At 45.3% G+C, this 72,089-nt stretch overlaps 1 protein-coding gene across 1 annotated transcript; it reads left to right on the top strand.

Moving 5' to 3' along the window:
* Window positions 1–45,468: 45,468 nt before the first annotated feature.
* On the top strand, window positions 45,469–69,875 carry PSMF1 (proteasome inhibitor subunit 1; the record flags this gene model as incomplete). Its single annotated transcript, XM_084248051.1, has 7 exons — window positions 45,469–45,597; window positions 51,697–51,849; window positions 53,272–53,354; window positions 55,877–56,062; window positions 67,361–67,414; window positions 68,793–68,951; window positions 69,449–69,875. The coding sequence occupies 7 exons, from the start codon at window positions 45,469–45,471 to the stop codon at window positions 69,498–69,500; spliced, it is 816 nt and encodes a 271-aa protein (XP_084104177.1). The 3' UTR covers window positions 69,501–69,875.
* Between the last annotated feature and the right edge of the window lie 2,214 nt (window positions 69,876–72,089).

Genomic DNA, 72,089 nt, shown 5'->3' with positions numbered 1-72,089 from the left:
ACAGATCTTGGTGGGGTTGTTCTGAAGTGAAATGAGGTAGGTAACATCTACTGAGCACGTTCTTCACCATAGACACTGTTCTGGGGCCTTGATGTGTCTTAACTTGTTTAATCTTTGAGGCAACCTTTGAGGTTGGTACTGTTATTGGTTCCCATTGTTGAATTGTGGGCACTGGGGAGCCATGTGATAGCTGAGAGGAAATGCTTGGGAAGGCTGCTGTTTATTATCATCATCAGCAGAAGGACTTCAGGCCTTGGGTTCTGTGGACCTGTCCAGGATTCCTTTTCCTCATGCACCATTCTAACCATCTCTCCACAACCCCATGTGTACCAAGTCATGGCACCAGCACATTCCATCCCATTTTTTCTCTCCTTTCCTCACACAAAGAAACAAAGGAGATAGTTTGGAAAAGGCCCATGGGACCAGGACCTAGTGACCAGGGGAGAAACTCACTTAGGTGCCAAGAGACTGCAGTGTTCTAGAAAGATTGCTGACTTTGGAGACTATTAGGTCTGAATGCCAGTTCTGATGCTGACACCACAGATTATGATGTGACAGATGCACCCAAGATTCGTGCAGTGCGCAGCCTGCCCAGACTCACATGGCGGCCCAGCAAACGTCAGTGGTTAGAAATCAAGAAGTGGGGCTGTCTTGAAGTGTTGCTGCAAGAACTGAATGGGCCTATATTTGCAAGTGTTTGGCTTGAGGCCTGCAGAAAGCAGGATCTCAAAAACAGATCATTTTAATATTGCCATGAAATTTTTGAAGGTCACAAAGTCAATAAGGAAGAACATAGATTCAAACCTAAGGAGGTATGAACCTAAGGAACAAAGATTCAAACCTAAGGAGGGTGAACACCGTCCGTGTCCTCTTCTGTTTCCCTTGATTTAACGCAAATGGAGCAAAGTACGACTTGTCAGCCGCACTGTTCACTATAATGTTACTCTATCACTATGATAAAGCAAAAGCTAGAGACATGCAATGAATGATTTATTTATTTTGATTTTAGCACAAGGCACAAAATTGGCGCCAGATAGATCTCGGGTAACCCCGTGCTGGAAGAATAGATAGATGAGTGTGTGTGTGGATGGACGAGGGGATGGATGGACAGGGGCGTGAATGGACGAGGAGTAGATGAACCGATCGCTAGAAGGATGACAGGCGGATGGCCGGATGGATGGTGGAGTGGTGGCAGGGTGGCAGGACAACTTGGTAGATGGTGAAGTTGAAGGGTGGATGTGTGGCTAAATGGGAGATGCTTGTTCTTGGGTGGGTGGTGTGTGGGTGGGTAGAAAGAGAAACAGGAGGAGAGACAGAATAATGCTGACAGAAGCACAGGCCAGTGTCTTTGGCCTCCTGGCTACCTCCTCCCAACTGCCTTTTCCAGTGGAAAATTGAAAATCATGGGCCCTGGGAAGACATTTCCCTGTGTGGTCTGTTAATAGAGGTCCGGAAAGGCCAGCACAGGCTGTCAGCTCACCCCCTACCAGGACCCTGTTATTAGCCATGCTCCCCTACCCGTCTTTGGGTGGAAGTATGAGCTGGTGGCCACTGAGGGGCTGGGCCCACCCAGGCCCCTCATTAAGCCTTATTAAGCCTACAGTGTAGAGAGGGGTAAGGAAAGGGAGGGGAATCTTTCTCCCAAAGGTCAGTCATTGGAAAAAGGAAGCATGGACGTACTCTGGGGTGGTCGCCTAACAGTGCATGAAGAATGTCAAAGCTTGCCTGGCCCAGCCTGCTTCACCCCCACCTTGCAGATTGGAAAACAGAGAGCTGTCCAGGAAAGGAGAGAGGCCCCTTTCCTCCATCAGACAGCGAGTGCCATGAGGGCAGGATTCTGTGTGGTTTAGTTCTTGCTTTATCCCCAGAACCTGGGAGGGTGCCTGGCACATGGCAGGTGCTCATTGAATATTCATTGAATAAATGCATTTGTATTCTAATTTTTATTTCCCCCACTGGCACACACAGCACGTGCTCAGTAAATGCCAGTCCACCTCACTCCTACCTAACTCATTTCCACTTGCTCCAAGCAGCCTACTGGTCTGCAGCCCCTGACGGCCCTGTGGCCATAGCTGTCCCAGGCCAGGTTCTCCACCCATCTCTCCCAGGTCTTGCCTGCCTTGTAGAGCAAAAGCCCATTTGTTCCCTTAGCCCTCCTGCCCTGCATGTGTCTTATACCAGAACATGGGGCTAGAAGCGGCCCAGAGAGGAACCCCTGCCTTCCTGCCCACCTCCAATCCCATGCCAGCCGCGCTCTTGCTCCTGGACAGACTGCAGAGATTTTCCAAGTTGCTGGTCGGATGCCACCAGATCCACGCCCCCCACTCCCACCCGCCCCTCCCGGTTGCAAGGGCTGCAGCCCACAGGGCCAGAGCCATCCCCTGTGCGTGATTCCAACATCTGTAATACTTTCCCCTCTCCTGGTAGACCTCCCCCTCCAAATTCCTCCTGTTGCGTTATTAGTATATACAAAAACTAAAAAATTAAGTTGTCTTAATCATTTTCCATATTAGCCGACAGCCGGCACCCATATGCCTGGGAGCGAGACCATTCCTCTCGTGCCCCCTTCTGCTTTTCCAAAATTACCAACCCCAAATAAGGCCCAGTTAGTTGTCATAAACCCTCTGACTTGGAACCTCCACAATCCTGTCTCCATGGGCGCTGTCTGGTTAGTGTGACCTGAGTCAGATGCAAGGAAGGAAGTTCTCTTATGTCCCCAACAAGCACAGACGTCAGGGTGGACAGATCATGGTTCAAATTCCAGTGTTATTCCTCACATTCTGGAAGTCTTCATTTGCTTTGTCTGTTCTATCCAGCTTGGAAAAAGACAAGACATGGATTCGGGAGGAGACAGATGCAGCCTCCTACCTGCATCTCTTCATTTAATATGCACAGATGGAGAAGGGAGGGGTTGAGAGATTTGGAATCTACCCTGAGGACAAGCAGAAGGGAGGCGGAAGAGCTGGGATTCTAACCCAATCACTGTGGCTCCAGCCCTTACATCGTAGGACCCATCCCGGGCTGGTCCTCTGTAGATACTCCATAAGTGCGCCCTCCCACCCAGGTTCACCTTGGTCTTTCCCCTTCTCTTGGCCTTAAATCTGGGCACCAGGGATTGACAGCTCTGCTGTGTCTTGCCCCCATAAACACCATGCCCCCTCTAAGCTGGTCATCAGAGGCCCATGGCCCATGTACAACAGATTCAGCCCAACTCCACAATGCCTGTTCATCACAATCACCTGGGAGCACTTAAAAGCATCGAAATCTGTGTCCATCCCTGGTCTTGATCTTGAAGAGATCAAGATTTAGGATTGAACCAAATGAAAAGTCCCAAGACAGGAGGAGCTATACTTTTTGTCAGTCCTCCAAATTGAAGACTTCGTTTTTGCTCAGTTGTGACCAAAACTGACTTTCTTTACCAAAAAAAAAAAAAAAAAGAGTTCACAATGAAAATCTCCAACATATCTACTAGAATTTAACTAAAATATCCCAAATAGAACTTAGCTAAAATAGCCACACCTCATGAGAGTGCTTGTATTGCTGCGTCATAGAGATGGCTCATATGTCCTGTGCACCCTCCATTCAAACCCCAGTGCCTCTGGTTTCCCTATGTTGAGTGTTTGTTCTGAGCCAGGCCCTTTGCGCATAAAATATCTCAGCCTTTCAACAGCCCTTTGAGGGAAGTGTCATTTAGCTTCATTTTACAGATGAGAAAATTGAAGTTCAAAATGGTTAAAAATGATCTCAAAGAACTAGGTTCTGGATTTGAATCAAGTCCCAGCAGGAGAGCTAACCTTCGCATGATGTTCCAGAAGGCCCCCATGCCACAGGCCTGCCTGCTCCATCATCCATGCACCCCCATCCCTTTGTGCCAGACTGTCCTCTGCCCTGAGAGAGAGCAGCTCGTCCAGCAACCTGGGCTTAAGTCCCACCTCAGTCATTTTCTAATCTTGACCCTTGGGCAAATCTATCACCTCCTCAGCTTCTGTCTTCTCTTATGTTCTATAGAAATACTGTCCCCCAACTTTTAGGGCTTTCTGTGGAAGGAAGCAATATATACCTAAAGAGCTAACATGGTGTAGCTAGAATTCTCATTTTACTTCTAAGTCCCCCAACTCAGCATTAAGTAAGATTTACGGACTAGTCAAGAATTTCTCCTTGATGATAAAAGAAAGACTTGGAACCACAAAATCAAAAGACTAGAAAGAAATGTTACAAAGTATTACTAGTCGATCCCCGCAGGGGATGTGATTTTGGGTGACTTTGTTGTAGTCTTTGTGATTTTAACTCCCAAACTCAGAAGAATATTTTACTGGTTCACAAATTCTATGATGCTATTGATTATGAGATACACCTTCAATTTAACAGAATTTTTTCAGAGAAAAGGAAACCTTGCTACGTGGACTTGTAAGATTTCTTTTGATTTTAGAAGTATAAACTCTGTGGGGGAATCAAGGAAATAGATTTGTAATCAAATGATCAAAGTGGTGGTCTGCAGGGGAAGAGAAGGATAAGGTTTCTTTTTAAAAGGAGGAAGAGGGTACACAGTCCAGGGCAAACATTTTTGCTCCCAGGACCCTGGAACACCAGCTTAACCCTGCCAGTACCTGCCTGGTCATCTGGGGTGCTCAAAAATATAGGTGCCTGAAGTCCATCTGATCCTAGTGCCCTGGCATCTCTGGAGCAAGACCTGGAGATCTATGTTTAAGCTGCCATGGAAGATTCTGGAACCTGTATTGGAAACAAACCTCCCTCACTTTCTGTCTCCATCGTATGGATGAAAAATCTGAGGTCCACAAAGGGGGGGTTCATTAACACTCTCATCCCTGAGTAGTTTGAGCACTCAATCTCCTCCCTCACCCCAAAGCACCCTTTTCACACTCTGCCCCAGCCTCAGATCTTCTCCCCCTCCTTGCTCTGTCAGCCTGGAGAAATTTCTCCCCTCTCTCCCTAAGGGAGTGTTCCCTGTTCTTCATTAAGGAGACTCTGGGTATTTTTGTCTCTTTGAGTACTACGTTCTATTGCCAGCAAATAACTTTAAATAGAAAAAATATGCCCAAAATTAAATCGGAAAACAGAAAATAAATAGGAAGGGGTGGGTTGAGTGTCAGCCTGCTCTTTTGGTGGGGAGAGTGGACTCTGACCTCCTTTCTCTCTCGGGGGCTGTGACAGAGAGACGAGAGGTACACGCAATGCACCTTGCATGGAGCATCTGTGTTCAGACCCATCCAAAGTCACTAGGAACAATTCGCTGCTTTGGATTTTGAGATAATTGTGTGGCGGAAGCCCCCACCCCCACCACCAGTTGACATTTCCCAACCCAAAAGTCATTTTAAAGCACGTTGCCAGATGTCATTTTTTAATAGGTACAACTTTAAAAGCATCTCTCCACTGCCCTCCCTCCTCGGGTCCAACTGTTCACAGCTGAGAGTCACCTTCCAAAAGCCTAACTCAGATCATATGATTCTCTGCTTCTAAAACTTTCCAAAGTTCCCCATTGTCTACAGAACTGAGCTCAACACCCTCAGTGCCCTCCAGGACAGAGGCCATGAAAGGTTTCCATTTCAACTTTCATCTCCCTCAACTGTCCTCTCCATCTGCTAGCCACACAGAGATGTTTTTAAGTCCCCAAACAGGACATCCACTTTCTTTCACGCCCCTAATTGGAAGTCAGAGACAGGGAGTTAGGTTGCTCATACTTGTTACTGGTCAGAGGGAGGCCCCTGCCTTGTTTTATTATTTGTCCCTTTCCTGTCCCAACCATATTCTCTGCTCCCTCTACTTCGGCACCCCCCTCTAACTTGCCTGGCAAAAGTCTTTAAGTATGCATGTGTCCTGGAGACTATGTGTTGTGGTTTTCTGTGTGCATGCTTTCATTTCCATAAGTGCAATTAATATCAGTGTTTACCTTTTTCACTCAACACTGTGTTTTAAGATCTAGCCTCCGTGTGTGGAGCCCTATCTCCTAACTCTGAAATAGTCCTCCACAGTGGGCAACCTCCATGCTTTACCGGCCTGGTCCCCTGGGGGCGAAGGCCTAGGTCACCTCTAACTGCCCCCAATAAACCTCTGGACCACTTGTCTTGCAAGAGAACTGAACAGCTTCTGCTTATTGCATAAGCAGCCATTGGCTAGTGACAAGGAGCAGGTGCCTCATTCAAGCTTGTTTACATACCAAAGACAGTGTAGATTCAGATGTTCAGTGGCAGCCACTAAGTAAATGCCTCCGTCTCTCCCCAGCTTAACTCCAGGCGCCAGCCTCGCACCTTTCGCTGCCCCAGTGGAAGTCCCTCCAGCGTGGCCCGTGACACCCTGACCACAGCTTTCGCCACTTCCTTGATGGGGGGACTGATTTCCGCCCCCCCCCCCCCGGCTTCAGCAACCTCCCAGGTGCACATGTTTCAGAGCAGGTGCACTCCAGTATCGGGGGTCCACCTTGGTCCAAGGCAGTGTTTTGCAATCTTTTTCATTATTGTCTCCCAAAGCAGCCTTTTTAGACATTGTTTCTCCTAAATATGCACCCAGGAAACTTAGCACCATAGACATGTCATATCTGAAGGCATTTTCACAGATTTGATGCTTTCCCACAAGCTCCAGCAAAGGCCCTGGGGCAGAGGCTCACTGGCACTGACGGGCCATGAGCCTATACTCAACCATGTAGCAGACTTGATTCCTGGGCCAGCCCTGGTGGCTTCAGGGTAGAAAGGGGTCAACCTCGCCTGGACTGAGAGCGAGGCCTGTGCCTCACCGGGATACCAGGAGGTATTTCCCAAAGGGGACATGAAAGCTGGGCGGGCAGAAATGGCAGCAGGGTTCCACATTCACACCGCCCTGGCCCCCATCTGCACAAAGCACCTTGCCCACCCCCAGCCCTATGTGCTTGTCTAAGTGCAGCTCACAGCTTCCTCCGCTGGAAGAGCTCCCCAAGTCCCACTTGAACTGTCCCTTCTCCTCTGGTGGTGCTTCATGGGGTGTGGCCATGCAATCCTCTCCCTGCCCCCAGTAATCAATTAGCACTTTCCTTAATCATCCACAGGTCTTGGGGTACCAAGGGAGAGCATCATGAGTCCCATCCTCCAGGATTTTACAGTCCGTGGAGGAAGCAAGAGTCACAAGCAATCATTCAATGTGCACTCACTAGGCCCTCTCCAAGCCAGCTTCTGGGGGAGCAGAGGTAAGTAGACTATTCCCAGTCTCAGGGAAAGATGGAACTCCCCAACTAAGGGCACACAGACTAAGAGTAAATAAGTAAAATATATAATGAGGTGGCAGAAAACACCACCCACTACTCTGACGTAAACAAACAAGGAGAAGCCGTAGACAATCCTAGCTGAGTAGATGCCAGGCAAGTTGGCCCATTCCTGGGGGCCAGGGGGCGGGGGTAGTGGATGCCTGATGGGCTGACACAGGCCACCCTTCACCTCATTTCTGGATTTGCTGAGCTCTGCCTGGGGTCCTGCCTGGGAGATCAGGAGATTATTAGAGATCGGAGTCTCTCAAAGGGAGGGGGATGAAGCAGAACCAACCGAGCAGCATGCCCCCTAGGGCTTGGCCAACCTGGTAAAGTTGGAAACAAGTATTCGGAATGTCCAGCATTTGACCCCAAGGGGCCAAGACACCTGGCTCTTTACCCCCTCCCCTCCACTCACCCCGGGCGCAGCGGGCCCAGGGAAGGCATAACCTCAGGCAAGCTTCACCCCTGAAAGCCTGTCTTCAGCTGCTGGGTCCCTCAGGGGCAGCCTCAACTCTGAGCACCCCTTTCCTCGGGGGTGGCACAACACGGTGACCATCCCCACTAGGCAGACCTGTCCTGGGGGAGTCGGAGTGACCCCAATTAAGGCTTAGAGGGAAAGAAACCCTGAAAAGCAAAACAAAACAAACGTTGTTTTGCATGATTCATTTTTTTGAAATGTGAAGTTACATCTTTTAAGTTTTCTCTTAAAGGTTTCATAGACATTTAGTCCAAAAGGTTTGGGAAGTTACTGCTAGAATTCTTCCCCGAGCAAGTGTAGAGGGGCAGGACTGGGCACAGTGCAGGTTTTCTGATCCCATGCAGACCGGGTAAAGGAGGATTCAGAGTCCTTAGTGGGTTTTTGCAGGTCTTTTATTGGGGTTCACCAGGCATATGGCAGGCAGAGGTGCTGGCTGGGGGGCTGGGAGGCTGGTAGGCCTCCCAGCCCGCAGCAAGTCTTTACTCTATCTGGGCTCTCTGGCGTTCGTTCTGCTGCTTCTCGGCTTCTCTTTCGGCTTCTGCTTCGGTTTCTGCAGCTGCTGCTGGCGTCCCCGTGACGCCGCCCTTAAAAAAGCACAGTCTTAGCTCAGCTGAATCCCATCTACCTATGCCCACACCCTATTCCAGGTGCCCGCCATCAGGCATGCATTCAGGACAAGGATCCATCATCTATCCTGATGGCAGAAGGGCAGAAAAGCCTGACATTTTCTTTACCCTACAGCAAGGAAAGCAGAGGGCACGCCCAGCAATGCTTGGCCCCCTCCTCAGTTCAGAAGAGTGGGGGGAAACCGTGTGTGGCTCAACCTCTTGTCACATGAGCAGGTGTGGGTGCAAGAGAAGGGAAGAAATTCGGGACAAAAGCATAACCTCCTCCCACCACCCCACAGATGTTTCCAGCCTCTCCAGCTTCAGCCCTTCCTCGCCAGCCTACCAGACTCAAACCTCAGTCCTTTGCAGACTTCTGTCTCTCAAACACACTGTACCTTCTGCCTGAAATCCACCACCCCCAGCCCCTACTCAGAGCTCAGCCAACATGTGACTTCCTCAAAGAGCCCCGGGATCCACACCGAGCTCATGGGCCTGGCCTCCAGGAGATGGTGATCTCAGGAACATCATGGAAGGATGGCCCCTCCCTACTTCCAGCCTTCACCCAACCCCCATAAAGCACCCCTCACATCGCAGCCAGAATGATTTCTGAAAATCATAAACCAGACCATGACACACTCCTATTTGAAATCCAGCAAAACTTCCCTTCACCATTGGCATCAAATCACAGCTCCTGCCCATGGCTAATGAGATCCTCCCTTCTCAGTCTGATCTATTCCATTCTCTGCAGCTAATCCTACCAGCCTTCCTCTGTCCCCTGAATATACCTGTTGCTTCAATACTTGCTGTTTCAATTCCATTCACCTGCACTACCGAGGTCTCTGCTTGGCTAGCGGCCTTTCCTCATGCTTCCAAGTCTGTTTCATTGTCACCTTCCCAGAAGGACTAACATTGACCCACCTGCGACTCTTTCTCACCAAGCTTCGGGGCCTTCTGAGTGACTGGGTCTGCGATGATTTAATTTGTAAGTTTATTGGCTCATGACCCACTGGACTGTGAGTGCCGTGAGGACAGGGACCGTGTCTGTCTTATTCACAGCTGGAGCCTCAAAAAAGGGAATGAGACATAGCAGGTGTTCCAAAAATATTTGGGGAAGGAGAAGTGGAGGGAAAAGCTAGGGAGGAAAGAGAGAGGAAGATCTGGCAATACCCAGAGACCTTGAACTGACCACCACCATCCCTGCTTCTGGCCAAACCATAAACCAGAGCTTAGCTATCAGCTCGGTCGCTCAGAACTGCTTCTCCTAGAGATGAAGTATTGAGGCAGCAGAACCAAAATGTGAAAATGCCTTTAAGTTCTTTGAGAGCAATGACATCGCTTGTTTATTTTTCTAGCCCTAGTTTTGCACAGATGCTGGCCCAGAGTGAGTATTCAATGTGTTTCATGAATGGTTTGAATGGTGTTAACCTGAGGAAATCTGTAGTTTTGTTTCAAACGGTGTAAGCAAATCTGATCTCCCCTTGCGGAGAGTGACTGCTAGCCTAAATAACCTATGCTGGAAGAAAGGATCTTCCACCACCTCTGCTTGAGGGGATCCTAGGCTGCCCTCCCCACATCTGCAGCCCTGAACTCCCCAGATGACCCCACTGGACCCGCCTGTCCCACAGCAGGGACATGGTCTTAGTTATGAGCACTCTGCAGGAGGATGTCTAACCGCCTCTGCTAGCACGTACTTAATCCCCCAGAGGGCTTCCTCTAATTAAAACCCAAACTGCAATTATAACTGTGCCAAAGCATATGCACATGGTGCCACTTAAAAGGGACAGATTTACAAGGTGTTAACAACTCCAGAGGCAGCCCTGCGCCAGTACCAGGTGCTACAAATCATCAAAAGTGAAACCAAATGAGTCACAGGGGCTTGAGATACAATATCTAGTGAGGCCTCCTGGGTGGTTCTAAGAAACTTATGAGAATTATTTGCAACACAGTAAATAGGCTTCTGCCACAGGTCCTTTGCACTTGCTGTTCCCTCTACCAGTCCTTCCTTCATTCTATTCAAATTTCTGATCAAATATCACCTCTTCAAAAGTGTCCTTTGTCACACTTTATTTTTCCTCATAGTATTTATTATTATCCAATTTTATATGTTCATTTTGACACCTGCAGTCCAATATGGTTACATTTAAAACACAAACATTTTGTGATTTTCAGAGATACATACTTGTCAAAGGAGACTCAGCATCTACATTAAGGCCAGTGCCCACTTAAGGATTTTTATTATAATTGATACTCAAATTGTCTCAGCTTTGGTCAGTAGGATTCTCATGTGAGTGAGGCATGGGAATAGACATATTGATTCAAAAAAAAGAGAAAGAGGGCACAGGAAATGAGAACATTTTACATCTCAAAGATGATAGTCATGACCTGAGAAGCTGGTTGAGCTCAGATTTTCATTCCTATTGTCAGGGGGAAAGGATGTCCTGAGCTAATTCCATACAGGCTTTGTGGACTCCACCCCCACTCCAGACCAAAGCCATCAAGGCACTGGGAAAGACAAATCCCATCACCACCAAAGGGAAGGTTGCTGGGAACTGAGGGTGGAGTTAAGCAGCCAGGTTTGGTATAAAAACCAGACACGTGGGCCTTGGGGATCTCTCTTCTTGGCTTCACGGCTCTCGGCCAGCTCTCAGAGTGCCATTTGGGATTTCAGATTGGCAGATCGGGTAAGACGCATTTAAAACTCTGTCTCCCATTTTTCTCCCTGAGTTGTACATTTCCTCATTTCCCCTTTCCTTGTAAATAAACCTTTTATTAACCTTTTGTGTGAGCCTACAGTAGAATATTAATAAGTCCTTTTAAGCACGTGGGTGAGGACCCACAGTCAGGCAACCCGTTTTGTATTGGTACTGCCCTGTAACACTATCACTTATTTATTTCCCCACAAAGTTGTGTGCTTTAGGTCCACTTGTTTTGATCCATGAAAATGCTTGGAGAGACCCAGGCTTGGGTTTGAATGTCTTCTGGGGCCTCGAAGGTCTTTGGAGCCCATGCATGTTCCCCAAGAGAAACTAGTGAATCAGTTTTGGGAGCTTAATGCGTTCCTACCCCCCATGCCCTCCAAATTCCTATGTAGAAGTTCTAACTTTAAGTATTTCAGACCTGACTTGGCAATAGGCTCATTGAAGAAGTGATTAATTAAGACAAGATCATACTGGAGTAGAATAGGCCACTGATCAGATATGACTGGTGTCCTTATCAAAAGTACTAATTTAAAGAAAAAAATAAAGAAAAATTTGGTAACAGGCAGTCTTTACATAAAGAAAGACCATTATATATTATCATCAGTTTTTTTGAAAAGCAATGTTTTAGGGTAGAAGAAGATACAGTAAGTCACATATTTAAGATACTGAAGGAAAGAAAATGATAACCATGAATTATATATCCCTCAGAACTGACTTCCAAATACAGAGAACACAAATTGTTACCAACATGTAAGAATTCGGGGAATATTATTTCCATGAGCCCTTCCTTAGGAACCTATCAGAGAATGAGCTTCAAACAACAAAAATGAATAGAGGGTTGCTAGATAAAGACTGGTGTCTTGAGGGGGGAGTGAGGGGCAGGGAAAGGAAGGACTAGAGTCAAAATAAGGGGGGAGGTGCAGTTATATGGGGAATATAACCAAAGTGAAAATGCATACATTGTGCAAAGATGAAAAAGATATAAGAATTATATAAAATATTTAAATAAAAAATAAATTAAAAAATTTTAAAAAAAGACTGGTGTCTTCAATACATTAATACATATTCATTTATAGAACTGAGACTAGGTGATGGTTGAAAGGAAGAGAATATAGTATTAAACTTAAAAATGGTGGAGGGAATGGAACAGCATACGCAAATTTTTTAAAGGTTGATTTATTTATGCATACAAGAGCTGGAGTACTGGCCAGAGGTGTGGGAGGTGAGAGGATTCTCGAGAGACAGAGTGGGGAACAGAACAGGCAGATTGACCAAAGCACACTGCTGAGGGGAGCAGCGGGCGAGTCAGGAGAGGTCTGCTGCACCATGTGGGTTGCTCCCCGGCCAGGGATTGAACTCATGCTGCAGTGGCTGCAAATAGCTTCACAGACTGCATCTTAACTCCTTGCACCACCAGGGAGGCACAACATATGCAAATTTTAACCATTGTTAGTAATTACAATTAACGGTGGTAATATTAGCACTGTTACCTAAAATTGTTGTGTATATAGCAAGAGATTAAGCAAATGACTAATTGTGGACATTGTAATCATTCCCTGTGACATTAAGAACTAGAATTCTCAGCATGAAAGAAGAAAGACAGGGCCTCCCCGGTGGCGCAGCGGTTGAGCGCTGGGTTGCGAAGCTGCCCGCGGCCTCTGCTGCGCCGGTTCGATCCCCGGCTGCTCCCTGGCCACCGGAGGAGGATCCCACATGGTGCGCAGACCTTTCCTGCCACCCGCTGCTCCCCTCAGCAGTGTACTTCAGTCCTTCTGCCTGCTCTGCTCCCCACTCTGGCTCTGGTGAATTCTCTCACCCTCCCGCGCTTCTGACTGTACCCAGTGCATGTATAAACAAAACAAACAAACAAATATAATAAATAAATAAATAAACATGCCTCTAAAAAAAAAAAAAAAAAAAAAAAGAAGAAAGACAAAGATATATTATGAAAGAAGTTAAACAAGTTCTAAGTTAGACTGGAAAGTACCAGTTACTTGTACATCTGAGTTATTTAACTCTGTCCACTGAAAAAGTCTAGAACTAATGGATCAGCCCAGTAGCAACGAACATCCCAAGATTTCAAATTGTGGTCTTGAAATATCATTTCCTATTAAAAGAAAGCTGGCTGATTCTGAGGTGGGAAATGAGGGCAAAAAAAGCCAGTAATAGTTTGTCATACCACAGAGAAAGAAGTTTTACTAGATATAAAGACTAATGGAGATAAGTGAAAAGGACTCAGCAACCAACTTAATGAGATTCCTGTTGACCAAAGCTGAGATAAAAGATAAAAAGACAATGGATAAAAGATAAAAAGATAATGGATAATGGATCAAAGATAAAAAGGCAATGGATTGAAAACCACAAACTGTACTTTAATCTATGATTTAATGATGCCATCATTTAAATGGTGACCTTTGGAGGATGACAGAAATAGATTCATTATCTTGAAATTTGGTAAGAGAATTAATCAAGCAGTTATCTTTGCTTTCCTATATGAATTATACCACTGGGTAAACAGAAGTTAATGAGAGATACACTGCTTTAAAAATTACTTCAGTAGGGCCTCCCTAGTGGCGCAGGGGGTTAAGCACAGCTCTGTGAAACTATCCGCAGCCTCTGCAGCACAAGTTGGATCCCTGGCCAGGGAGCTACCCACATGGTGCAGCAGATCTCTCCTGACTTGCCTGCTGCTCCCCTCAGCAGTGTACTTCAGTCATCTGCCTGTTCTGCTCCCCACTCTGTCTCTGGTGAATCCTCTCACCCCTGCACCACTGGCCTGTATCACAGTTCTTGTATGCATAAATAAATCTAAAAAAAAAAATTACTTCAGTTAAAAAAAAAAGCAAAAGAAAAGATAGAACATTCCCATATTCCCAGTCTTCAATAAATTAATGGACCAAGGCATCAGCCAGGTGGCATATTATCCAGTTTTCTCAAGCCAGTTTTAAGGGTCCCTAATCAGCCTATTGCTAAACCAGATGGGGGTGAAATCTCCAGATGAAACTAGTAAGGGAGTGAGACCAGGCAGATAAGAACAAATTTCTTTTCCAATGAAGTCTGAGCCCAAACCAGCCCACACTACAAATTAATCTCATTTCACTTGCTTTTCTTAGATACAGAGCATGGCCCATTGAGTCAAACCCAGAAAGAACAAGGGATCCAACCAAGGTCACACACAGAAATGGGGAGCGCTGGATCCTTTTGGGTCCAAATCACAGTCCAGAGTCATCACATAATATTAATCAGCCTCCAAGTATGAGGTCTAGAAGGGACCTTTGGCAGGCCCATCCTAGGCAGAATGTGACCTTGGGGATGTTTGTTTCAAACAATCCCCACTCGGCACTCAGTGGAACTGCCCAGCTGCGCTCTCTGCACCTCAGGACACAATCCTGAGGTGCTACATCACCGTGGCCTGGTTTTGGCCAGATCTGCCAACATCTGTACTTTTATTGACTCCATATTTTTTTTTAAATATCTTTAAATGTTTTTATTTAAGTAAATGTACTTTAAAATAAAAATCATTTCACAGCTAGGAGTGTAAAGGCAGTATTTATCCCTTGTTAAGGCTAGAAACTTTTTATAAAAATAAACACTCTAATGGGCCTTCCTGGTGGTGCAAGGAGTTAAGACTCAGCACTTTGAAGCTATCTGCAGCCACTGCAGCATGAGTTTGATCCCCGGCCAGGGAGCTACCCTGTCTCGCCTGCTGTTCCCCTCAACAGTGTATTTCAGTCAGTCTGCCTGTTCTGTTCCCCACTGTCTCTGGTGAATCCTCTCACCCCTCACACCTCTGGCCTGTACCCCAGTTGTTGTATGCACAAATAAATAAATCTTTTTAAAAAAATACTCTTGGGCCTCCCTGGTGACGCAGGGAGTTAATCACCGCACTATGAAGCAATCTCACAATCTGTTGCCTCTGCAGCAGGAGTTTGATCCCTGGCCCACCAGGGAGCGACCCACATGGCGAAGCAGACCTCCCCTGTCTCGCCCGCTGCTCCCCTCAGCAGTGTATTTCTGTCAGTCTGCCTGGTCTGTTCCCCGCTCTGTCTCTGGTGAATTCTCTTACCCCCTGCATCTCTGATCTGTGCCCCAGCTCTTGTATGCATAAATAAATAAATATTTAAAAAAAAAAACACCTCTAAAACTAAGTAATGTTATTTAGTTGTCTACCTGAAAATATGAACCTGAGATACACTATCTCTCAAAAAAGATTAACGTGTTGGAAAGGGTTTTGGAGACCTCTTAGCACCTATCTGAGACTTTCTCCTTAATGTTATCAGAAAGACTAATGACTAATTGGAAACAGAATCACACTACCTGTGTGGGATTCAGTGTCTTTCAGAGTCCTGTGTCAGTCCTGCCCTGGGCTCCATGGATACCCCTTCAGCACTGTATTCTTGTTTGATGAAACACTGACACAATGGAAAGAACTGGAGGAAGAATAGTTGGTGACACTGTCATTTCCCTTGATCAGTCAACGGTTGGTGTGTACTAAACACCCCCAAAATCAGTGGCTCAAAATATTTGTTACTGTAACCCACGCATGTGTGGGTCAGCTGCTACCCTGTTGCTCTTGGCTGGGCTCAATCTTGTGGCCGTGGGTTGGTTGGGGCGGCAGGAGAACCTGGTGTTGGCCAGGGCAAGCTCTGCCCTGGGGCAGCTCTGTCCCTTGTTTCTTCTCACTTGCCTCCTGTGGGAGCCCAGACACACCCCTCTAGCGGAGAGAGCAAAAACACAAGACTACAGATAGGCACAGGAGCCACTTTGCAAGGCCCAGGCATGCTGTCATTTCTGTCTCATTTCATCAGCCAAAACAATTCACACCACTAAGGGCAACATCACCCCGTTTGTGGGAGAATCAGCAAAAGGCATAATTACTAGTGAAGAATTGGGAGCAAAAATACAATCCTCCACCATAAAGCAATCTTGCCATTTGTAAAAAAAAGGACATTCAACTATCTCAGAGCTTTTTAGGCCTTTCACTTAAAGGGCTCTATTTTTCTTGCATAAGTTCCAAATTATGAAAGAGTTTTATGTCTTAAATAAACTACATATATTTAGGTACAATTTTTTCTAGGTTTTCTGAAATAGTATCATCTCCTGGTTTATGAGCTATCATAACTATGTTGTTCTTCCTTCTTCCCTGACCTTCCAAGTTCCCTCCTGTTTCAAAAAAATTCCTTCAACAATTCTGTTAGAGCAGATTTGCTAGCTATGAATTTTCCTAGTTTTCCTTAATCTGAAAATATCTTTATTTTACCTTTATTCTTGAAGATAATGCTAGATATAGATTTGCTAGATACAGAATTCTGAGTTGACATTTCTTTTCTTTCAGCACTTTAAATGTGTCATGCTTCCTTCTCACCTCCATGGCTGCTGGTACAAAATCTATAGCCAAATATACAGGAAAAAATATTATAGTGGATGACAGAGAGTTAATAAACAGAAGGTATTATTTTTCTGGATTTTGCTTGTGGTATTATCTTTTGCACTGGAATGCAAATTAAACTCCATGAGGACAGAAATTTTTATCTGAAGTTCACGATTATGTTCCTACCTCCTAAAAAAAAAGAAAATGCCTGCCACATGGAGGCTCTTGATATACATTTGTTGACTGTATTAACTAATTATTTAAGCCTCCAGTACCTGTCAGAATGGGAGATAATAAATTAAATGTGTATAAGGAAAAAGAAATATATTTATTGGAATTTGTACCTGACTCATCTTTGCTTAGTGCTGAGACTGTTGTTTAAGCCTTGCTGTGTAAAGGCCCTACAACCTGCCATGTATTTGATTACAGGTTTCTAAAATACTGTGCTTCTCTGTGTCTATGTCAAGGATCTTGGAAATCCTGGCCTGGTGGCTCTGGACAACTCACCCTGAAATATAAAGCGAGATCTTAATGACTCCAAGATGTACAGGATAAGCCGAGGGCACCCAGCTTGATTTCACACAGCAGTTCTGGCTTGGAGGGATAATTGAAAAGATTATCACCAGGAAATTGTTTACAGGACAAGCAAACTCCAGACATAGCCGACACCACCCCCAACCCCCACCTGGTTTTTATTTCACATAAGGGGTTTTCTGAGCAGAGAGAAGAATAGAACCCTACTTGGTTTGATGGGTTTATGTAGCTCTGCGGATAAGTAGAGGGTATCCACAGAGATTAGAGCTGTCCAGATCAGTGAGGGAGAGGAAAAGCTGAGACTCTGAGGTGGTGGATGGTTCTGGCCTAGGACCGGCACACCCATATGCCCATGTGGACGAGGAAGGTGACCTAAACAAGCAAAGATAGCCAGATGGGGGCCAAGGCAGACAGGACATCCATATCCCTTTTCCAGAGGGCAACTCTGACCAAGGCCTGCCAAATAGCAATGTCTGTGTGACCAGATTTTCTGGTTTCTCATTAAATGTCAGCAATCCAATTGGGATGCAAAATCTCCCAATTTCAAATGTTGGTGACAGAATCCTGTGCTATTTTCTAGTTCATATTTTTATATAACAAGCTACTCCAAAGGTAGTGACATAAAGCGACCATTTTATTATGTCCACAGATCCTCTGTGTCAGACATTTGGACAGAGCACAGTGGGGACAGGCGATTTGACTCTGCTCCACAGTGTCTGGGACTTCAGCTGGAAAAACTCATATGGCCAGAGCTAGAATCATCTGGAGGCTTCTCCACTCACGTATCTGGTGCCTGGACAGGGATGAGTCAAAGGCTGGGCCCAGCTGGGACGGTCCACTAGAGCGTCTACACGTGGCTTCTCCATGTGGCCTGGGCTTGTCACAGCATGTGGCTAGGTTCTGAAACGGAGTATTCTGAGAGTGTGCACTGCCAGAGAGCCAGGCAGAAGCCACATGGACTTTTATGATCTCACCTCTTGGCCCACAGGGTCATTTCCACCACACTCTACTGGTCAAAGCAGCCATGGACCCCCTAGATTCAGGGGAAGGGTTACCTAAATTCCACCTCTTGATGGGAGGAGAGTCAAAGAAACTGCAGCCATTTCTAAAAACACCAGGTACCATGTGACCATGACAAGTGGGCCTCTAGGCTGGATTTGCCAGCAGCATCTCAGAAGGGCAGAGTGGGCGAAGAACAGCTCACGGTTGGTGAAGACTAGTAGGGACTTCCCCAGAGCAGATATTGGTGCAGAGGCAAGAGCAGAGGGCGCCTTTGTGGTCAGCCACAGCCTCGCACCAGAACATATCCTCAGAACATATCCAAACCAAGAGCTCCATCCATTTTCCCTTCCTCTCTAAGAGGTTACCCACTAAGAGGATCTTCCTTTAAGTTCTTGGGCATAAAAAGCTGCTTCCACCCATTTTCTAGACAATCTGACATAAGTGTCTCTGCCAGCCTGTAAAGGGCAGGAAGACCAGTGCAGGTTTTCTAGGATCCAGCAGACTGGGTAAAGGAGGAGTCGGAGTCCTCAGTGGTTTTTTGCAGGTCTTTTATTGGGATTACCAGGTACACGACAGGCAGGGGTGCTGGGGGGCCGGGAGGCTGGCAGGCCTCCCAGCCCCCAGCAAGTCTTCACTCTGGGCTCTCCCGCCTTCTCTGCTTCTCTCACCACTTCTGTTTGTTCTCAGCTTCTTGGCTTCTGCTGGCGTCCCTGTGACGCCGCCCTTAAAAGCCCAGTCTCAGCCCAGGTGAATCCCATCGACCTATGCCCACCTCCTACTCCAGGTGCCCGCCATCAGGCATGCATTCAGGCCCACAAGGATCCATCATCTATCCTGATGGCGGGAGGGCAGAAAAGCCTGACATTTTTCCTTACCCTACACGGCCCCAGCGCTCCTAAAGGGGAGACCCCTTCCTCACTGTTCACCTCTCCAGGACCCTCTCCAGGGCACTGCTTGAAAACCACTGTGTGAGGGAGCAGCGTGGACTCCCCCCCCCCCCCCCCAGCACCCTTCCTGTCATGGAATATTCATAATGTCCTCACAAAGCGAGTATTCCCATTTCGCAGAGGCGCAAACTGAATTTCTCAGAATGTACTTAACTTGCCCAGTCACCCAGGGAAGCGGGAGGGTCCACGGCAGGTGAAACCGTGGATTGACGCTCGCCCAGGTGTGCAGGATGAGAGAAGCCCAGCCCACTGAGGGCGGGGCAGGTGGTTTAGGGAGGTTGTGGTGGGCAGGTGGGCCAGGCTATGAAGAGTGTTGCAGGCTCCACAAAGAATCCTCAGCTTCATGAGTCAGGCTGTAGGGAGCCATTCGAGGTCCTTGAGCAGAGAGGTGAGTCTAAGCGAGACCTGTAATTACCCAGGCAGCTCCTTACAGAGTGTTTAATTTGACAGATGCTCTTTTCCCTGTGTTTCCTCATTTGACACCCCCCCAACACACACATAGTTAGGCTCCCCGCTTACTATATGAGCAAAGCAAGAGTCCTAGAAATCGCAGCAGGCCAAAGCCAGGGCCGAATGCATGCTCTTTGACTCCACACCCTGGTCCGTGAGGGGTAGTGGGGATGGCATAACACGGGGCGCCACTCTGGTCCCCTAGGACCTCCCCCCTTACTTCTTTTTTCCCTTTTGGAAGCACATCCTCCCACCTCTGACTCCCAGAAATCCTAGTGGGGAGGGGGAGGGGTGGGCCCAAGGCCAGTTTTACTAGTCAGAGTCCTGCTCTGGGATTAACACGGATGCTAGAGAAGAGGTGGTTTCAGGGTTTTCTGGGGCCGCTAACGCTAAGGATCCTGTGCGCCTGGAGCTCCAGCAACCATGTTTACTGTCATCTGGGGAAGGGCTGCTTGAGAGTGACCCCACAGAGAGGAGAGGTGGGGGGAGGGAGACTGCCCCCGTGACACCAATGAGCGCCCCAGATTCAGCCATGCACAGAGCTCCAGGCAGAGCCACTTGAGCTTGGTGTTCTTCACCTCACTTGCTGGGGCTTAGGTGTAGAAGTGGACAGAGTTAGGTTCTCTCTGAACTTCAGTGTCTTCATCCATAACATGGGAATAATCAAAATGCCAAATTTACAGTTTCTGGAGAATTAAATATACCTCATAAGCTATACAGTAGCAAAAAATGAAAACGAGAAATGGGTATAAGTGAAAGGTAGAGTGGGAAGGAATTGAAATTTCTGCCATTAGCAAATGATAAAATTATCCTAACATGTCAAATTACAGACATGTTAGAATTCTTGAGAGTTCAGAGGAGTTGCTAGATAGATGATTAATATTCAAACATCAATCGTGTTTCTATATAGTAGCAATGACAAATTCTGAAACCCAAATTTTTAAAAGACCCCATTTTCTTTGGCCATTATTGTAAGATTACAGGAATAAATCTTAACAATGTGCAAAACCTCTTTGGGGAAACTTATAAATCTGTATTGAAGGACAGAAAAGAAGATCTAAATAAATGGTGAAATATGCCAAATTCATGAATGGGTAAGCTCAATATTATAAATTTGGCAATTCTGCCCCTAATTTAATTTTAAAGTATGATGAAATTTTAGTCAAAATTCCAAGAGAATTTCACTAAACTTGAGAAGTTGGGGCTAAAATATATTGGAGAATAAAGGACCGGAAATACCAAGCCTAAAAAAGGGACCTCATCCTACAAGACATCAAGACCCACTCCCTACTAATGAAACCACTTGAAATTCACTATGGGACCATGAAATAGCAAATACAGATTCATAGTTATGCCTCACTGTAAATGAAGGGCTTTCTGAATTAGTGACCAATCCAAGTGATTGGTCAGTATTTTACAACAATTTACTTTGGATGGTATTTTTTTTCTCCCAAACCTTTCCCTGTAAGAGAATTAAACTTTCTTCACCACTGATGTCAAACCTGGACATAAAACTTACGTTGACCAATGATACGGAAGGGTGAGTGACATAATGCTACTTTTGAATAGAGCTGGTTTCTTTAAATTTATTTATTTTTTAAAATTTATTTATGCATACAAGAACCGAGGTGTAAACCAGAGGTGCGGGTGGGGGTGGGTAAGAGAATTCACCAGAGACAGAGTGGGGAGCAGAACAGGCAGATCTATTGAGATACACTGCTGAGGGGAGCCACAGGCAAGACAGAAGTCTGCTGTGCCATGTGGATAGCTCCCTGGCTGGGGACTGAACTGCAGAGGCTGCAGATAGCTTCATAGTGCTGCATCTTAACCCCTTGCACCACCAGGGAGGCCCTGAACAGAAATTTTAGGAGCCTTCACATATCCACTGTGTTTCCCTCTTTCTACCAGAGCAGCATATCCATACCCAGCATTTCTCTGGGTACTGGAAGAAACCAACTGGGTCCTAGGAGGAAGCCACGTGCCCAGAAGACCCTAGGTACGGAGTGAGTGAGAAATAATTACTTGTTCTAAGTCAGCGGGATTTGACATTTGCTTGTTATCTCAGCATAATGGAGTGAACTGACTACAACAGAAATACTACCTAAGGAATTGATAAAATGCTGCAATTTTTATTCTTCATTAGGGTGTAACTGGCAATTTTTTGTAATTAGTACATTATTTCATATTGGTTTCTCATTGTTCTGCTAAACAGGAGCATTCCCGAAAACATCTGCCAGGATTTACACTTTTTTTCAAAAGCACTTTGTGAGCCAAACAAGTTTGGTGGCATGCTGCAAACCACCGTCCCCCCTTAGGCTCTGTCCCTCACATTGAAGTCTGCGAAATCCTGCAGTAAAGAGAACGCTACTGGCCCAGAGTTTCCCAAAACCAGTTGATGATGGAACCCTTATCTTCCCCATTAACAACTCATGATGAGTTTAGATACAGGTGACTTCTCTTGCTATTCTGTATTTAGCCCGAGGAGCTTTAGGTGTATTATATTGTTTACATCTTATAACAATGTCCCAATACACAGCTGTGAAAATGAAGGTTTCAAGAGATAAACTTGCTTGCTCAGACACACACACACACACACACACACACACACACACACACACACACACACACACACACACACACACACACGGTGAGGCCAAGATTTGAATTCAAGTGTGACAACAAAGATCTAGCACTCAACCCTCTTAACTTCCTCTTGCCTCCAAAATCACCTCCTGGCTTCTGGTACTAACAGCGCAGGTTGCTTATCAACTCTAGTGCCCACCCAATCTGATCCTTTCCTTTTGACTCCCAACACACATCCTCACACTCCTTCCTAACCATTCCTTTCTCACTCAGAGCTTCCTTCCTGCTACCATTCTCATACCTCTTCTCCATCCTTAAGCCTTCTTGAAGGCTTAGGTCCTGACCCCTCCTCCAAGAAGTCTTCCTTAACTACTTCTATCCATAGTGAACTCTGTGACTTTATAGGAATAGATAGCAGAGCAGGACATTTCCCTCGGGTGCAAATTATCAGACACCCCATCAGATCCACTGATGAAAAGTTCTGGGGATAGGGCCCAACTATCCAAGTTTTAACAAATCCTCCCGGTAAGATACTGATATTCTTCATGTTTCAGAACCACTGGTCTAAGTCGAACCACATTGGTTCCTTTCCCCTGACCAGCAATGAGCTGAGGAAGAGGCATGGGATAAACCTCTGGACAGAGATGAGAAGGGAATCTGTAAGAAGGGGGCTTCTGAGAAGTTTCTTCATTCTTAATAAGACACAGCATTACAATGCTTTTGGTTTCAATCCATAGAAAATCCTGCAAACAGAGGCTCAAGTAAAATGGATGTTTATTCTTCCAATTTCAAAAATCGAGAGGTTAGGCAGCAACTAGTATGGGTCTGAGGCGCAGCCGCATCTGCAGTCGTCTTGGCCTTTGCCTCTGTACACAGGAGGGTTTCAGACCCCAGGAGGAGAAACTGGCAAAGGCTTGCAGACTTGCCTTTCCTTAGGGGGAAAGTGGAGGCTTCCTGGAAGCCCCCGGGAGGCTCAGTGTCCATTGGCCAGAATTGGTCACATGCGTGCCTCTGGCAGCCAGAGAGCCTGGCAAAATGGGCATTTGGTTTTCTATAATGAAGTCTGGAAAGGGTTGGGGATGATGTGGGGTGAGCAAATCCAGAATCTTCTTTGCCAAGTTAAGCTCTGACGACTCGCAGCCAAAAAGCTTGCTAACAGGTAGTTTGCCAGCTTCTTCTTCAGTAGGTGTGGGAGTGATAAAATGGTGCCAGGCCTGGGGTTGTCTTGCAAACTAAATGAGGCCCCACCACAGTTGGTAGAGATTTCTCCAATATGTCATTCTGCTCCTTTAATTCTACTGTCTTTTGGGTTTTCACAGAATCATTTCTCCTGGAATATTAGAAGGATGGATCCTACAAATTTACCAAAAAAGAAAAAAAAAAAAACAATTGCAAGCAGAGCAGAACAGTGTCCTGAAGTGGGAGAGGCCAGGACTAACTTCTGTTCTCTCACTTCCATGCAATGTGGCCTCTCTATGCCTCAGTTTCTTCATCTGTGAAATGGAGCTAATGAGAACCTCTGTCTCCTGGGTGGATGTATGAGAATGAGATGAGATCAGTCCCATAAAGTCCTGAGCTCCGTGCCTAGTGCTGAGGTTCTGCTCGTGAGCTGGCACCCATCATTGTCATCTATCAACTTTGGGCACAGCTCTGTTTGGCATGGAGGAGCTCCTGTTCAGTCCCTTTATCAGCAACTGAAGTCTGTGGGGGAGGGGAGTCCAGTGACTGTCCCTCCTCCCAGGATGGAGGTGGCTGGTGTTCCCAGCTGCCCTCCACACTTCCTGACATTTGTGGTTTAATCAAGCCCCATTAATCCCTCCCAGTTTCAAAGCCCAGCACAGGAACCACAAACTCCCACAGCCTCTGACGGGAATCGTGTGGCTAAAGCCAAGGGGAACTCTTTGAAAGGTAATTAGTGTCCTTTGAATCCAGGGCCCTTTGATTTTGCTTCCTGGCCTTAAATGGTCACAGGAGATTTTACAAAAAGGGGGAAAACAAAAAAGCAATAGCAAGAGCCCCTGACACTGGACCTTGTAAGCCATCTCTCATGCTGAGCTGTGGCCTGAGAGATGGCACTTGCAAATGTGGTCAAGGATGGATGAGCTGTTGAGTTGTACCGGGGGCCATTCATTGGTTCAGACTCACACACAGCATGCCAGGCATTGGATGTACTAAGCAATGAGTGTACAATTTTCATTGATCATGCATGCATTCAGTCATTCATTCATTTTTTAAAATATCTCTGTGTCAGACTCTGAACTAGGCCCCAGGGTTATGTACTTACTGCTTATTGAAAGAGACAGAGAACAAACAACTAAATAAATAAAAATAATTGCTGTCAAGAGTGAAGTTCTAAGAATTAAATGAACTGGGTGTGCATTCAGGGAAGAATAGGAAGATCATCTTTACGATGGCTAGTCAGAGAAGGCCGCTCTGAAGGGGGCAGCACAGTGGGCCCCATGACACATGTAATGCAGTTACTTCATACCAGGCACTAGGGTGGAGATGTGTTGGAGATGTGTCTCAATTGTCATGGAAACCCATGGGCTATAATTGGCTCTGTCTGGGAGGATTAAAGACAGTGCAGAGAGCAGATGTGGGAGTCAGTATAGCCTAGACAATGCTGGTGTAACAACTCTGAAGTCTTAAACCACAAGGGTGGAGTTTCTTGTTCAATATATCTAATATGGCTTTGACTCTGTCTCTGCTCACACCATCATCATCCTTACCCTAGCACTAGTTACTATGGCAGAAGGAAGAGAGAATTCTGGAGGGTCTTGAATCTCTCGTTAAATGCTCCAGCATGAAAGAAACATGTGTTACTTGTACCTGCAACTCATTGACCAGATCTTGTCACATGACTCTCACCCAACCACAAGGGGACTAAGTACCATCCTATATCATGTCCGGGACAACTGGATGTGTTTGGTGAACAGTGTGAAGGAGAGCTTAAATAGGTGGCTATGGAATTAGCCTTGTAGGACCTGTGGATTTCAGGCAGATGCAAAGGCACAAAGGCCAGACCACAAAGTGATCTGGAGTGTTCAGGGAGCTAGAGTGCTGGAAGAACTGGAAATAGAGCTGGAAAGGTTGTAACAAAGCCCTACATGATGGGTACTATTATTATCTCCCTTTTTTAAGATGAGCAAATTGAGGATACCACTGATGAATGGTGGGGCTAGTATATGAACCCATGTAGTCTGATTCCAGGATCTGAATTCTTAATCCCTATGCCATATTGTATTTAAGGTAGGAAGGGTCAGATGACAAAAGCTCTTCAATGCCAAGCTATGGAGGTTAACTGCCACAGGCCAGGCTTAACATGCACAAACTCTGGAGTTCGTAACTGTTTAAAATACACATTTTTTTTATATTCATGTTAATTATGTAGGAATATTCTTTTCTCCTAATAAAAAATATGGTCTCCCTGATTTTTCTTCAAATGGGAGGCGCTGCTAATCCATCTTTTCTTGGCCTTCTTTTAATATACATGGGGTTACAAAGAAGTATTTGTAAGGAAGCAGCCCCAAGAAAATCATTAATGACCACTAAAATCCAGTCTCCCTGCCAGTGAACAACAGAGAATGGTGGGGACTGTGATAAATTGGAGAGACTCATGCCATATGCAAAGAGGGCAGCTGGTGCTCACCTCCTTTCTGTTGTTATTTGTGGACATGTAGGATAATTTTGGCATTGTTTTTAAATTTCCCAATTTAAAAACATTGACTTAAAACATGGCACAAGTCTAAGAAAATCCATCTATAGAACATGCTGCTTTGGGAGTATAAGTTTGCTTCCTCCACGTGGCAGCCAGCCTCCAAGATAGCCCTAACAAGTCCACCTGGACTTATTCTCTCATGTCACTCTTTCCTACTGCATCAGTGCTGACCTGTATGAGCAGTAGAATATAGCAGAAGCGACAGTGTGTGGCTTCTGAATCTAGTTTATAATCTAGTGCTGGGATTCCACCTTGTTCTCTGGAATCCCTCACTCTGGAGGCGGCAGCCCCATGCAATCTGTTTGAGTGAAACCCATGGAAAGAGGAGCCCCAGTCCCCACCTACAGATGCCCCAACTAGCCAGCTATGTGAGGGAACCTTCTAGAATGAGAATCATTCGGCCCAGCTCAGGAGGTGCAGCCCCAGCCAATACAGACCTGGGATTTCATGCAAGACCCTGAGCCAGGACCTACTCCCAAATTCCTAACCCATTGAAACCCTGAGAGATAATAAACAATTATTGTGTTAAGCCAGAGGTTGATAAACTCTTTTTAGGAAGGATCAGATAATTAATATCTTTGTCTCTTATGACTATTCAACTTGTGAAAGCGGCCTAGACTATACATAAGTGAATGGGTGTGGCTGTGTTCCAAGGACACTTCATTTACAAAGAATCAGCAGAGACCAGATTTGGCCTGAGGACTATATTTTTGGCCATTTCTATTTTAAGCTGCTAGTTGTGTGATGTGTTAGGCAGCAACACCTAACTAACCTACTCCTTGAATTTGTGGTGTCCTAACTTCAGCCAAAACACACCTTGGTGATTTGGAGTCAGGCTAGAAGCGTCCAACAGGGAAATCATCAAAGTGCAGCAGTCCGGGTAGAGCTGATGATCCCAGGTTTGGGGGAGCCACTGTGTGGACCAGGGGATAGCGTAGATGTCTTCTGAGCTTCCTGGTAATCACCATCTCAAGAATGATGTTAAAACTGTAACCAAAGTCGTTCCCTTTATTTCTCCCTGTGCTCTCTGGTGCTGATCTTGAACAGTCCTGGTATTAAAGTGGAGCCAACTAGGAGGAAGCCTCGCCCCTCGCCCAGTGCTGTGAAGACTATGCAGGCCAGCATTGGAAAAGTCTTTGGGCAGGCGACAAGGCTGCCCATGCCCACTGAGCATGAGCCCAGCATGAAGCACCCCTCTTTGAAGGGCTCTAGGAACAGCCATCACCCAGCCCCTGCCCCTCCCATGTGCTGACAGCCCCTCTGAAGACCCAGTTCCCCTCCCTGCTCTGGTCAGGGTGGCAGCTGGGCCAGAGTACAACCTGCAATGGACCTGAGGTCAGAACATGAGGTACAGAGGGAGCAGGATGCTCAGGGTGGGGAGCTGGGGAGGAAAGAAAGACAGGGTTTACAGAACTAAAGGGGAGGGCCTCCCCTGGTGGCACAGCAGTTGAGTGTTGGGCTGCGAAGCTTCCCGCAGCCTCTGCAGCGCCAGTTTGATCCCCCTGTAGTGCTGGTTTGATCCCCAGCCGATGGCCACCGGGGCGATGGTCCCACATGGCGCGACAGACCTCTCCTGTTGGGCCCACTGCTCCCCTCAGCAGTGTATTTCGTCAGTCTGCCTGTTCTGCTCCCCGCTCTGGCTCTGGTGAATTCTCTCACCCTCCCGTGCTTCTGACTGCACCCAGTGCTTGTATAAATAAATAAATAAATCTTAAAAAAAATTAAAAAAAGCAAAGGGGGAGGAGGAGGAAAGGGCCTGGAGGGGAGGGAGGAGAAAATCAAACCATCCTGGAGAGGTTGGCTGCAGAGTTCAGTGCCATCAGAACCTGGGGCCCCCTCCTCATCCAGTGCGCGCTTCCCATTCTCAGCAGCCCAGAGAGCCATGACTTTGAGATCCCAACGCTGCACAAAGCAGTGCCAATCTCCCAGCCATTTTGGGATTCACTCTAATTGGCTCCCAGATCTCATCCCTCACACCCAGACTAACCCCAAAGGGCAGTAATACCTAAGTCAGATTGCCTTGGGCCCATGCTCCAACCCCAGCCCCCCTGGACTGCAAGATCAGGGGTGGTAAGGGTGCTGGATCCCCCAAAGTCCTCTAATCCCTTTTGGGAATTAGATGAAGTCACAAACCATAAATGTTCCCCTCAGAATTCATTGGCTGGTTGAAATTTTTCTTTCCAGACCGGCCCTTTTCTAAGAGAAAGATGTGTCTGTGGTCCTATCCTTGTCAGTGGTGCTATGAACTAAATGTTTCTCATGTCTCCCCACATTCACAAGTCAAAGCCTTAACCTTTGGGAGGTAATTAGAATCAGATGATGTCAAGAGGGCAGAGCACCTATGATGGGGCTACAAGGTGCTTTGTAAGAAGAGAACAGTGTCCTCTTGAGGATGCAGCAAAAAGAGGGTGTTTGTTGACACTGAATCTGCCACCACCTTGACCTTGGACTTCCTAGCCTACAGAGCTGTGAGTTGTTTAAACTCCCCAGTCTGTGATGCATTGTTGCTACAACCTAAGCTGATGAAGACAAGTAGCAAAGTCAGGCCCCATGCTGGGCCTTGCTCTCTGGCAACGGCCTCCTCAGGGGCAAGGCCAATGAGTCAGGCCCCAGGGGTGCCAGCGGGGTTCTGAGGCAGATATCCTGGGTGGGCAGTTGTGGAGGCCCTTGAGCCAGGGCTTGAAGCATGGGCAGCATTTGCTTGGAGAGGCTCTAGCAAATAGGGAGAAGGACAGGCTTCCCTCAACAGACGTTCTCTCTGGCTCTTTTCCTTTGAGGGTGACTAAGATGGGGGACCGACAGTTGCCATAAAATGCAAAGTGGGCATTATAGGAGAAGCACAGAGAAGGAGATGGAGGCCCTTGCCCGGCTTGGCCAAGGAGGCTCCCTGGTGGCTGTGATGTTTGAGCTGAATTTTGAAAGATGAGCAGGAGAAAGAGAAGAAAGGCCTGCCCAGTGATGGGAACAGCATGTACAGCCCAAAAACACGATGTGGTTACAGAACAGTAAATGGTTCCACATGGCTAGATAAGCCAGAGAAAAGCAGGCCCTGATGCCACTGCCCGTACCCGCAGCTGACCGGAGCTCTGACCATTTCTCTTGCTCCAGGGGCACCGGGGATGCAAGATGGGCAGGGACCACTTACAAATATGTAGGTGGCTTTGTTCTTAGGGGCAGGGATCTAAATCAGGACTCCTGGTTGTAGGGAGCAGAGGTCAGCCAGCCCAAATCCCCATGGCCCAAAATGCAGCTTGGGAAGGATGCCGGGGTGACTTGTGTTCTGAATCCAAGTTGTATAAATCCTGTGTGGGGAGGTGACCGTGGAAATTGGTGTTTTCTTTCGGGAAGACAGGCAGGCAATATGAGCTAGAGCCTAGAACATACTCTTCAACCTAGAAATTCCACTTCTAGGAGCTTATCCTGAGAAAATCAAGAAAGATGAGGGCAAAGATTTAGCTTCCACATGTTCATCTTGATGCTGTTTATACAGATAACAATGGTCAACAATATGAACGTCCAACCATCAGAGGCTGGGCTGTGCAATGGCTGAAAGGCTGATGATGACCAGTCATTTCATAGGCTGATAAAGATCGTCAATTCCCAGATGTCTGTCCTCCGGCCAGGGCTGCTCTCTGACAAAGCGTGTGCTAGTCTATGGCAAAGTCAGAAAAACAGACACAACAATATGAGGTTGATTGAAAAAGATTTTTTTTGTGTAAAACAGTCTTTGCTCTACTTTGACTTGATGATAATGGATGTTAGCTTGCTCTCTTTCTTTTTTATAATTCATTTCTCTAGTTCTTTCTCCCCCGTTAATTGCATAGAGTGCATTATTATGATGTGTAGTTTACATTCTTGGTAAATAAAATATCCCTAATAAAGTTTATATTAATTTTTTTTCTTCTTTCCATGTTGCAAATAACAAAATATCCATTTAACTGGCATAAACAAACAAGGGTTTATTTTTCACATAAAAAGAAGTCTGGAGGGATCAATCACCTGGAAGCTTCCACCCGTCAATACCAGGCAGGGAACGATCCCTGGTTCTCTTGCCCTTTCCCTCATCATCCCAAGGAGGTCGCCACTGCTCTTGACATCAGTTCCTGTTTAAGGTGAGCAAAGGGGAAGTGTTGCCAATGCTATTTCCCCTTTTACAAGAAAGAAAAAGCATTCCTGGAAGTCTCCAGCAGACTTCCTCTTGTGTCTGATTGGCTAAAAGGGGTATAGAAAACCAAGAGTTTGGCAAAAAGAAATGGGATTACCATGTTGGGTTTAGTAATGATTAATTGCCCAGGACAGAGTAACTGGCCCCATAAAGCAAGGGTGGAATGGGGCGGTAGGAATTGGCCAGTGACGGGGCAACTAGTCACGCCCACCACACTGAAAGTTGGCAATCCTTGATCAATGGCCCTTGGTCTTTTTTTTTTTTTTTTTAAAGTAGAATTTACTAGAACAGATGACTTATTTCAAATGAGATTCCTGTGATGCCCAGAGTTATTTAGGTTAGGGGGAGAAGCTGAGAAGGGGTGGCTGTACTAAGCCCCCCAACTTTCCTTCAACCCAAGCACTTCACTTTTATCTGAATGTTATATTGAGCATCCCCATAAAATTCCATTTGATGTGTGTGTACATCAAATGTGTGTGTGTACATCAACATGTGTATACACATGTTTATCTGTATGTATGTATGTATGTATATCATTTAATATCTCTTTAACTCTTTAATGTCTTTCCCCAATCTGCCTACTCTCTTACTCCACAGATTCAGACATTCCTGATATTTTTTATTAATAATCTTTTATCACAATCCACATATTTCTATTAATTTTCATGTAAATTAATTCACTCTATTCCCACATTCATATTAGCATCAATCCCACTCAGTTCAAGCAGTGATGTTCCTCCTATTGCCACGCAGTCTGCACTTACAGTAACTGCCTGGCTCGCTGCACATGTAGTTTGTGACCCCTGAATACATCAGGGTGTTAACAATGACTCTTTCTGGGTCACGGGTCGTTTTAAATTTTTTCTTGTTCTTGGTCTGGTCTGTCTAATTTTGCTAAAATAAACAGACATGACTTTTGTAATAAGGGGAAAAGACGCCATTTTAATTAAAAAGTAATAACGATGTGGCCTGTGACCCGTAGGCTGTTTGGGCCGTGCTCCATCAGCCCCATGGAGCCTGGCTCTGCTGAGCTGCAGCCCCAGCCTCCCCATCCTGCCTCAAATGCCAAGGGAGTGACTGGGGTCCCCAGACTTGCTCAGTGAGGGAGGCTCTCTCCAGAGGTGGGCAGGAGATGGAGGGCGGGAGAAGCTGTGAAGAATGAGCCCTTCTTGGAAGAGTTTGGAAACCTTCTCTGGGTCTGAGGCCCTTTCAAATGTTGAACTCAAGCGTGGGGACAGTTGCCACCAATGCCAACTGCTTTACTCTGGCTGGGGCTGTTGATAGATATATGGCTTCAAGCTAATGTGGTATTATCACAACACAGTTCCACTCTCAGCTACTGCAAGTCACCAAGACAACATCTGGTTTGAATGTTTTCTCATTAGGACCTAAAAAAATAAAAGCTGAAATCGAAACCACCCCAGAGTGTTAAAACTCTGCATTTCTTTCTCCTTTCTTCCTCTCCCTTTCTTTTCCCCCTTCCCTTTCTCTCAGGCTCCAGAAACCTCAAACCAGGTGTGAGGGTTTAGCAATTATTCAACCTAAGTTCCCTTCTCCCCATTTTACAGATGGGGACACGGAGGCCCAGGAGAAGCGGCTATATCGTAAACCTTCTTACTGACCTGTTAAATGACCAGAAGCAAACAGTTTGAGTCTCTCAATTCCTTCTCTCTAAAGCAGGAAGGCATGGACAGCCCTCCCATCCCACCCAGCACCTCTGAGGTGCCCCTGTGAGGAGCTGATGGATAGTGGGGCAGGACTGGGTGATCAACAAGACTATTATCACTGTCACTCAAGGACTTCTAGCTAATTGGTGGCAGGGTTATATCTTTCTAGAACTCAAATCCCTTTTCTAATTGGAGCATCTGCTACAATTTATTTGGGAGTAAGGACTGGGAAGATAACTATTAATACACTATCTTCCAGTACGCCGTCCTCCATTGTGCAGTGTCCATTCTGAGAAAAGTATCTTTAGGTGCTGTCATGATTATGCAAGTATCATAGAACACAATTACACAAAGTCAGGTGGGCTCACCTCCTACCCACCTCAGCTATCTGGAACAACTGTTGGGGTAACAGCTGTACACACGGTGTGTGTTTGACCAGGTGTCTCTCAACGACACATGGGGGCTACACTGGGGACTTCATGAACGGTGCGGTGTCAAGAGTGCAGCAGCATCTGCAGTCAAGCCAGAGCCATGGGCAAGCCCTCAAGCTTTCTCATGTGAAAAATGGGGGTGCTAGTAGTGCCGAGCTAGTAAACTTGTTGTGAGGGTAAAATGAGAGCATGTGTAAGGGGTGACTTCACCCCGGTAAGCAGAGGTGCACACGTGGGCCATCTTTGCTTTCCCTAGCTGATCTCTGCTTCAAAGTTAATTGCATTTCCCACCCTTGAGCCTTGTTAAAAAAAATTTTTTTTTAAATAGTGGCAGGTATTATTTAATGAGCTTACCCTATTTCTGGCAAATAATAGATAATTCACATGTCATAAAATTCACCCTTTTTAAAGTGTACCATTCAGTGGTTTGTGCAACCATTGCTCCTGTCTAATCCCGGAACATTTTTATCATCCTATAAAGAAACCCACCACTGAGAGTAAACCCTAAGATAAGCTATGGTCTTTGGGTAATAATGATACGTCAGTGTAAATTCCTTCATTCTAAAAATGTACCACTCTAGTGTGGTGTTTTGAAAGATGGGAAGGTTGTGTGTTTGTGGGGGCACAGAGAATATGGGAAATTTCTGCACCATCTGCTCCATTTTGCTATGAACCTAAAACTGCTAAAAAAAAATCTATTTTAAGAAAAGAAAAAGAAAGAAACTTCATACCCTTTAGCAATCACTCCCTATTACCTTACTCCCAGTCCCTAGCAACCAATAATGTACTTTGTAAGTTTCTGACTATTCTGGATATTTCATATAAATAGAAGCATACAATATGTGGCTTTTCAGTCTTAGTTCTTTCACTTAGCATAATTTTTGAAGGTTCATCCATGTTGTAGCATGTATCATTACTTCCTTCCTTTTCATGGCTGAATAATATTCCATTGCATGACCATAACACATTTGGTTTGTCAGCTGATGGACATTTCATCTGTTTCTACTTTGGAGGTTATTATGAATGATATTGCCACAGACATTCCTGTGCAAGTTTTAGGGTGTATATATTTTCAGTTCTTTTGAGTATATATCTAGGTTATATACATGGTAACTGTGTTTAACGTTTTGAACTGCCAAGTCATTTTCCACAGGGGCTGTATCATTTTTGTTTCCACTAGCAACACATAAGAATTTCAGTTTCTCCACATTCTTGCCAACAGTTGTTATTGTCTGTTATTATTATTAAACCCAGTAATATCTCACTGTAATTTTTATTTCATTTGTCATAATAACTAATAATGCTAATCTTTTCATCTCTTTCTTATCTATTTGTAGCCAATAGATACTTAAAAAAAATCTATTCAAATTCTTTGCCCATTTTTTAATCAGGCTATTTGCTTTTTTAAAGTTATTGAGTGGTTAAGCCTTGTGAATATGTTCTGGATACAATAACCTTACAGAATACAAAAAAAAGATTTGCAAATATTTTCTTCCATTTCGTGAGCTGTTTTCACTTTATGGCTTTTAAATTACAAAGCTTTTAATTGATTATTTGTGCTTTAGGTGTCACAACTAAATTATTGCCTAATCCAACTTATTTATAGTACAGGTTATTAGATTTAAGCCTTTGGCCATTTTCATTTAATATATGTATATGGAGCGAGAAAAAGGCTCACCTCCATTCATTAGCACACTATTTGTTGAAAGGATTATTCTCTGCCACATTAAATTATCTTGACACCTTCGTCAAAGCCAATTGCCCATAAATGCCTGGATTTATTTCTGAACTCTCAACTCTACTCCAGTAATCTTTATATCTATCTTTATGTTACCACCACACAGTTTATAGTAATTTCACAACGAGAAAGTGTGGATCTTCGTATACTAAACTTCTTTAAAATTGTTTTGACTATTCTGGATCTCTTGAATTTCCATATAAAGTTTAGGATCATTTTAAACTTGAGTATCTTTAAAATTGTCCACTGGGATTTTAAGAAGGATTACAATGAATTTTTCAATGCATTTGGAGAGCGTTGTCAGTATTACATTTTCTAATCCATAACATAAGATATCTTTTCATTTATTTAGATCTTCCTTAATTGTTCAATTATGTCTTACAATTTTCAGTGTGTAAGTATTTCTTGAAGGGCAAATTTGCCAACAAATTCAGGTTTTGTTTATCTATGAATGCATTTCATTTATTTTCATTTCCTTCATTTTTTAAAGGACAGTTTTGCTGGATGTAGAATTCATCATTAACAGCCTATATCTTTTAACACTTTGAATATAACGTTCTACTGACTTCTGGCCTTTGTGGTTTCTATGAGAAATCAGCTGTTATTCTTCTTAAGGATTCCTTGTACCTAGATGACTCAGTTCTCTTTGGTTGTTTCAAGATTACTTGTCTTTGAATTTCACGGTCTGATGATGATGTGTCTAGGTGTGAATCTCTGAGTTTCTCCTACTTGGAATTCATTGAATTGCCTAGATCCTTGGGTTAAGGTAATTTATCAAATTATTTCTTTAAATATTCTAATGTTTTTCTTCTTGGACTTTGATCTTGCATATATACTTGGGGCATCCCACAGTTCTTTTACTGGTTCCTTTTTCTTCATTCTCTCTTTCTATTGTCCAGATTGCATCATCTCAATGGACTTAACATCAATTTCACTGAATCTTCTTCTGCCTGCACCAATTTGCTAAATCCCTCCAGTGAATTTTTCATTTTATTCTACTTTTCAACTCCAAAATTTCCATTTGATTCTTTTTATATGATTTCTGTCTCTATTGTTATTCTCTATTCAGCAAGACATCATTTTCACTTTCCTGTACTTCTTTAACCATGGGTTCCTCCAGTTCTTTAAATTATTAAATTACTTTATTTAAATTCTTTGTCTAGAAGTCAATGTCTGAGCTTCCTCAGGGACAGTTTCTATTGATTGCTTTTCTCCTGTGGAGGGATCCACAGTTGCTTATTTCTTTTCATTTCTCATAACTTTTTGTTGAAAAATGGACATTTTACATAATAGAATGTGATGACTCTTGAAATCAGATTTCCCCCACCCCCAGGGATTGTTGTTATTATTTGTTTTAATAACTATACAGAACAAATTCTGTAAGTCTGTATTTCTTTGTGCGTGGCATTGAAGTCTCTGTTCCGCTACCCAAGTTGTCATCTCATAGTTGGGCAGAGATTTCCTTAGGTGCCTGGAACTAGTACATCCCCGTCTTTACTGAGGGGCCCTCTGTGCATGTTGAGGCAAACTCAACACTCAGCCTGGCGTTGCTACCTCTGCCTTAACCTTCACTTCCTGCTTGACAAAAAGCTTAAGGTCAACTAAAGGTGAGAGGTTAGGGCCCACGCAAATCTTTCCCATGCATTTGCACAGCCGTGGCATGCACATAAGCCTACGCATGCTCCAGGCCTGCCAGAGTCCCAGGGATATGTCAGAGCTTTTCAAAGCCCCTACGGACAACTCATTCTACAGCCTTACCTTGAAGCATTTCTGTTGGCCTATTGTTTTTCCCAAATGTTATCCACCACCTTAGACAACCCCAAAGTTACACAATTGCATCCAAATGTTTTTGACAAAAGACACAGGAAAAGGACTTTTTGCACTGGGTGAATTCCTAGTCAGGACAAATAATGACAGTTCACAAGGAATGAGGTTTTGGAAGAGTTTGAATTCTACCCTATTTGCTCTGATGGCTGTTAGGCTGCTGGATATCAAGGCTACTACAGAGTGGAGGGACTAAGGAGATGAGAATAGGTTCTCATGCCACAAAAGTCATTGTTCTTACCAACGTTTTGCACTTTTCCTTGGATGTTTCCTTGATTGCTACAAGTCTTTCATTGATTTTAAGAATTCTGGAAAAGTTGATTCTGACAATTTTTGCCCATTTTGTCATTGCTTCTGTGGAAGACTGAATTTTCAGAAGACCTCTTCCACTATTTTCCCTCTTTTAAGCCTTTTATAGATATCACCTTAGTTAATTTTCACCACATTTTTTTTTCCGAAAGATTTATTTATTTATACAAGCACTGGGTACAGTCAGAAGTGCGGGAGGGTGAGAGAATTCACCAGAGCCAGAGCGGGGAACAGAACAGGCAGACTGACGAAACACACTGCTGAGGGGAGCAGCGGACTTAGCAGGAGAGATCTGCGTGCCATGTGGGACCCTCACCCACATGAGTGGCACTGCAGAGGCTGCAGGCAGCTTCGCAGCCCAGCGCTCAACCACTGCGCCACCAGGGGAGGCCCTTCACCACATCTTTATGTGGCAGATATTGTGGTCATCACTACCTCTCTCTTAGAGGAACCTGAAGCACAGAAACATAAAGTGGCTTGCCCAACATCGCACAGCCAACAATGGATGGAGCCAGAACTCAAATGCAGAGTCTAGCTCAAGGGCTCCCTGCTCCCTGCGCTCTTTCGTCTCCCAGGGCTAAGAAAGGAGCACTGGCTGTGGAGTCAGAAAGTCTGAATTCAAGTCCCAGCTTTGCTGCTGGGCTAGTGAGTGACCTGGTGGCACCACTTCCTCTCTGCCTCCGTTTCTCCCTATGTACAATGAAGTGATTGACTGATGTCTCCTAAGCTTTCCCAAGAGTCGGGTTTCCCAGAACCAGGAGTGCATGCCAACTGCGCCCCCATGAAGTTATGACCCCTTTGTGGGAGCCTGGCCTGACCATTGCCATGCAGAGCACACCCTGTGCACTAGAGCTCTTCCTGTCACCAACTACTCTGGCCCAATCCCATTGCCTGGGGCCCTTAGGGGATCCCAGTGGAGGATCTGTCTGCTGGTGCCATCACTGATGTCACTTCTGTCCTCTCTGTGTCATGAAGCACAGACAAGTTCCCCTTCTGGCTTCTAGCTCGAACCTCCCAAGCCCAAGGAGGATCAGCTGGGAAGGGACAGCCCTTGCTTCACCACCCCCAAATCTCCCCCCACTTCAACCCCCTTCCCCATCCACGCCTGCAGGCACATGGCTCTGCTGTCAGGCCACAGAATAAGGGGGCTTTTTTTTTAATGCCCAAGTATTTCCCTAATATTTGTCTTGAGGTGACCTCTCTGACTCCCCTGAGTTTCAGACACACGTGACAGGCACACTCCTACCTCCGGACCTTTGCTGTTCCACCTGCCTGGGGCAGCCACCTGGCTGGTTTCCTCGCCTGCTTCAGACGTTCAGTCAAATGTCCCTGGTCAGTGAGACTGTCCTTGGCTTCCCTATTTAAAATGTCCCTGCCTCGTTCCTGCCCCTCTTCTCCCGCCCGAGTTCCCTTTTTTCCTTAGGGCAAAATATTTTGTAGCCAATACCTTGTTTTTTTTGCCCAAACCAGTTTGAGTTTTCCTTCCTTGGAAGCCATCCTTTCTGATGCAAGACAGCCCTCGAGGAAGACCTGACAATTTGAGCCTCTCTTAGCCCCATCCAAGGACTTGGCAACAAGCTGGGGGCATCCGAGGCCCTGACCCCACGCAGGACAACCTGCCTCATGGCTGCAGTTTGCACAGAGACCGGCTAAGATGTCCGCTGTGTGGGACGACTGGGCCAAGCAGTCGGCAGAGGAAACGCACTGATTCAGACGCAGCCAGCCTCTGCCCATCCTTCCCACCCGCGCCAACCTGGGGCTTGACCCAGCGATTGGGAAACGTCCTTTCCTTTCCCCTTATTGAAGTCCGGCCGGAGCCAGCTCTTTCCACTGAATCGTGTGAGCGAGGTGGAAACTATGGTGGTTCCGAGCGGGCTGGGGCTTGCGTGCCAGAGCCTGGACCTCGTCCCTGCCACGTCCCTGGCAGCCAGCCCCCTGACCTGCCACGCCCAGGCCAGCTGCCCACCAGGCCAGCTCGGCAGACATGCAGCACCCCACAGAGCAGAGGGGGTAGGAGAAGAGGTCATTCAAAGGTCAGTTGACCCAACCTGCAGGAGATGTGCCCACTGAGGCCAGAGAGGGGGAGGGAACAGGCGGCCAGCAACATCACCAGGCTGACCAGACCAGGCTGTGCTGCTGATGAGCTCAGTCTCCACTTACTTCCAGAGTGGCTTTGGTCACGGGCCACCACCCTTGTGAGCCTGGGTCCCTAGTCAGAGGTTATAAGAGCCTCTCCTATATCGGGGTGCAAGGAGGAAGAGTTGAGGCAACTCACCCTAACAAGGAGCCTTATGCACATCTATGCAGCCTGAGGGGACCTGCACGAAGGACAGTTCTGGACCCTCAATACACACGAGAGCTGCTGTGCTCAGGGCTCCTTTCTAAGTCGCGACCAGCTCATTTCAGCAACCCTGGGAGGGAATACAAGGAGCAACCCATTTTACAGATGAGGAAGCTAAGGAAGCCAGAAGTGCCAAGTAGTACAGCACTTTCCCAGGATGAGAAGCCGGAGCTCTCCGCCCCAAGGTCTGCTGCAGAGAAAACTCCCACACTCTTCCTAAGGCTGGTCCTGGCCCTGTCCATGGTCTCAGGGAGATTTTGCACCTCTTTGAAACTGGAGCTGCAGACTCTAGTAGAAATGACTGCCCTCCCCTTCGTGGAGAGATGACTTTGCCTCCGTGTGTAATTCCGTTCCTTTCCTCCATGTAAATGTGTGCTTTTGGACTTTGCCTTCGAACCAGTTATAACAGCTGTCTGGTTCTCTCATTGTTTGACAAGTAAAATAAAATCCTGAACGCACATTTCATTTTTTTCACATGTCCAAGAGTCATCATTTTACCTTTTTCTTGAAATGACCTTTTCACAGGTTTGATAGCTAAGCTGGGTTATTATGGCAACAGTCCTAGAAATCCATCCTCCCTTGCTCCTTTCTCGCTTCCAGGGCTCAGGGCTCAGCCTTTCTGTGTGTGTTTTCTAGAAAACCCCACAGGGATGCTACTTCTCACCTCTCAGTTTGCAAGTGAGGAAATAGGGGCTTATTGAGGCAGAGACTTAGCCAAGTTTATACAGCTGAAGTCCACACTTTCCCTCTGGAATTGTGTGTGTGTGTGTGTGTGTGTCTCCTTGACTAGATTGTGAATCTGGCTCCAGATGGAATCCAAGGGCTACATCTGGAAATGGCCTGGTGCTTGTGGGGAGCAGGTGCAGCTGTTGTCTCTAAGAACAGGCTCCACAGGCCTTGGCAGGGGGCCCGATCTCAAGGGAGAGAGGCTGTAGCATGACCATCAGTGATATCTTTGCCCTCTCCTGAAGAACAGGCCGGGTCACATAGTGGCTCCTTCTGTCCCTTCTTAGAGCACAGAGAAGCTTGCACAGAGCTCTGCCTGTATGTAATAGAACCCGGACTTGAACTCAGGAGCTCCGACCTTGTATGCTGCAGACCTCAGGACCTGGACTTAAACCCAAGGTTGTTCTTCTCAACTGTGTTGGCCTTGGGCAAGCTGCATAACCTATCTGAGCTACTTAAGATCTCATAAAAGTAGCTTTAAAAATTGAATTAGATAATGTAAGTCAAGTTCCAGACACATGTTAAATACTAAAAAAAACAAACAAACAAAAAGAAAAACAACCAAAAAAACAACCCAGCTGCTTTCTAAAGCCTCATTATCTCAAATAATGAGCCACCACCGAGGAGCTCCTGCCAAGGGCCGGGCACCGTGGGAAGCGCTGCCGTGACATCATCTCCGGGAATCCTCCCAATAGCCTTTAGGGTGATACCGTTATAAACCCTGTTTGACAATTTGATAAGTCATTGGCCCAAAACTGCACAGAGAATCAGCAACAAGGCTCAAATGTAAACAAAGAGGCCCGACTGCAAGACCTGGACACTTTCTACACATTCATTCATTTATTCATTAATTCAATAAATATTTATTGGGCATTTCCTGTGTCTGCCAAGCGCTGTTTCAGGTTCTAGAAGTAGAGCAGTGAACCAGACAGACACAAATCCCTATGCTCACCAAGCTGACGCTCCAATTAGGGGAGCAAAACTTCTGGTCCTCAGGTGAGGCTGGTCTCCCATCCCACCTACCCGGCCGACTGTGGGGCTTCACAGCTGGAACTGGGAGGGTGCGGGTACAAGAGGGGAAAGGATCAGGACAAATCTATGAAAGGACAGACACAGGAATGCCTGCTGAAGGAAGAGGGGAACGTGGGGAAGAGAATGGCCTCAGAAAGGAGCAGAGCAGACCCTCAGTGCCCACCCCCCAAGCCCCGGGGTCAGTTATACCCAGAGGTAAAAGCAGGTATTTCCATGTGTGAAGACTCTGACTGCACTGAAGACAGAGTCTGCTGGAGGGCTGCCAGCCTAGGGCTCCCCTGTATCTCTGGGTAGAAAGAGTCAGGATAAGGGAGAGGATCATCTCATCCTGCTTGGATGCCCTGCGCGGGCATTTGGGTGAGCCTAGCGCCCTCTTGTGGTCCCCATTGTCCCTGCATAGACCCTCCCAGAGTCCCAGTGGTTGGCGGGACCGCCAGGCCTAGACCATCTCTGTCCCCAGCTTGGACACTTTTCCCTATTCCCAGCCTTTTCTGCCTCCTTCCAAACGCTGAAAAACTCAGTTATACCTTTCTCACCTGTTCATCTATAGGCCTCAGAACACAGAACTTGGGCACAGCAATCCCCTGGGATGCTATCGGCGGGGCACAGCCAGTGGTGAAGTGTGTAGGTCCACCATCTGGTTCAAATCCTGAGTTTGTCACTAGGAGCAATTGTGCATCCCAGGTGCGCTTACTTTTTTCATTTTAAAAATGAGGGTCATAGTAGTTCTACCTTTAAATAGTTATGGGAATTAAATGAAATAATACTCATTGGCTAATTTATATGGTAAAGCCCTAATACTGTCCCTGCTCTCCTCTCCCCATACACCTTCTATGTTCCTCCCCTGCATTCAGGGGCCTGAAGTCTGACATTTTCCAGAATGACTTGCCAGCAGGGTTCAGACAAGATTCAGTCAGTGGGAGGCAGCAAAGGCACATTATTGCTTCTCCAACAGAGTCTGGAATCTGGAGTTTCAGATTCACTTTTGCTGCTACCTCTGCAGGTTATTCCTGATGCTACCTCAGGACAGGAGGGAATTATGGCCACTGTTGGAGCTTTTCCTGACTTTCCCGAAACTCCCAAACTCTCTGAAAGCAAGAGGCGGTTTTCCCTGGTTTTTACATTTCAACCAATCGAGTGGTTTTTCCAGCAGCCAATTTTTCATATTATATTCCTCCCTGCTGGATGTGGAGCAACTAAGGCTCTCATTCACTGTTCATGGCAGTATAAAATGATGCAGCCACCTTGAAATCCATTTGGCAGTTTCATATAAACATATGCTACTACCCTTTGACCAACAGTCCCACTCCAAGAATTTGCCCATGACAATGGCCACACCAAGACTGGTACAGTAACACTCCTCACAATAACCCAGAAACTGGAAATAATATCCAAATGTCCTTGGATGGTTAGACTGTGGTACATCCATATAATGGAATATTACTCAGAAATGAAAAGGAAAAAGCTGATATACCCAACAACATGGATGGATCTCAGACAAGATGATGAGTGAAAACCTGGCACAAAAGAGTATGTATTTTATGTGTCAGCGATGGAGGATGCCAGTCCCTACTTAAGAAAGAAATTGCCAATCAGTTGTGAGGAGTGATGTGATCAATAGCCTCCAGCTACAGCTCCTTTGGGATAATGCTGAGGCCAAGCTCTTCACAGCAGCCCACTTGGTGACTGGGCACAGAGGGAATAATGACAAATGCTTGGCCATTCCTGCCCAATTTGGGACTTGATGGGAAATCCTTGCACTGGGGTCCCCTATTGGGCTAATTGAGAATTTTTCAGAACCAGTGAAGACTGAGTCTCCTTCTATCCAACCCCCATTTCTCCCCACTTCTCTTGGTATGAAATTCCTCCCCATTGACTCCTGTTCCTGTCCCTTTCTCTTCCACAACACTTACTTGCAATAAATTGCTCTAACACCGCTTATTCTATTCTGCTTCCCAGGACTCCCATCCTGTTCAGATATTTCATTTATACAAAATTTTAATAGAAGGAAAATTAATCTATCAAAACAGAAAGCAGATCAGGAGTTGCTTGGACCAGAGGGCAAACAAGCCAGTCACAAAAAGACACACCATGCTCTTTACGCATGAGGCACCTAAAGTAGTCAAATCCTTAGAAGCAGAAAATAAAATGGTGACTGCCAGGGGATGGGAGTAGGAAGGTAGGGGGAGGTATTGTTTAATGGGTACAGAATTTCAGTATTTCAAGACTTACCTTGCAAAGAGCCCTGGATAGAGATGGTGGTGATGATTGTACAACCATATGAATATTCTTAATACTACTGAACTGTACATTTTAAGATGGTTAAATTTTGTTGTGCTTATATTACCACAATAAACAAATATTAAAACAAATAGAGTTATATTAAAATTACACTTTAAAAAAGTCATCTCTTTTGGGTGACAAAGATGTTAGGCATCCCGCTGACAAGGGGGATTGGAAGTCTTGGGTTCTAGTTAGTACTGAATAGTATTAATCATGGAGGGCATCCTGAAGGAGGTGAGGTGGTTGGGCTGATGCCAAAGAAGAGTTCCAGTGGTGAATGATTCCACCTTAGTGACTATCTGGGTCCCGCCCCTCAACTCACCTCTTCATGGTCTCCAAGGAGATAGGAAGCTTGGAATACCCATATTGCTGTCACTTGGCAACCAGGAACTGGTGGCTGCAGCCACCTGTCATGTTCTTTCCATCATCCTGGGCCCTCGTCTCTGGCATGGGCTCTCTGCTGCCCAAGCAACGGGGGCCCAGCTAGGAAAACACCTTCCATCTACTTTCTTCTCAGCCACTCACAGGTCTCACAGAGAAGACTGAGACTTGTTGATGGAGGTAAGTCCATAGAAAGTTATAGATGGACCAGGCACAGGACATAGGCAACCTCCAGTCCCAAGGGATCCTGACATTTGTTCCCATCCATAGAGGATTCTGGGGTCGAGGGTAGAGGTAACACATTATTGGTGCTCTGGGGGTTCATAGCCTCGTGCAAGAGACAGATCTCACCTTGTTCTTTCAACACATGGACAGCGGTGCCTACCCTGTGCTGGCTGTGAGTCCACCGATATGCAAAGGCACTTTAGGGAGAGCGTTAGGCATAGCAGATGCTGCAGAGTGCCCCACTCATTCCTTAGCAGCCACCTCTAAGCACCAAAGGCTACTTTCTCTAAGCTCTGCAGCTCTTTGCCTGAGACTTTTTCATGCTCACAGAAGTAGTCTTCAACCTGTGGCAGACAAAGAACAAATGGGGGGAAAAGTACCCAAGTTTCCCTCACTTACCCTCAATCAGGACAATTCTGAGACACGCTATAAACTGCCTTCCAGAGTTGCTGGATAGGACTAAGCTCCGGGTGCCCAGATCAGTCAGTTGATCATATAACACTGTTCTCCCTTCTTTGCTTCACTACCCCACTCTTTTACTGCTATTTTCTGGAATCAGCTCCCAAATAAACCACTCAAATCCTTGTCTCACGCTGTGTCTCAGGGAACACAAGCTTGAGCAATGGGATGATGGTGTATAACAGAAAAGTAGTGCTCTGTGCCAGTCTAGCTATAACCAACTGTATGCAAAGCAATGGTGAGCCAAGGGGGTGCTGGGGGAGCCGTGGGTCCAAGTGCAGGGAATGAAGGTGTGTATTGTCTGTAAAAAATCTAAATAGCATAAACTGAACAAAAACCAGTCTGCTTTTTATTATCACTATGACCCAGCCATTCCAATCAATTTTAGTGATAAAATTCTCCTCCTGCAAATCTGGTAGTTCTTGCTGCCTAATGTCTAACCTTTGTCATCCTACCTATGCCAAATGCACTGAGAAGAAAGTAAGTAGAGAAGGGTAAGGGAAGGTCTCGCTTGGGAGGCAGCATCAATCCTCTAATCACATTAGCTACATTTCCCATCTCTATGTCTTTGCATATGCTATTCCTTTTTACTAGAATACCTTTTGTTCCTCAGTGCACTCCCAATCTCCTGTTAAGGTTCAGTGCAGTTGGAAATCTCTTCCTCCAAGAAGCCCTCCCTGACTTCCAGCCTGAATTCGATACCTCCTCTGGACTTGCAGAAACCTCCAAGGGCTTCTCAGTTATGGCAGACTTTTTAAAAAATAATTTATTCTCTTACATCTTTGCTAATTTTGAATAGTATTGATTTCTCCCCTCTGGTGTAGTCCTTGGAGTTCTCCCACCACCACCATGGCACCCATGATCCATCACCACAGTCTATTGTGCTCTTACATCCCCTGTTTTGACCCTTCCTCTGCTGGATTGTGGCAGTTTTCATACTGTGTTACCTTGTAATTTTTTTTTTGCCACTAGAAGGTGAGCTCACAGAGACAGGAACGCAGCATGTTTATTTGGGCCTGGCTCTCAGTAGGTCCTTATGAATGGGGCTGCCACACTGGACAGGCACCTTTGTGCAGTACACAGCCTGCCATCACCATGCATGGCAACCCGCTTTGGAAACTTAATGAATGATTGAATGAATGAACTGATGGGATTTTCAATAACAGCAAGTGAAAGCAGGAATTTCCATAAATACAGAATTTCTATTTACAGACTATAGAACATACTTTAAGGAGATAGCAATGCAATAGCAAAGAGGTGCAGAGCTTGGTGCAGAGGTGCAGAGACATCCAAGTGAGAGATGATGATGGGTTACACCAGGGGACTGAATGGGATGGGGAAACTGAGTTTATTTAAATGAAACAGTAAGTGGATTTCAGTGAACTTGTTGAAGGAATAAAAGGTGGTAAAAATCATGAAAGCAACAAGCAAATAAGTGATTCAAATTTGGTAGTGGGTCAGGAGTACCAGCTCTAAAATTAGCACCTGTCTTCTTGGAGGAAATGGTTTTAATTCTCTGAGTTGGCTTTGGTCATCCGCAAAATGGGGATGCTAATGGAGGATAGTTAACAGAGTTGTTGGCAGAGACGTGAAGGTTTTGCACACTATAAACATTTAATAAATGTTGGCTGGATGTGTCATCATGGTCTAATTTACCTGTCTGTGCCTCATTTTACTCATCTGTAAGAGGAGACTACCACTAATACCAGCTTTATAAGGTTGGGTGGTAAGTTATAAACAAATGAATAAAGCATTCAGAATAATGTGGCACATAGTAAGCACTGCCAAACATGCCCACTAAAACTATGGATATATTTCAGTCATATTTCTAACCTTTACCCCGGGCTAACGATCCCCACCCCATTTTGCAGATGGGAGAGAAGTCAGGGACTCGAGCAAAGTGGCCTCTCCTCCAGGTCCCAACACCCAGAGCGTAGCGGTCCCGCCTGCTACCCTGGCCGACGGGGCGTCCCTCCATGAAGCCCACGCTCCCAGAGGCCCGGATCCAACCGCGCGCGACCTGACGGAACCTTTTAACGTTGCTCCGAGTTTCCAGCCGGGCGCACTCGCGGAAGTGCTCCGGGGCTTCGCCTACTTCCGGAAGCCGCGCCCCGCCCCGCCCCCTCGGTATCTCCATTTTGGCCGCAGGTGGAGACGCAGCTTGGATAAGCCGAGCCGCAGTGTCAGCTGGACTTCGAGGGCCGAGGAGGCTCACCGCCCTCGTCTCCCATTTTCCTTCCCCCAGCAGAAGCCGTGAGCGCGCATGGCGGGCCTGGAGGTACTGTTCGCGTCGGCGGCGCCCGGCATCACCTGCGCGCAGGACGCGCTCGTCTGCTTCCTGCACTGGGAGGTGGTGACGCACGGCTACTACGGCTTGGGCGCCGGCGACCAGGTACGCCACGGAGCCGGCCTGAGGCCGGGGTGGAGGGAGAAGGTGTCTTCTGCGCAAACCCGGGGGACCAGAAGTCAGACTTGGGGGTTCGTGACACCATTGGTATAGCCTGCGGGTCAAGGAGGACCCTGCGATCCCAGCGCCCTTCATCCACGCCGCTGGCAAGCCCTGTCCTGCGTGGACAGAAACTCCTCCCTTCGGCGTAGTCTGGAGGATTTAAAGGCCAGAATTCTGTGGTTCTGGCACCGACACCGGGTTGTAACTCCCCGGAGTACTCCTTACTTACCTGAATTCCACTGAGTTCCATCCCATACATTTGGGGGGTGGAGGGGTGGATTGTACTCAATACTGCCAGATATCTGGATCCAGGCACACTTTACGGGTCAGTTTTGACCTACTCAGCCGCAACCCAGGGCCTTTTCTTCACTCCCATAGAGCTCACACACACTTGCCTTACCGAAAGGCCCACTGCAGTCCACACGCTGCTGTCATGCCCAGCGCAGGCTCTGGAAACCACCTCCTCTCTCACACACGTAAACATTCATCTTGAGTATTAGGATCCGGTACGGTTTTCTTCCCGGCAGGACCAGCCCCTCCTGCTCTTCCATTCTCAGGCTCTGCCCCTTACAGCTGGACATTGGTTGTCATCTCTTCAGAGCCCCGGGATTACTGGACCCAGTTCACCCACTAATTTGCATTCTCCTGTCTTCCTTTCCCTTCCCTGCGCCTCTCACATACACATCTGCCTCCTGGGAGACTTGGACCTGGCCCCCTTAGTACCCTTTCATTTCCTAACTACTGTCTTCACATGCACACTCTTGCACACTCAGGACTCCAAGCCTGCCCCTCACTATCCTTGCTCATAGAACCTAGAGCAGTTCTGAGGAGCAGGGCACCTCACCCTTTGTAGCTTACAGTGAGATTGTAACGTTCCTCTCATTTATAGCTACTTCAGTCCTCCAAGTCCCTAATGCTTTTTGCTTCTCAGATATATAGTCTTCATTTGCCTTTTCTGACACAGTTTTAGGGATTCCTCCTCGGACATAGTTCATACATTCTAAGCTCTTAGTGCCAGGTAACCCCTCTCCCAGGTGCCCCCATTCCTCTGTCCCTTAGAACTGAGGACCAAGACCACCACATGCCCTCACGCTTTACCCCCACCACCAAGAATTGCCATGGATTTCTGGCTCTTTTTTTCCCTCAGACTTCAAATACCTCACTGGGAACCCAAATACACACTTAGCATCCCCCACTCCCTCCTTGAAGCTCACACATGTCATCCTTCATGTAGACTCTGGCACTGGAGATGAGAGTACAAAAGAAGGATTTGCCTTTTTCACACACACCTAGAAACATATCTTCCTCGCAAACACACCTGTCTTCGGCCTTTCTGTTCACCCTAAACTTCTTTCCACTTACCTTGCCTTTAAACATTTCAGACTTTGGGACCAGGTAGATGGAGCCCTCACTCACAAGTGCCAGGCTTTCCCTTTCAGTGCATTGTCTCCCCAGCAGAAACCTTTACTCTCTTCACTTGCCTCAATCTAACAGCTCTTTCAGTTTCCCCAGTCATTGCAACTTTTTAAGGAAGTTCTCCTAGGGATCTGTGGTGTAGGGTGGTGCAGGGGACAGTGAGATTGGAGGGAGGAGTAAGACTCCCCATGGATCCTCAGGTTCCCCCTCACTTGCCCTGTCCTTCAGATCTAACACGTCTACCCTGCTCTTTGCAGCTCATGTGCCTCACTATTCCCAGCCAGCTGCTTGTACTCTGATGCAGAATTAGAACCTCCCCCGCCCCAACCCCAGAACAGAGGACCTGCTTGACTTCTTCTCCCCATCCCACAGATACCAATTGTCACCTGGGGCCTCCTAGCTAATCTCATCCCCTTGCCTTATACTCTGGGCCCCCAAATTTTCAGGTGAAATGTGCAGAAAGAATACCATCTCATTTTAATACTGGCTTTAAAAAATAAATCAGAGATCCTTCACTGATTCCCAGAGGTCCATCTAAGTCACTCGGCCCATGGTGCCATGTGTTGGTTCTTGCAGGCCAGGAAAAAATGCTGGCTCTACTCACATTAGGGGAGGCCAGGAAGAATGGGGGAGAGGGGTTGGAAGGCATTCCCTGGCTGTCCACCCCAGTGCTAAATCATGCATGCCCTCTGCAGAGCAGCTGGGGTTTGTATTGCACACTAGAGTGTGGTTTATTTTTGCTTCTCGCTGCCTTTTCTCCTTAAGTGCCTCTGGGGCTCAGGTTGCTCTTGTCCTCCTCTCACTTCTGCCGAGTCTCCTTTCTTTGGCTCGAGGCCTTTTGGAAAGGCAGCTTTCCTAAGAGTCAATCGTCTAGTCTGAGGCTCACAGACTCAGATGAGAACAGAAGTGTTTGTCAAACTTAGAGGATATGGCAAGGCAGACCTCTCCTGTCTCACCTGCTGCTCCTCTCAGCAGTGTACTTAGATCAGTCTGCCTGTTCTGTTCCCCACTCTGTCTCTGGTGGATCCTCTCTCACACACACACACACACACACACACACACCCCCGCATCTCTGGCCTGTACTCCAGCTCTTGTATGCATAAATAAATAAATCTTAAAAAAAAAAAACCTCAGAGGATGTATGTATTTCCTCTCCAGCCACCTGCTCCCCACTCTTTTGAGGGTGATAAGAAAAACAAGAACGTCCTAAAAGTGTTTACTTGGTCCGTCCCAAAAGTGCTTACTTGGTCATTTAATATGTTAACAAATAGAAAACTAAATTTTCTACGTGCCTTCTTGGTTTTGTCTCCTCTGGCACAGGGGAATTGTGTGTGACATTTGATTGGAAGAGCAATGAAGCCTTTGGTTTCAGTAAAAATCCAACATTTGAAATTGAATTTCTGTCTTCAAGTCAGCAGCACTCCTCTTAAGAACTTTACAGCTCGGACAAGTGGTTTAAGGGGACAAGGGAATGGAGATGACTATACACTTCAGTTAGAGAATTGTGGTTTCTGTTGTGGGACTCTAATGATTATGAATGAAAGGGGGGAAATACCCAGGGTGAGCTATTTGAGTTTCTTTGGGTGTACTTCAGCACAGAGGCACTGGGATGAAGTGAGTGGCCATTCAAGCATCCTTCCAGCCCTAGGGTTTTGCCTCAGGGGACAACTCTCTTGACTTCTTAGGGCCATTCTGCTGGACCTGCCTGGCACAAATCTTTAGCCATAGCTCTGGCAACCAGGAGCTCTGAACACTAAGCTCTGCACCTCACTGTGACCTTGAGTGGTCCTCGGCCCTTCTGAGCCCTTAGGTTTCTTAGCAGAGGGAGTTAAAGTACACAATCATGCTTTTTGGCTGTTTTCCAGTCATAGCTTTCTGGGAAGCCTGATAGCTGGTGTCGGGGCCCAGAGGGCAGTTGAATGCCATGTCTGGCCTGCTATCGTCACGGCCAGCCCTTCTCCATCCCGCCAGTATTCCCCGTATCAAGGCAACCCTTGGACTGGGGTGTGTTGTTCCACTCAGCGAGAGGCATTGCCTTCACCTGGTCCCGGGATTCTCTCTTGCTCTGGGAGCCAGAGGTTTTGGGGTAATGACCAAATTATCTGTATTCCAAGAAAAAATTCTGGTGGGTTGAATGATCTACACGGAGAATATACATATAAACTCAAAGGTCCCTGACAGAACAAAAACAAAAAAATCGTATTGTCATATTGGCTTCCAAAGTGAACCTTAAATCCAAACACTAAACATGTCACAGGACATATGTTGTGGGTGAGAGAACCATTTCTCTTTGATTTGTTTTTTTAGTTTCACTTTTGTTTTTGTCACTCTTGTTTCTCTGCTTCAGGCCTGTGGATTCCTTTGTCATCCAGACAGGCTTTAAGATATGCCAGTTGTGTGTTGTAAGCACTTGATTTTCATTTGGGATGGCTCCCGGCACTGGAGTCCTGAGCCCCAGGGGTGATGAAAGAGAAGAGGCCTGCAGTTCTCCATCATGGCCTCCTATTGTCCATGGTGTGTGTAAAGTCTGTTTTACTTGTCCTCTGTCTTCTGCTGCTATTCTTCACCTTTAGTGGCACTCTATCCTGCTGTATTCTTATGAATACAGAGCTTCCCAGTACAGTTAATCTGTACTTAGCTGTATAAATGTATATCCACAAAAATATAGATTTTTTTGTGTGTGGGGGGGTTTGCTTTTTAAATTTCACATAAATGTACCAAACTATAAGACTCACTCTTCTTAACTTTTGTCATATTTTTTACTTTTAAATTTAGTGCTACAATTAGATCTAGTTTGTTCCTTCTAACTGCTGCATGGTATTCCACCAGGGGCATATTTTGTATTTTCTCTCCACTTCAGTGTCCGGCTAGTTACAGTGAAGTTCCTTGTCATTTCCTTATATCTCTGTGCCAGGGATTCTTGCAGGAGTGAAGGTTTAGGTCATGGGGTATCACCTCACCTAATTGCACTAGTTTCTGCCAGATTGCCCTCCAGAGAGTTGGGTGGTTGTGACTGGCCACCAGAAGTGCCCAAAGGTCCCCATCCCCCGCCACACAAACACCTGCCACTAGAAAAATGGATAGGATACCTGGTAACTCATTACTTCAACCTGTGCTTCTCGGATTGCTAGTAACCCTGTATGAAATGTTAGCTACTCTTTTGCTTCTTCATATCTTTTCCCCATTTTCCAAGTGGCTTCCCATTTTTTATTGTTCGTTTTCCAAGTATTCCTTTTATGCGCTATTCATTCTTTTTCATTTGAAGCTGTGGCACATATCCTAGCCTGTGGCTGTAGTGTCTATTGTTAAACAGCTTTAAATTGTGAATAGTTTCAAAAACTGCACTTTTTTCTTTTGTGGACCTTGGCTTAAGATCTTTCTCCTGCTGAAAATTTCACTATAGAAATAGTTTGAGAACTGTTTCTCAAATTTAATGTGTAAACGTCTTAGGATTATTTAAAAGAAAAGAAAGGAGAACATCACAACTCATAGTAATGTATACTCACACAATTGGCAAAATTCAAATGTTGGACACAGCAATGTTGCTGACCGCAGGGAACAAGAAGAATGTTCACACACTGCTGATGGAAGCATAAATCAGTACCTCTTTGGAAAATAGTTTGACTTTATCTTATAAATTAAAAGCCCTTTCCCCAGATAGTATATAAATTCATCCACGTGTGCTAAATGTGTATTGGAATGTTTATAGCAGCATTGTTTCTAATAGCAAAACACATGAATTGGAACCAATCCAGATACCCGTAAACCAGCATGTGTGTTACTTGCAGCATATTCCTACAGTGGAACACTATGCAGCTGTGAACTGTAGCAGTGGATATTATATAGTGAATCACCTATGACTAACTGACATACACTGATATAGATAAATCTCAAAAAGCAGTATCAAATGAAATAGGCAAGCAGTAAAATGATGCCATTATTATAAAATTAAAAAGCATTTAAGATAATATATTTTTAGGGTTGTTTGTATAGTAATACAACTATAAGGAAGTAAAGAAATTTTTAAATACAGAGTACTGGTTACCCTTGAAGGGAGGAGGGAGATTCCTTGAGGGTAAACTACTCAAAGCTTTAGCCCTATTGCTGATGTTCTCTTTCTTAAACTGGTGGTAGACACATTTTATAATTCTTTTGTACCTAGTACAAATACTGCATTTTTATGTGTGTATGAAGATTATTCATAATTACTGTTAATCCACTACAGTAGTCAGGAAGGGGGTATATTAGAGTCTGTGCTTGTAGTCAGCACACTACTGATCCTGAGCAGAACTGCCCTAGAATTTCACAGAATTCCTTGAAATGATTGGCCTTATTCTTGCCAAGGTGACAGGAAAGAGGTGATTATTAAAGGCTGCAGATTCTTCACAGGTTCCAGTGCTGTGTCATAAAGGCAGTCAGGGCTGAGGGAGGAGCACTAGATAGAGCGTTGTGTCAGAGGTAGAACCCCAACCACTAACTTGCTGCATGGCCTTGTACCTTTTACTTCTCCTGACCTCCACACCCTCACCTATGAAATGAGGGAGTGGGATTAGATTATTCACTATGAGGTTTTTTATAGGTCTTTGTTCTGTTGCTAATGATCTTCTCAATCTGGTGTCTTTTCAGCCGGGGCCTAATGATAAGAAATCAGAACTTCTGCCTGCCAATTGGAACAGCAATAAAGACCTGTATGCCCTCCGCTATGAGTCTAAGGATGGGTCCAGAAAACTCCTCGTGAAGGCCGTCACTGTGGAGAATAGCATGATCATCAACGTGCTGGTGAGTCTGGAACACAGAGGGGTTGTTGGTGCGAGTGGACATGGAGGATGACTTTTTGAAACCCAGTTAACAGTATGAAGCCAGGGGCCTAAATGGGAGACCCTTACCCAGTGATCCTACTTCTGGAACTTTATCATGAGACAAGAATCCTAAATATAGAAAAGCTTTGTACTCAAAAATGTTCCCCACTGGTATTTAAAAGGTGCATTTGCCCTCACAGGAGAATGGTAAGTAAATTAGGGGCAATCCATTCAGTGACAACATGGCACAAAAAGCTTATTGTTGCCTCAAGGGGCTGATTTCAGTTCTTCAAGTAAGTCTAGCTCTGTGCTGCCTTGGAACCTGTGTGCTTTGTTTCCTGCGCTGGGGCGCGCCTTCCTCCACGGTGACTGCCTCGTGTGCATTCACATCCTCACATCCTCCACTGTTCCTTTTGTCTGGCTCACTTCCTCTCATTTTTCACGTACTCAAAAAGTTCTCACCTGCCGGAAAAATCTAAATTATGCCTCTCTACACCATCATTTTCCTGCCGGGTACTTGCCACAGTTTGTAATTATGTACTTATTTCTGCTTTGGTAATGTTTGTATTTCACCTGGTCTGTAAGCACTAGTTTGTCCTGACTGTCTCTATATGTTCATTTAAAAGCATTGTGCAGCCTGTATTGTCCTGCGCCTTGCTTTTTTTCACCCAGTATGTTTTGGGGGTCTTTGTATGGGAATGCTTATAGCTCTACATACTCACTTTAACTGCTGTGTAATAGCCCATAATGCCATAATTTGTTTATACCTTTTTCTTTTGATAAACATTTACATCTTGTGTCAGACAGGGTTCAGAGTCATAAACAACAAAATCCCCTCAGGTTAATGATAAACCCAACGAACTGGGATAGCTCATAGAATTGTTGAAAAGAACCAGAAAAACAGGTCAAGACTGGGGCTTCCAGGACAGCACCCCAAACCATGCCATGGAATCCAGTACTGCTGTTACTACCCCGAGGCATCAAATATTGGCCGGGACAGCGGCCTTGTTGCCCCTAATCATGATATATTGACGTTGTTGCCCCTGCTACCTCCATTACTGCTCTCAGCGAGGTCCTGCCCTTTGCGGGCCTGCTCTCTGCGTGACAGTTGTGAGTCCCTCTGGCACTTGGATTCCAGGCTTGTGCCCAAGCTGTGAAAAACGCCTGGAAAGCAGGTTTTCTGGGGTCTGCCTGGGAAAGGCTATATTCCTAACTCAGAGAAGCCTCCACGCATTAGACAGGTATTTCATATGTTACAAACAGCCCTTATGTGTCTTTGTGCATATATCAAATATTTCTTTAGGTTGGACATTAGTTTCTCTTCTCCTCCCACTCCCACCCTACCACATAATCATTAGCCCAGAAATAGCCTGTCTCTCATTTTCTTTTTCAATTTTTCTAGGAATATGGCTCACAGCAAGTGTCAGACTTGACCCTGAACTTGGATGATTATATTGATTCAGAACACCTGGCTGACTTCCACAGGTACTTCTAAATGATGGCTTTTCCCCGGGGAAAAAGAAGAGAAAACCAATGGCCAGATATAAGGATGGGATGGAGGGGTCCAGAGGAAGGTTTACAAAGGATCTTTAACTCCTGGGCATAATCTCCTCTCGGTTCTCGTTATCATGCCGAGAATGTATATAGTCAGAGTATTGCATTCAAAAGGTACTTAATGTTTTTCCCCCCATGATTGTAATAAAGTTATCTGATATAAATCATACTTACTATAAATTCATAGCCACCAGAACTGCCTAGAAATCCTTTTATGTTTAAATCCATCTAGTCAGCAATTACCATTTTGAACCTAGTCCAATCCTCTCAGGCTTCCAAACCACCTACTTTCATCATGTCTCTACTATCTCTCTGTGTCTCTGTCCCGCTTCCACACAGCCTCTCTATGTGGATATATCCTGACTTCCTCTTCTGCTCACCATACTCTGCTTGATTTCCCACACAGACATTATACCAGCCTTTTTAAGATATAGATAAGATCATGGATAAAATCCTTGCTTGACATCTCTTAGGAAAGAAGGGAAGGATATTTAGAATCTGGTAAATGTTCTTTGCCAAGTTGAAGTTCCCCTCGATTCTAGGATTGCTGAGAGTTTTTGTCATGAATGGTTTTATCATCTTAGATTTTCTCCAGTGCTTTTTTCTGCATCAGTTGGATGTGATCATGGTTTTTCTTATTAGTATGGTCAGGATTTGTGAGTATTGAATCAGCCTTACAGATCTATAATAAATCTATGATATACAATTCTTTTAGTGTATGTTTTATATTGTTTGTTGTTCAATTTAATAGTTTATTAAGAATTTTTTGGGCCTCCCCTGATGGCACAGTGGTTGAGCGTTGGGCTGCGAAACTGCCTGCAGCCTCTGCAGCGCGGGTTCTATCCCAGCCACCGGGAGGGTCCCACATGGCGCAACAGACCTCTCCTGCTGAGCCCACTGCTCCCCTCAGCAGTGTATTTCGTCAGTCTGCCTGTTCTGTTCCCCGCTCTGGCTCTGGTGAATTCTCTCACCCTCCCATGCTTCTGACTATAACCAGTGCTTTTATAAATAAATAAATAAATCTCTAAAAAAAAAAATTTTTTTTTTTTTTTGCTTAAGTTCATGGGAAATACTGATTTTCTTTTTGTACTCTCTTTGTCTAGTTTTGATATCAGGGTAATACTGGCCTTCTAAAATGAATTGGGAAATGTTTCCTTCTGGAGGTGACTCTAATCTGGTGTTAATTCTTACTTAAATGTTCAAATTTGCCACTGAAATCATCCAGACCTAGAGATTTCTTTTTTGGAGGTTGCATAACTGAATTTGACTACTTTAATAGAACTATTCAGATTATCTATTTCATTTTGACTAAGTTGTTACTATTTTGTTGGTGTTCCGAGTTGTTGAATTAAGTTATTTCTAAGTATTCTCTTACCGTTCAGATGCTATCTATCTGATGTAATGTCCCACTTCATTCCTGATAACTGGAGACTTCTTTTCTTTATGTTTGACAACCTTGCTAAGAGTTTATCAGTTTTGTTCATTTTCTAGAACTTTAGTTAGCTTTATTGTTTTCCTGTTTGTCTGATTGATGTCTGTTCTTTATTACTTCTTCTGCTTGCTTTGGGTTTAATTTGCTCTTTTTTTCTAAGTTCTTGAGGTTATACTTTTGATTATCTTTTTCATTATAATTATTTAGTGTAACAGTGTGTCCTCTTAACACTGCTTTAGCTGTACCCCACATATTTCAATGTGTTGTTTTTTAAATTTTAGTCAATGTTTTGTATTTTTTCCAAAACTTCCTCTATGATCCATGGATTATCTGAAATTCTGTTGCTTAATTTCTGCATATTTAGAGACTTCCTTTCTTTTTTTGATATTAGCGTTACTCCACGTGGTCAGAGAACATATTCTGTATGACTTCAGTTCTTTTACTTTTGTGAGCTTTACTTTTTGACCCAATGTATGGCTTATCTTAAAACACCAGAATTTGAAGAACTCTGGAGTCCTGCTTATTCTGTTACCTCACATTGTTCTCACAAGCAGAGAAGAGAGGTCTAGACTAACTTTCCGAGGACCTCTGAGACCCCAGAGCCCAGCCTACCTGGATTAAGAACGTGGTTTGTCTTCCCATGGACCCTTTGCCTCCCATGACACATGTGATGACACACAATGAGATTGAGGGAAGGGTGGGGTAGGGTAGGTGCAGAGGAGTAGCCAGTCCAGGCCCTGTGCCCCTCCACCCTCACCTCTTTCTAATGGGGTGGTAAATGAGGAGGGGCAACTCAGATGCCTAAGAAGCTTAGGCCCAAATCTCGGAGACAGTGCCGGGCTGTTGCCCCCCTCATCCAGGTCCGCCGGACGGGCCGTTCCCACCCTGGCAAACGATCCAGGCGCAATGCCAAGAGTTACCAGGGTCGCCGCCGCCATTACTGCCGCCGCCACCGTCAAAATAAAATATACAGGGTTGCCAACCAGGTGCAAGAAGTTGACACCTCATCTGCTTCCTACAGGACCTATAAGAACAGTGAGGAACTGAGGTCTCGTATCGTGTCTGGAATCATCACACCTATCCATGAGCACTGGGACAAGGCTAGTGTAAGCAGTCCCCAGCGGGAGTTTCCCCCTGCTACTGCCAGAGAGGTGGACCCACTCCGGATTCCCCCACGGCACCCACACACCAGCCGACAACCTCCCTGGTGAGTACAAAGCCCCCAATGGGCAGCCCATACTTGTGCAGGAGGACTCCAGCCATTAGCATCCTGCCCCTTGACCCTCTTTCTGGTCCCCATATGTCTTTCACAGAATGGTCAGGGTCTTGGTATGTGGATATATGTAGAAAATGGAGACGTAAGTGAAGCACTGAGTTCTTGTACAGATAATGCTATGCAGCATTATAAGGTTGCCTGCCTCTTTCCAGAGACCACACAGAGCCCTTCAGTCTGCCCAGGAGTCATTGCCTCTGGGGCTTGTTTCCAGTAATCCACATATTTCAGTTTGTTGTTTTTTAATTTTTATTCAGTGTTTTGTATTTTTTCCAAAACTTCCTCTATGATCCATGGATTATCTGAAATTCTGTTGCTTGATTTCTGCATATTTAGAGACTTCCTTTCTTTTATTGATATTAGTGTTACTCCAGTCAGTTCCTAAACTCTACGGCTGTGCAGGGTCCCTGACCAGACTTTCAGGGAAAATGCAGAAGTGCAGAAGTACTTTCCCAGAGGTTATGTAGTCCCAGAGTCTTGCCTGTTTCATTTCATTGTAGTCCCTGACTTTGACAGCTTCAGAACTTTACCAAAACAGCAAAGGGTATGAGCAAGTCATGCCTAAGATCTTTGCAGATAAGGATGGCAGCATTTAAAACTGGAAAATTCTGCTCTGAGGGAAGAGATAAGGACTAATCAGAGTCTCTGAGATGGCATTTCCTAGTTGGGACACCAGAGTGTGTTAGTAAAGGTGAGGTTTGGTTCGCTTGGGGCCATAGTAAGCACTCAGTGTTGATTGCTGCTGTTTTATTGTTTTGCAACTATAATCCTTTAGTTGGGTATTTTGTTTTCTTTTTAGTAATTATTACAAGTAATAATTGGCAATTTTTTTTAAGATTTATTTATTTATGCATACAAGAGCTGGGGTACAGGCCAGAGATGCAGGGGGTGATTGGATTTACCAGAGACAGAGTGGGGAACAGAACAGGCAGACTGACTGAAATCCACTGCTGAGGGGAGCAGCGGGCGAGACAGGAGAGGTCTGCTTCGCCATGGGGGTTGCTCTCTGGCTGGCCAGGGATTGAACTCGTGCTGTAGAGGCTGCAAATTGCTTCATAGTGCGGTGCTTAACCCCTTGCGCCACCAGGGAGGCCCTAATTGGCAATTTTTGGGGGCAGTCCTGTGGGAAGAATGAGACTAATAAAAAATGGTTGAAAGGGCCTCCCCTGGTGGCGCAGCGGTTGAACGCTGGGCTGCGAAGCTGCCCACAGCCTCTGCAGCGCCGGTTCTATCCCCGGCCACCGGGGATGGTGCCACATGGCTCGCAGACCTCTCCTGCCTCCCGCAGCTCCCTTCAGCAGTGTATTTCGTCACTCTGTCTGTTCCGTTTCTGGCTCTGGTGAATTCTCTCACTCTCCCTGCTTCTGACTGTAACCTAGCGCTTGTATAAATAAATAAATAAATCTTTTAAAAAAAAAAAGGTTGAAAGGTTGGAAACAGCTTGTCTGACCTAACCTTCTTAATTTCCAGACCAGAACAGCGGTAAGATGACCTGCCTAAGGTCACTGGCCACTAATAAGAGGTAAAACCTGGGACCTGGGTGGGTGTTCTCACTCCCAGCATAGTGCTCTGCCTGTGTTGTGACCAGAATTTGGTGGCAAGCATAAGCCCTGGATAGCAATCAATGTGTTAACCTTACAAAGAGTAATTCCTAGCTCCCTCAGACTTGCTGCACATTTCAGAAACAAATATTTTGTGAAATCTCCTTTATTCTCTTGCAGTGAAATTCATATAGATAATCTAACTCACCAAACGCATAAATTCAACAGGATTTGGTGTCAAGTCCTAACTGTAATAGAAATATAAAGAGAGTGATTGACAGTAAGGTACTGTGTGCGTCACCATGCAGCAACCTGAGCATCATTACACAGGACAGCATTGCCAGGACCGCTGTCCTGAATTACCTTGAATTCATCGATAACAAAAGCTGGCACGTGCAGATGCTGTGTATCAACAGCTCAGATTCCACAGACTGTATTGCTGTTACTAATGTGACTTTTCTGAAATGGTCAACAGTTCTTGGAAGAATGGCAAAAATATTAGTAGATGGGCAGTACTTCTAGAATTATATCATAGTTAACATTCCTGGAGAAATTTGTTTGTATTAAAATAGTATAAAAGTATACTTTGGGGCCTTCCTGGTAGCGCAGCGGGTTGAGCACAGCGCTATGAAGCTGTCCGCAGCCTCCATGGCGCCAGTTCAATTCCCGGCCGGCCAGGGAGAATCCCACGTGGCGAGGCAGACCTCTCCCGTCGCACCCGCTGCTCCCCTCAGCAGTGCTTTCGGTCCGTCTGCCTGTTCTGCTACCTGCTCTGTATCTGGTGAATCCTCTCATCCTCCTATGGCACTGGCCTGTACCCCAGCTCTTGTATAAATAAAAATAAATCTTTAAAAAAAAAAAGTATACTTTGTGTTCATATATAAAATGGTCTTAAAGACAAATGACTTATGTAGATTTTACACCTCGGTGAATCTAAAAAGACTTTAAAGTGTGGGATGGAGGCCATTCTACCATCAGCTGTGGAACATGCAGCATCTCTGGTCTCTGCCTGTAAATGCCATGAGGACCCGCCAACCACTGTGACAATAAAGAAGCCTTAGGGTTTCCATGATGGCATGTGGAGGTTGCGCAGTCCTAACTGGGAATCAGAGCTGGAGTCAATAATTGTGCAGACGAAAAATCCTAGCTTTGGAATAACTGGAAGAATTAGAAAACTGCCACATTGCAACTTGCACCAACATAATGTAGATAACTACAATCTTTTGATGGTGCTAAAATTATTGATGGGGAACTCTGTAATGAATGTGTCAGCTGACAACACCTGAACCCATAGATCAATCTTAGTACTAAAAGTTGGACTGCCAGGACTTGTCTTCTTCTATGACTAATATGACTAGTAAGTGAATCTAGCTCTAACTCCCAGTTTAAAAGAAGCATGAAGGATAGAAGAACAAGTTAAACAGCTATGTGAGAATACATGTGTCTAGGCAGAACTGGAAAATAAAAAAAATTTATGTGGTAAAGTAACCTTGTTTTTTCCTTCAAGTAAATGAGTGGCATTGGAAAGAAAAATGAAAGGAGGAAGACTTAAAAATTGAGCCAAATCCACTAAATACAATATTGGGCTTTAGATCTTGATGCAAACTAATACTGAAAATCACTAATTCGACAAATTCAGCTAATTTGACAAATCGGGGAAATTTGAATGTGGACCAGGTATTAGGTAACATTAGGGGTATTACTGCATAAGGATAAACATCTAAAACAAGGGAATAAAATTGAGAGTCAGGAAAAAACCATACATTCTAGGGCAGTTGATTTCAACAAGGGTGCAAGACATTTCAGTGGGGAAACAATACAGTTTTCCATCATTATCCAGAAGTAGAACATTCCTATAAAACCTTTCATAAACCTAAATGACAGAAAGCAAAGAAGCAATTTCATTAATTTACATGGAAAAAATTTTGAGTATTCCCAGACCCAAAATGTAACCTACCAAATCATCCTAAATAACACATAAAACTAGTAAAAGAAAAAACAAGAAAAAGCAGGAGTGCAGGAAAACACAACCGAACTGTATAAAGTAGTTCCTATGGGGGGAAGGCTATTTATATAAAGGGTGCTTGTTGGCTCTGACAGCTCGCTACAAAACTGCAACTGAATGCTCTTTTCACTTTTTTCCTTTTGTTGAAAAAGCAAAAATCTTCATGTTTATTTCAGTTAGCAAGAACTGAGATGTTGGTCAGTCATACAGCAGGGCCACTTAGGTGTGAGAGTATTACCCAGAGGGTATGTTAGGCAGTTCTGCTTAGGTCCAGGACCTTTATGATCGTTGTTTCTGAGTGTGGGAGCACATACTGAGTGTGGGAGCAACTGCCACTTCTCCACCATCCACATTTTGATTGCTGAACCAAGTGCTTTCATTTGTGGTTGTTCATCTTCCAGACAACCCTCCAAGATGATCAGTGGCATCCCCACTCCACAGGGGTAGGCAACAGTGGATGAGGGAGGTAGCTTAAGTCCCCAGCTTAAGTATACTGGCATACTGGGAGGGTATCAGAGGGTGCTGAAAGGGTGAAGCCTGGGATTTACTGCTTTGTGAATCTGGCTCAGAAGCTTATTATTTCCTCACTGCACCTTTCAGTTCTAGTTCATGTAATAGTCAACTTATGTGCAGGTTCAGTTTAGTGAGTGTACCCTGATTATGGAGAAAAATCTTTTCCCCTCCCTCCCCATGAGGTTTTTCTCAAGCAGACCTGCCTCCTAGGACTAGGACTTGGAATTGAATGAGATAGAGAGGAGGCAGAGTGTTTAGGAGGCTTTTTTGTCAGCCACTAGTGAGTTGAAAACCTATCAGGTCTTCCCACTGCAGTCACCTGCCTCCTCCTCCAGCACACTCCTTGCGAGTCCCCTTCCTCCGCACAGATGACTAATGACACCAATTCATTATGACAGCGCGCGCGTGCACACACACACCCCCATGTTGCTGAGCAACCAGGCACTCGCACTTTTTACCTTTTTGTTTCTCCTTGAAATGCTTGATTTGGGGGTGGGGCCTTAGGACAGGAAGAAGGGAAAGAGCACACCAGCTGGGCCAGCTGACTGCGGCAGGGTGCAATTACCTGGTCACTGAACAGCCTTGGCTTGTGCTCAGAGTAGGAAATAGCAGCCTCCGCCCCTTCCCTGGAGGACACCTCTTGCCTTCTACACCCCATCTTGCCTACCCCACAGCTGGAAACCTCCAAATGCAAACCAGTGTGGGGGTGTCTAACCCAGTGCATAGAGACACTAACTTCCCTAAATGTGTGGTGACATATGTCCAAGGTCTGCTGATTTCATGCTGGGTGTCCCTTGATGAGGAGTAGAGATGGAGAAGACATTCCATTGTGCTAGAGGATTGGGGATATAACATAGATCTGTCTTAATCCTGAGAACTGTAGGAGAGAATTACTGAAAACAACCCAAAATTAAGGGAATTTTTTTCTTAATCTAAGCCTAACTTTTTTTGTTTTCATTAGAAGTTCTAACTCATTTCCCTTTGCTCCAGCTGTCCACAGCCAGACTGTGCTCCAAATCCTGATCCCAGTTTTGAAAAACCAGTTTTCCCTATGCTTAACCATCATCACTAAAAATAAATCCTGAGCTATGAAACGCTTAGTTAAGACATTCCAAATTCATTTTCAAAGCATGTCTTTTTAGTATTTCCAGTATTTTGGTTTCTGCATCCTTTTAAACTTTCATAAAGTGATAAGCCTATTTTTTTAGTATCTGATACTTTGTTGATAGGCTGTTTTTTGCCTAACCTCCTTGTGGTATTTCAAGCATGTTCAGTTTTTCATTTTGAATAGTACAATTGTGAACTCATCTGTATATATATTTTTTTCTTTTACTTCTCTGAGTAATATTTTCGAGGCTTGTAGTGGCAGCATTTTTGATCTTAGAACCCTCTTGTACTCTCAGTTATTAAGAACCCCGAAGACCTCCTGTTTTGTTATGTCTATCGATACTGAATATTGGAAATTACAACTGGAATTTTTAAAATATGTATTTCTTCATTTGAAAATAACGATAATAAATCCATTTATATTAATTATATAAATAACTAATTTTTATGAAAATTACTGTATTTTCTCAAACAATAAAATTCAGTGAGAGGAATGACTTATGGTTGCAGATCTAAATAACTGGCTTAGGAGACAACTAGATTCTCCTCTCTGTTTCTGTATTTATCTCCAGGCAATGATGTTTTTGTTAAAGCCTTACACAGATTCTTAGAAAAAAAGAGTAGCTTAATAGCCTTTTCCATAAGTGTGGATATTCTTTGCCTTACACCAAAATGTGGCAAGTGATAGTTTCTTTAAGGGTTAGTTGCAGTGTGGAATCTGAATCCATATCAGTTAATTTTATGTACATTATTACATTAAATCCCCAGGTCTTTCATGTCCTTTGATGGATCTTTTACCCATGCATAATGTTAGATGAGCATGTATTTGTCATTTGGAAAATATTGGTTCACTGAGAGAGGCAGATCTGCTAGACATTGACATTTTATTACACAGTATCAAAAAAAAACATTCATTAGTATTATGGTCTCAACAGCATCAGTACTGGGAAGCCATCAAATTAGCGATGAATAGAAATTTCCAAATTGCTAATTTTCACTTGAAAACTTGAATTTTATTATTGGCAACATACACTCTCAGTTGTTTTCCTTCAAATAACAGTCTCACATTATTTTGAGAAAATGTCTACTATGAAGCCAAATCTGAATAACCATGGTTTGTCCATCAGTCATTCTTACAAGTTAAAGTGGTTTTCTGTGAGAAAATGGCTAGTTCAAAATTACTTTTCTTTGAGAGAACTGTTGGCTGAGGACCTCTCTCTCAGCTCCTTAGACCTGCATTTCTTCCCGCATGGGCTTCTTTATCTTCAAAGCCACCAGTGGGGGGTGAAGTCCTTCTCATGCTTCTACCGTCTGTTCTGCCACCAGTCTGAGAAAGTCCTCTGCTTTTTAAGGACTGTTATGATTAGCTGCCCACTCAGATAATCTCCCCTTTTTGAGGTCAACTGTGCCATATGAAAAAAAAAAAAACAATCACAGGATTGATTTTTCATTATATTCAAGGATTATGGGGATTAGGGGTTGTGGAATCTTATGGGGGCCCATTTGTAGAAATTTCACTTACCAGCGTCTACTCTCTGGACTACCAAATGCAAAATATGTCTCCCTCCCCCAGGGTTCCCAACAGTCTCATTACTGCATCAGCTTAGTCTGAAATCTTATCTGAGTCTCACCGGCTTGAAGGACACCCACATCTCACTTAAGGCATGCGTGGCTGAGTCTCCTGAGCACCAGCCTTTTCTGTCTGTTGGCCAAAGAAACAAGTTGTGGGTTCCCAGTACCTCTATCATGTGTTGGTAGTACAGAGGCCGATAGGAATTTCTAACAGAGAAAAACATGGGAAAGTTGTTAATTATAGCCTTATTTATAGTTACACATACCAGAAACAATACCAATACCTTCGGTAGAAGATTAAGTAAATTTTTAATTTTTTTATGTTTACATTTTATTTTTTTTTGTCTGCATTTTTTTTTTTAAGATTATTTATATATTTATTTAAATAAGCACTGGGTACAGTCAGAAGCACGGGAGGGTGAGGGAATTCACCAGAGCCAGAGCCAGGAGCAGAGCAGGCAGAAGGACCGAAGTACACTGCTGAGGGGAGCAGCGGGTGGCAGGAGAGGTCTGCGCGCCATGTGGGACCCTCCTCCGGTGGCCGGGGAGCAGTTGGGGATCGAACTGGCGCTGCAGAAGCTGCGGGCAGCTTTGCAACCCAGCGCTCAACTGCTGCGCCACCAGGGAGGCCCATATGTTTACATTTTAAAAGGACAAGCTTATTAGGAAAGGAGAAAGGGATATATATACCTGTACCTGCATAATCACAGGTGAGCAGGAGAGCTCTAAGTAAATTTTTTAAACTTGCTTTACTTGAGTAAATATTATTTAGCCATTAAAAATAGTAATAGTAAAGACAACTTGGGAAATACAGGACATAATGAAGGAAAATAATGACATCTAAAATGATTTATAATAATATCATATAAGAACTTGCCTATGAAAGACTAGAACAGCAGAAATAATCATGTTAGAGTTAGATGATGAATGACATGCTCGTTACCCTGAATGCAGTGTTTCACAACCATCCTCAGTCTCCGGGTCACCTTTGAACTAATAGGATATCCTCAGGGTGGTGAAAAGGGAAGGTTTCGTTTTCTGCTTGCTCAGAGAACTGTAACTGGCGCTATGCTGATGTATATGTACACACACTCTTGGCCAGTTGTCAGCGTCTCTGCTTTCCCAGCTTTAAATTTCTGCACTGAGTAGAGCAAAGTAAATAATCCCAGATCACCAGTGTTTCCCAGCTGAACTTGTACCCTGGCTGGGAAGCAACCTAGCCATTTGTTGTTCCAGCTGACCTGCAAAGTCACATTACCTGGGGGCTTGTGAAAAATGCAGAATTTCAGGCTCCACTCTCAACCCTCTGAATTAGAACCTGCATTTTAGCCAGCTCTCCACTGATTCATGTGCCCATTAAAGCTTGAGCAGCACTGGCCTCGGTGTGTCACACAGTGTTGTGGGTGCCAATCCAGGTTTAGGTTCTGGAAACCTTCAGGTCGTGGCAGCTGCCTGCCCTATGAACCACAGTGGGCAGTCTGGCTGAAGCCTCTTGTGCAGATTGAGAGTATTATGTCCACTTGTGGCTGCAGACTAGCAGCTGTGTTGTTGCTGGCAGTCACATTGGTGTTCTGTAATTAAGAACTTGGGTTTGGAAGGTTCTGGTTCTGAAGTCAGCACAGCCCCTCCTGTCTTTCCCACTGCAACTATACAGAATGCATGAAGTAGCTCTTTGAGGACTGAGAAATCCAGCTGGTAGTCTGGGTGAAGGTGATAAAAGTTTGAAGTACTAGCAGACTAACAGTGAATTCGTCGTTGTTCTGTCCAGTGTCCTCCACTTAGAACTTAAGGAAACTCAAAATTAGGAAGTAGCCATTGGCATGGATAGGGGACACTTCAGTGTCCTCTAGTTCTGGCTGAAGAAGTGGGAAGTTGGTCTGCTAATGCTCAGAGGGAGTGGAGAAAAAATCTCCTGTGCCTCTCCTTCTTGTCCTCCATTTTTTTGCACCCCAGCTTTGTGGCAGTTCACAAACATCTAAAACTGAGGGAAAAGAACCTTCCTTTCAATAGTAAAACTAAATAGCATATCAAAGACATTAAGAACATAATTATAGGATAACCTCACTACCAGATCTCAGGCTAATCTCTGGGTAGCACTGAAAGACTTTGAAAACAAAACTGACATTCTAACATTCTGTGACTCAAGAGAAAAGCGGAGGTGAATGCATATTTCGTAGTCCATGAAGGCACTGTTTTCCCAGGCATTTTTATAACCACTATAAGCCCCTTCCATTTGCTGTTCTGTGTGGGCACAGTTCATGGAAACAGGTAAGATCTCACTGCCCTCCGGCACCACCTAGTTTGGTAGAATGTTGGAAACCACCAGAAATTTTGGCTACCGGCTCCAGGCATCACTACTTGGGAACAGTAACCTAGATCAGGAAAAATTCCTTCCCGAGCCTAGTCTAACCTTCCTGTGGGTTCCTAAGAGGTGGCTACTAGCTGGCCACTCATGGGCAACTGTGACCTATTTGCTGTCTGCGTTCCTGGTCTATCTACAGAATATATAGCCTGTATCACCAGGCAGGCCTGGGGACACCTAGGCCACCGTTGATGTGGTTATGTGACTATCTCCATGGTGGTCTCAGGATAACTGCCTGTGATTACATCATATACTTTGCTGACACATATGTCTCTTGATGATGATCAAAATGTCCCACCCTCCAAACTACTCCTCATACCATTGTCGCTTGATCAGCTGTTACTAGCCTGTGTGTTTTCAATAAGTGGCACAAGAACTTCTGCTCAAGTAGCAGAGTCTTGTCTTGTAAACCTGCTTCACCACTGCTGTGTCCCTCATCGCGTTCCCACTGCAAAGTGGCAACACAGTGCCTGTCGCAACACCTTCCCTAAGCTAAACCTAGTCACATCTACCTAAATCAAAATATCTTCTCTAGCCCATAGGTAGGACTGAATGGAGAAGCACCTACTTTTGGATTTTTTCCCAGTCTTTAATTAATGGTTTCTTATCTATAAACTTACATTACTGCTGAGGTTTTCCTGAGGTCTGGCAGGAACCTGCCATGCCCCAGAACTGTCAGGTTTGCATTGCTTGCCAGAGCTCCAAGCAGATTCTTAAGCACAGGTTTTCAAGTACTAAATTATTTTTGTTTTATTATATCCGTATCCTTTATAGAAAAACAGGAAAACATAAAGAAAATACTACCCAGGAGTAACTGTCACTGTTTATATTTCAGTATGCTTCTTTTTAGTTCTGTGTATACAGGCACACCCACACATATGCATTGTTATGGTTGACTTCCCCTTACCCCCCAATTAACACTAGAACATAAGCATCTCAATATTATTTAAAAATATTCTTGGAGGGCCTCCCTGGTGGCGCAAGGGGTTAAGCACAGTACTGTGAGGCTGTCTGCAGCCTCTGCAGCACGAGTTCAATCCCTGGTGGCTAGGGAGATACCCACATGGCGCAGAAGATCTCTCCTGTCTCATCCACTGCTCCCCTCAGCAGTGTATTTCAGTACATCTGCCTGTTCTGCTCCCCACTCTGTCTCTGGTGAATCCTCTTACACCTCTGGCCTGCACCCCAGTTCTTGTATGCATAAATAAATAAATCTTAAAATAAATAAATAAATAATAGAACGTTGTCTCCATGGCTGCATTAGGGATATACCATCATGTCCCTAACTGGTATGTTTAATTCAATTCTACTTCTCTTGATTGAAGTCCTTAATGATATCTTAATTTGAATTTTGTATTCCTTCTCCAAGATGGACACCTAGACCTAAAATAAATAGATCAAAGAATGTAAAGATACTTAAGAATTTTGAAAGGTGTATGTGTGTATGTATATACATATATACATATATATGGCGGGTGTGTGTGTGTGTTAGATGCCTAGAATTGTTTATCAGAGATCGTGTACTCATTTATGCCCTAGCTATGCTCCATGAGGGCAAAATTTGGTTCTTGGGCTAGAAGGGTAATGAAAAAAATCTTAGTGATTACAATGGTTTGTGCCCTCTCCCCTCCAGTAAACTATCGTGCAGATACATACACTATCTGAGGTATTAAAATTTCTTGAGGGGTCATAGAAGCTTGAGAAGCTCTGTTCTCCATGTGCACACCTCTCTCATTCCACCCCTGGACGCTCTTACATCTTAGCACTTTGCTTTAAGAATATTTTTCTGATTCAGACATTTTTGGTTCTTTATACAAAGTATAGGAACTTAAGAAAAGTGTGAATAAAATAAAATTTGACAGCACTTTTAATATTTTTATTTCTGTATTATTTTATCTTTCTGTATCATTAGGCGTGGGAACACAAATCTCTTTGCACATGCCCGCCTCAGTGCTCCTCTGTGCCAAGCACCACTTGGGAATCCCCCCCTGCGCCAGGGTCTCACGCAAGGATTTCCCCTTTCCGCTGAGCTTGGGAGTGCATTGGTGAACCCACACACCGGGTTTGGGCTCCTGGGGTCCAGGCACCAGGCTGTTCTGGGATTTGTGGTAATTGTCCCTTGTTTGTTTCAGGTGTGATCCCCTGGGCCCATTTGCTGTCGGGGGAGAAGACCTAGACCCCTTTGGGTGAGTACTGCTGAGGAGTTGGCGGCAACATAACTTGCTCTCCTGGCTTTTTAGTCTCAGCTCATCTTCTAATTTTAGAACTCTTCGTCATTCTTCCTTTGGGGTGAAGGAGGCGGTTGCTGAGCGGCTGAGAAATCTTTGCCACTTGTTCTGCTCTGCATGCCCAGAGCAGTGTAGGAGGGCTCTGAGCATAGCCGGGGGGACTGAACCAGCCCAGCCAGGTGCTGCTCTGTCATTTCCTGACCCCACTTGCTCTGAGGCAGGGCAGTAGCGCTCTTTGGATGGAAGAATACCCCGAGGGAAGGGTGTATCAGGTGCATGCCGAAGAGCACATGGTGGGCTACAGACCTTAGGGCAGTTCAGGGACATTCAGATTACCTCACCTGCTCAGGGAATATCCAACAAAGTTATTACAGCTTTGGCTATGCACAGTCTCCTCTAAGTGTTTCAGAATAGATTTAAACTCTGCTGCAAAGTGATCCCTGAGTTGAACATCTCATTTTAGATGGAAAAGTCACAGAAGTCTGCAATTAGACGTGAGCAGTGACCTCAGCGTTTGGGGAATATCAGATAACTCATCTTGGTTTGAGCCACGAGGTCTGGTCCTTGGAACTCTGAGGGACAAATGCTGCTGGCAACCTGATTTGGGCAACCCATGGGCAGTTACAGATTGCCATGAAAACCTGTAAGGAAAATGCAGAAGAGCTAGCCTCAGAGACCCAAAGTCGTGCCCTGCAGAACTCTGCATTGACCTTGGCAGTTTAGGGCACCTCTTCTTGATTAGTGCCCCCCACCTTGGGTGTAAGACATGGCGGGGGTCTCAATTTTATGGACTTAGGGAGCCTTAAAAGATGAAAGTAAAGGGCCTCCCTGGTGGCGCAGCGGTTGAGCGCTGGGTTGCGAAGCTGCCCGCAGCCTCTGCAGTGCCGTTTTGATCCCCGGCTGCTCCCCGGCCACCGGAGGAGGGTCCCACATGGCGCACAGACCTCTCCTGCCACCCGCTGCTCCCCTCAGCAGGTCCTTCTGCCTGCTCTGCTCCCCGCTCTGGCTCTGGTGAATTCTCTCACCCTCCCGTGCTTCTGACTGTACCCAGTGCTTGTATAAATAAATAAACCTTTATAAATAAATAAATGGATGGATGGATGGATAGATAGATAGATAGATAGATAGATAGATAGATAGATAGATAGATAGATAGATAGATGGATGAAAGTAAAGCCATAGGTGCCAGGAAAGGATTATTCTTTGTGTTCTAGCCGTTGCCCACTCCCCACTGGCACTCAAGTGGCTCTCCACAGCATAGATGTCACCAAGCCATTCTCACCTCCTGCAGCTGCTCTTGCCACGCCTGCTTACCCATGTTTCCTTCTTCCCTCAGCTGTCGGAGAGGTGGCATGGTTGTGGATCCCCTGAGATCTGGCTTCCCAAGAGCACTTATTGACCCATCCTCGGGCCTCCCAAACAGGCTTCCTCCAGGCGCTGTGCCCCCAGGAGCACGTTTCGACCCTTTTGGGCCCATTGGAACCAGTCCATCTGGGTAGGTATTCACGTAGGTGTGCTGAGTCATTGGGCCTGACAGCAGCTCAGCTCTGCATGGCAGAAACAAAGGCATCTGACTGCAGACACAGTTGCCACTAGCTCCACGCCCTGCTTCCAGGAGCACAGAGTCTCCCACAAGCTCCCTATCCCTGAGTGCCTCCCTTCTCCCAGCTCTTCAGGGAGGACTCAGAAAAGGTAGCACTACTCACACTTAGAGAGTTTAGTATGTTTCAGGAACTCACTGACTCTACACCGGCACTCGTGGGCAGATATGACACTCCACATTTTATAGATGGCAGAGATCAAAGCCCTGAAAAATTAATACTTACCAAGGTGGGAGAGTCAAGAGTCAAACCCGGGCTGTCTGGCTCTTGGACATCTGCTCTTAACACTCCATGAGTGACCATGTTCTGGAGACAGGCTCCCTCAGCTCAAGGTCCTGTGTGCCTGTGGCCCCTCCATTCTCCAACTCACCTGCCCCTCTTTGCATTCCAGACCTAACCCAGACCACCTCCCCCCGCCGGGCTACGATGACATGTATCTCTGAAGGCCTCAAGAATGTAACATCCCAACCTACCCTCCACTCTTCTGGAGCTGCCACTGCTGACCCTAACAGCCACTGTGTTCTTGCTGGCTGGGGGCAAGGGACTCTGCCCATGTGTTTGCAGGCGGGCTGGGGTTGGCTCCCCACCACCAACCAGAGCCAAGGCACCTCCTGCAGCTCCCCACCTGCCTGCACCTAGGTCCCACAGAGAAATCAGTGTGTGTCTTTCATTACCAGCTCTTCCCTGCTTCCCAGAGGAGACTGCGGCAACATATACCCTCAACCCAAAGCAGTCCCATTTGCAGCGCTATAAGAACAGAACGCATTTTGGATGTTATTATTAAGAACCAAATGTCAATACAGAAATCATGTTGCCGTCTCCCACTTTTCTTTACTGCACAGTTCCTTCCAGTTTGGAGGCCTTTGATTCGAATCTTTGTGGGGCTAAATGACTTTTCCTACCCTGGGCCCATTCTTGCTTTTCAGGCACCCTTCAAAAATTACTTCTTCATAGATTGCTGTTGCTTTTGACATCACTAAGATGGGCCCCATTCTGGATGAATATGAGTAACTGAAAACCCCATAGTTTCACTAAGATGACTTAACAAGGGCAGGCGCATTGCAGAAAGACTGCATCATCTGAGAAGGGCGAGACCGTCCAGGTCTGTCCGAGCCAATCCATGGGCCCATCTCTGCCTGGGCGATGGCCAGGGAAACAGAGGAGTAACAGAGCAGACTTGAAAGCTAATCACATATTTTGCTGCCAACTTTCTAAATGACCCTATGCAAGTCCTTTTCCCTCCCAGGACTTTTGTTGCTCCCCTATGAAATCTAAGGTGCTTTTCCTGCTCTAAAACAATTATTTGGATGTCTGCTCTGCCTGTGGCAACATCTAGGAACTCTGGGCAAAGGGAAAGAGTGAAGGTTCAAGGCTTTGTGTGATACTTGCCTTGTTTGTAACTCTGCTTATCCTCCTTGGGGTCCAGAAGAGCACAGGAGCATGGGCTCCATTTGAGTGTGTACTGAACTTTGGGAAGAGCAGGAAGCCCAGTCTCTGCAAACCAGTGGCTGGGTGGATGGAGGAGCTAGTGAAACAAGAAACGACCCAGGAAGTAATTTCACCCCTGGAGGAGCCCCAGCCTCTGGAAGCCATGTCCTCCATCCAGGCCCACCTGACATTTGGTGTTCTCCGGATCATTTTCAGCCCGAAGCCTGACAGAGGTGGTCAGTGATGAACTCCTGTGCTGGAGTGGAAAGAGCACCATAGAGCTCCAGGCTCAGGCAAGAGATCAAGACACTAGTCACTTTCGAGACACAACGTTTCAGCCATGCGCGGTTCCTTTCACTTCCAAACCCCCTGGGTTCCTTCCCCTAAATTAGGACATTCTTCTATAGAGGGAGGCTACCAGAAGGTGTCAGCTAATATGCTGGAGCCTGTCTGTTCTGCCCAGGAGTAGGATAGCATAAGCTAAACCGGCGCATAGGCCCGGGGTCAGTCCAAGGTGGAGATGGGCCTGCATGGGGAAGCTAGCATGAGCGGGCTCGCTGGGCGTTTCTAGCAAACCCGTCTCAGTAGAAAATTACACCCTGAAGCCTTTAGAACATCTCTGCTCTGGAGAAAGACCCAGAGGACAGAGACAGCTACAAATGTCATTTCTGGTAATAGTCTTCTTTTCCAAAGGCTGGCAAATGGGTGGAATGGTCTTGTTTTGAAGTTGGATCATAACTTCTACCCGAAGAACTTGGGGCAACTTGCTCATAAAAGCATCCTTTATTATAAAATCATTAAAAACAACATTAGAACAGAGAACATCAGATAAGCAGGGAAGGTAGGCCCCTGATTCAAGGAGAAGACAAGATTGAAACAATAAATTTGCTACTTGAATTTTCTAGTAGCAAAGGTCAAAAGGATGGTCATATACATAATTCTGTTTTCAGAAAACAGAAACTTCAATGATTCATCTGCAGAATCAGCCATTTTTTTGTATGTGGGTCTCCTTGCATCAAGGACACTGAGGAACACAACAATGCCTTAGTTTTTATGTGGGGAAAGTTAATGGAGTTGTTAGGAAATTCAAGTCAAGCTGTCGTTGCTTGTTGTCTGGGCCACTTCCCTGCCCTGGGTTGTGAGTAGTCACCAGGCAGGAATAGCTGTGGTTCAGGTGTATGTTCTGTCGAACCTAAAAGGTTGGAGCCTTAACAATAAATATCAGCACTAATAACCTGTTCCTCTTATTTTTTTTCCTTCCTAACAGCTTTATTGAGATATAATTCAGACCTGTAATGGTCACCCTTTTTAAAGTGTGCAATTCAGTGGTTTAATCTATTCCCAGTGTTGTGTATCTATCACCATGTTTAATTTCTGAACATTTTCACCATCCCAAAAAGAAACTCCGTGCGCATTCACAGTCACTCCCCATTCCCTTCCCTCCCAGCCCCAGGCAACCATGAATCTATTTCTATCTCTAAGGATTTGCCTATTCTGGATGGTTCTCTTAAGTAGAATCAAACTATATGGCCTTTGTGTCTCGTTTCTTTCACTTAATATTTTCCAGGTTCATCCATGTTATAACATACATCAGTATTTCTTTT

This window comes from Talpa europaea (assembly GCF_964194135.1).
Source record: "Talpa europaea genome assembly, chromosome: 11".
Taxonomy (NCBI): Eukaryota; Metazoa; Chordata; class Mammalia; order Eulipotyphla; family Talpidae; genus Talpa; species Talpa europaea.
Note: the sequence above shows the minus strand (reverse complement) of the source record. Positions and strands in the feature narration are given on the sequence as shown.